The following is a 72,089-nucleotide window of genomic DNA, read 5'->3' as shown; positions in this document are numbered from 1 at the left end:
CTCACAAACCCAAACACCTTTGCCTCTTCCCTGAGGCCCTGCCCCTACCATGCCGCTTCTCCAAGGCCCCACTCCACTCACTCCATCCCCCCTCCCTCTGTCGCTCGCTCCCCCCCAACCTCACTTTCACTGGGCGGGGGCAGGGGGAGGGTTTGTGGGCTCTGGGCTGGCGCCAAGGGGTTCAGAGAGTGCGCTGCCCCTGCCTGCAGGCACCAACCCCACAACTCCTATTGCCCGCAGTTCTCGGCCAATGGGAGCTGTGGAATCGGCGCTCAGAGCACAGGCAGCACATGGAGACCCCTTCCACGGCCAGGGCCGCAGTGACGTGCCAGCCACTTCCGGGAGCGGTGCGGGGCCAGGCAGGCAGGCAGGGAACCTGCCTTCGCCCTGCTGTGCAGCCAGACTTTTAGCGGCCTAAAATCTCCCGGTTTTCCTTCAGTAGCTTCTGGGAGACAGAGTCCAATTCTAGGAGACTCTCAGCGAAACCGGGAGGGTTGGCAACCCTATTTCAGGGAAAACACCAAAGATCACAAGACTTGTGAGAAAAGCTGATTGGCAACACTGACTAGTGCCCTTCCACGCTCTGCAGTAGCTGGCTTGACACAGCTGACCATAGAGGTAAGAAGGCAATGTAGCATATGTAAGGGCTGAGGATTCCTTCCCCTCATCCTTCCTGTGTTTTCAGTGTGTTTCCCTCGGAGCAAAGCACTTTGCATATGGATTTGCTCTGGTTTGGGGGATTTGGTTCTGCAGTATGTGAATGCTTTCTGTAGCGCTGTATGACACCAAACAGCCTGCATGGTTCATTAATCTTCATAAGCCATAATTAAGACAATTTAAATATACAGCATTGTATATAGATTCCTTTAAGCTGGTGTTTCTGGTGTAGTATGTTGTGAAAAGCAATCTTGCAGCATAGGAGGTGAGATAAAATGAAGATGAATTTATCCTTTGTCATAACTGAAAATGATACCTGCATTTTATGTAGCTCCCTTGTAGGAACAGAACACATTCCCCTTAATTTTCAGCAATAGGAGGATATTTAGCCATATGTCTCCCATTGACTTTAATACAAGTCATGCAGCTAAATCTCTGCACACCCCAATGAAAATTTACCTGATGGTGTCATGTCACACATCTACATAATTGAGCTGCCCACATAGGCCTATGAATGAATAGTAATTGAAGTGTCCAATCTGATGCAGTACAGCATTTCTGTATTAACCCCTTCAAAGTCATGAGCTGGGCATACCACATAAAGCAAAACCCTTTGATTCCAACATATCAGCAAGAGAATTTGTCATGGCAGGGCTTAAAGCTTAGCAGTAAATACTCATTCTGGGCTGAAACTTTCACATTTTCTTGACATTTTTGGAAACTTTTCCTGTTTCTGTCTTTTTGGCACTCTCGTGGAAACTCCAAAAGGACATGAACCCAAAAGAGGCTCACAATTTTGAGTGTCTACATTTTGTGGGAGCCTGACTTTTGAGGATGGCTGCTCAGCATGTTCTGGAAGGCTGAAAGGTGTCTTAGGTTGGGCACCCAAAAATTGGGGCACTCAGAATTGCAAGCCTCTTTTGAAAGTTTTAGCCAACTTTGTTTTAAAATAAAAATGTTCAGGCCCTTTCATGTAGGATGGAATGAAAAAATTCAAATTTGCTATCAATTTAGAAAGTGGCTGCTTCACAGGCATAGAACAAGGATCTAGATGTTACTAAATATGGCATTACTGCAAAGACTCTAAATTAGTTCATGTGAATGCGCACCGTCTGCAATAGTCTGATGCATATTTGGCACTATCAATTATTGTATGTTTTTTTTTTTAAAGAACTGTGTTATTTTGGCTCATACATTTTTAATCAATGACAACAGTGGGCTTTATTAAAGTAAAATAATGCTGGGGCATGGCTTTAAATACATGTTTTTTTCCCCCTTGGGTCCCTGTTCCACAAGTGTGTTTGGTCTGAGATGATAAATGATGGATCGTTCTTTTAATGTTGAAAGTGCTGGAATATATACAGTACATTTAGAATTAGATAAGCAGCAAGACTGTCCTTTAGTGCTTAACACAAAAGTGTGCTTACAGGAAAATTATCTATGGAAAGAAATGCATAAGCGTTACTCAGAAACTATAAAGCAACTAATTCCAACGTAATGGGGGAAATTGCTATGTGATCGAGAAATAAAAGTAATACTATGAGAACACTGAGCACCTGTAAATGTTCAATAGTTGGAATGTATTAAAAGCATGCCAATGTGGTAGTTGGAGAGGATTAGTCTGTACTGGCCTTTTCACTGATGCATCTGAATGAGAATTAATCTCCAAAAACGTTCATGTTTGGTCTGGGATGTATTTGTCTCCTCTTTCTTCTGCCACTGCATCTAAGTGTAAGCTGCGATGTCTGAAATCTGGTATAAACAAAATATATCATGCTATGTCCCCTTCATAAGGAAAAACATGAAAAAAAATTTTCTCCTAATACTAATCAAATGAATTGGCTGAGATTATTAAAGGCAGTGCTGCTGCTCGCTGCCCCCCACGAAGCCCAGGTAGCTATGGAATGCTATTCTTGTTTTATCTTTTGAGTTAATTTAGTGTTGGATATTATCATTAGCTGAAGCACAATTTAATAGATGTTGGCAAAGAGTCCGAAGAACAGAAATGTGGCAAGTTGCTAGAAGATGTATTAGCTTTGAATCATATTCTAGTCAGTCACCTGTATGTAATCCATCCTGTTAAAATGTACTTGAAGAAAAATATTAGCAACCAAGGATGAAACAAAATGTGGGAATTTATCATTATTGGTGTGCTTTTTATCATCCAGACTTCTGTTTTCCTCATTTGATGCATATTTTTATTATTTTGGTTAAGTTTTCATTTATCCTGTATGTATGCAATGTTCATTTAAAAGGAGTTTGTTCGCTAGAGGGCAGCATTTGATAAAATGTATGAAAGGAGATTTTTTTTCCCCACAGAAATGAGGAGAATAAATGCAGATCACTTTAATAACACTTTTAGCAGCCTTCCCTGACATGGGTTTCTAATTCTATTTGTTGGGGTGGGACACAATTTAGTTTGATAAGCCATTTTGAAGGAATTTTAAGGATTTACTCCACTAATAAATATGAATTTGTTTTTAGATGGATATTATTTCAGATGTGTGGAAATCAAACTTACCCTACAGCCTCCGTCTCCTAGCGATAGCCTTTTAAATGCACATAAATTAATATTTTAAATTCTTTTATTATTGTAACAGAATAAAACATGAATAGGTTCACTGGTCTATTAGCCCTTGTTTTATTACATCTGCTTTTCAGACAGTCCTGTCAGTAATACTACCTTATTCAGCAAAAATCTTGATTGCTGCATAGGCTCTGTGGGCTTCTTCTACCTGTGGAGTCCAATGCTGATTCTGGGGAAAAAGCCTTCGCCTCTTGCTGGCATTAGTTGCTAGATGGTAACTGGTTTGGAATGTGAAGACTTATTTTCCCCATGTCCACGGACAGAATGGTCTCATGTGAACGATGTGCTAAAATCTAAACTGTGCCTTCTCTGCAAGAACCATGTGAACACAGTGCAGAAGGCTCATGAAGGCTAACTGATGGAGGTAGGCTGACTGTAGACAGGAATCCTCAAAGTCAAGCACAATTTGGCTTTGTGGGTTAGCTAAGCAGGTATTTTCTGATTCTCCACCAGCTGAGAAGAGCCCTTCTGTGCCCTGGTATGGGTTTGGGCACAAATGAAAGATGTATTTGACAGGAGCATGGTATTTGCCAGTCAGGGTGCAGACACCTACAGCTATGTCACTTTTTGCTATGATCCCATTATATCTCCCAAGATAAGAAAGCATGAGCTACTGTCAGTATTTCGATTGGAACCTCTAGGCATGATAGGAAATGGGCTGCTGTTTTAATAGTTTGCCATTTCCCCCTATGACTCTGTACTGAATACCAGCGCATGGGGTTAGGGAAGGCTGAGCTGCTGGAGGTGGGCTATAAAACTAAGGTTCTGATAGCTTGTGGTCATTAAAGATACATGGCACTTTTTGTAAGAGAAGGGTATTAGTCACAATGCCAGAAGACAAAGTCAAATTTTGTGAATTACATTCTGCCTCCCTAAATTCCACTGCATTTTAAATGGGGATAAGATATTTTTCACTTGCTTTTGCGCGCTGTTGCCTTTTTTCACTCAAGGAGTGGCTGAATTACAGTGGTAGCTGAATGTATCTCTGTATAGTTTGCAAAACACTAGGATTAATTTGGATGAAAGGAGCCATATAAATGGAAGATCATTTATCATTATCTTTAGAATTGGATCTTTTCATGCACGGGTCAATATGCATGGGTCAATATAGTAGGCATGTAAACATATTTTCCCCTTGCTGACATTATTTCAAATGGTGCTTCATGCTTGAAGATTATTCAGCCAAAATAAACTCAGCTGCTGGGTTTTTGAATGACATTAGCATTTCTTCCTATGTATTTTATTTGAATAAACTAAAATTCAGTCAAACAGCCAAAAGCGAATGATAAATGGGTATTTCTTTTGGTATAGCCTTCTTACTTTAATGTAAGCCCATGTGCATTAAATCTTTTTGCATGTGCTGACACTGGTCTGTGGACAATTGGGGGACCTATCCTTGTGTACTCACAATACTGGACGCCTGTTTCTTCTGCTCTGCTTACATCCATCTCCATCTTGTTAAGTTGTGCCTCACTCAAACATGTGCTGATAGAAAGGTGGTGAAAGAAGGCATCAGTGACAGCCCCAGTAAGTACTACTCTCCTGGATTGTTGTTGGCACTTAGGATATCTTGAGTCACTTGCCACGTATTTCTGACTGGGTTAAACACTGTCAGAATCTGGCACTATTTTGCTTACATGTGTCATTCAGAGAAAGAATTGATCATTATCTGGTCAGAATTTAGGATAATGGGATACTCTGCTCTATTTAAAACTTTCTCTTCCTGAAAGCGTTGATATGTTGTTGGATTTTATTTGACTGAAGGTCTGATCAGCCTAGTCTACATATTCAGCAAACAGTAGGAAGCAAAGCACAAACTTTATTCACATTTATATGTTCATGGCTGTAATAGACCTATCAAGAACATCTGTTGCACATTGTCAGGAACAACCAAAGCTCCCAGAAAGCAAAGGTACCAACAGAAATTCTCGCTCTTCATTTCACTTTAAATGGTTCATCTAGCTCAGTTTGAAGCCTGCAGTTTAACATCCCCTTCCCTCCCTCCTCTCCATACACACACATACACAGACTGTCGTTTACTGACAAGGTGAGGTAGAACACAGGAAGGTTCAAGTTTTATTCTTTTGTGACCTTTACTTCATTGTTTCCTGAAGAGATTCCGTGCCATGGCTGCAGTTGTTCCCTGTGTGAATTGTGCTAAAAGACAAACCACACCACACCACAACCTATCTAGCACTTTTGATTAGTGGAGATGAGAGAGAAGCATGGGCAGGGTAAGGACAAGGGAATGTTAATATATCTCCAGTAAAAAGAGTTGTAAATATTGATGCCCTCATCCCGTAATGCCAGGGATGTTGCAAGGTGGGAGAATAGCAATCCTTACTCAGAAATCCAATAGAATAGCAGCGATGATTTGCTGTGTTCAGCAAAGGCCGAACATCTCAACTGGTGGGAATCCATATTATGCCTAAGGATGTCATCCCATGCTCAGATGCCTGGTTCCTAAAGAGGGTGAAAACATAGGCTCTTCTACTGTAGACAGGACACACAAGAAACCCTACAGGCCTGAGACTCTTGGTACTCAATCACCAGATCAAGAGGACTCCACCAGTCCTTTGGTTATCTAACTGAAATGAAGACTAATTTCCAATAAACAAGCCTGATAGCTCTCATCTCATCCTAAATTGTCAGTAGACATAGGGTGTTCCATTTCACTGCATCACTGGAGTCAGCCATGTAGCTTCATCTCACCAGGATACTGAAGACAACATAGCCTCTGAGTCTTCTCCAGAAGATGAGGAGGGCTGGAAGGGATTAGTGAAAATGTTTTGATCAGCCCCTTCCCAGAAGCCCCTTATGAACCTTAAAAAGGAGGGGACAGCATTTGCCTGCCCTGGGGGCAAATGAACAATCCTTCAATCACCATGTGCACAGTAAAAAGCTCCTCACCTATGGAGGTTAAACAGGTTGCAGAATTAAATTCTGATGATGTCCATCTCTGGGGGTGTATTAGGGAAGTGAATTTGTCAGTTTATTGGTCAAGAATTGTGCCCAAGGTAACTGAGAGAAGACCTTTCCTCCTTGAATGGGAGGAAATAATAATTAATGCAATGAATCCAAACCTCATTTGCATAACAAAGATCTGTGTGGACTATTCAGTGACTTCAATTTTACACTACTCTGTCAAAGTATTTGAGTCAGCATGAGCCTAGGGAAGATCCTTTTTCAAGGTGCAGAGTTCCTCATATAGGTAGGTTCCTAGGATAAAAATAATTTAGAAACTCTAATAGCATCCAGACATCCAGCTGATTCCCTAAATTCCTGGCCAAGTTGACTGACCTATTGGAACTGGAAGTCATCTGACTACTTCTTCTGCACAGTTTGGTAATGACAAAGATACTTGACCACTGGCTTGGGCTTGCATGGCCTCCATGACAACCAGAGCAAGATTCCAGATAGCTGCGGGTTCTACTCATGTATGTTGACACACTTGAATTTGATCATCCATGTCTGAATAGATGTAGGGAGTGTAGTGATAACAGTTGTCAGGTTCACATTATTGTCTCCTTTAGACTAAGATCAGGTCCTATCTGCTCACGTCAGAGTGGGAGTCCTGCTTCAATACTCCATCTTTTAAGATTAATGGAAACAATTGGATTCTAGAGAGATTATACTTTCCAATCATTGGATTGGATTGTGTTGAGTTGCTGCTCTGATGGCCGGGAGATCGCTGAGCGATGTTGGGTTGCTGAGTTGATGGCATTAGTTGTGAATTCTCACAGAAGGTTCATGGGTTTGACCTTCCACGGTCATCTTGGGCAACTCTGAACCGAATCCGAACCAACCATAGTAGATGTGTACATCTAATGCACAAATGGAAAATCAAGCACTCCCTGGCATGCAAGTGTGGTTCCCCATGACAGACCATCGAACATATCGCTACCTGCTGCCCAATTTATAAATCTGAAGGAGGCATGACTGTAATAAATTCTGCTATTCTTGAGGTAGCCATTTGGCTCAATCAACTTCAGGTGAAACTGTAGTTGCCGCTCTACGCCAGCCAGACGAAAAAAAGAAGATTGGATTGTGTTGCTGGCCTAATGGACTTCTGTCCAAAACCATGTACCCCCTCGGTATCAAAGTTCAGATCAGCACACTTCACATATCAACTATGACATACAAAGCACTGGGAAAGAAGCTGGAGTTCAGTGCTTATTCTAGGACTGTCAGACTTTGCCTTAGCCTGTATATGCTCATTAATTAAAGGTAGGCAAATATTACAATGAAGTAAGAACCTAGAGAGAGAAGTAACATCCTCAATGCTGTGTTGTGACTGACCAGCTGTTCACTGAAGTCTCTTAGCTGCTGCTTTGCATTTCCCTGATAGAATGTGCACATGTGCGATGTCCAGCTTATGCCACGAGAGCGGCCACTGCTGTACGGGCTATTCATCTAGAAGAGCCATTTAGTTAAATGAACAGCTATGAATGGTGAACAGTGTTGGAATGAAAGTACATGTACGTTACTCTGGAAGTACTGTCTTATTTTTCAGAGTGGGGGCGGTGCCCTCCTCCCCACCCCTGTTATCTCAATGGGAGAAGCTCCTCCACTAGTAGTAAAGTATTTCAATATGCCTTTGGTTGTTACAAATGAGTTCTGTATCCTTAGTCTGAGGTGTAACGCTTCTGAATGCTATTACTGTTCGGCAGCAAATAGCATGTGCAGCACACTCATTACTTTTTAATACCAGAAAATTCAGACCTTAAAAATGGAAAACAAAATGTTCAGTACTAACAAACATACAATAGCTGGCGGGATTTGACTCTAGCTGCCACTGAAGTCAATGGAAAGACAGCCGGTGATTGCAATGGAGGATGGCTCAAGGCAAGGGAGCACTAGGGATAGGGGATACGAGATTTGTAGGGCTCTGGGGGAATTGGTGGACTCATTCTGTTAGCACTGAGTGGAAGCCGGTGGAATGACTGTGGGGATCGACGGGGTTGAGCAGACCCAGAATCCACTCTTTCTGTGCCTTTAAAAGAATCACTGCACATGCTCACCAGCCACTGAGCATGGGAAGAGAGAGGGGGCTGTGGTGCCCTAGCCATGCTCAAAGCTCATATAAGTCACTCTTCCTTTGTGGCATACACTGCCACCAGCCACACCAGTCAGCCTTCAGTTTAGATTGCAGGAACACTGACTGCAGCTTTCTGGACGAGAAAAGATGTCCCTACCCCTCACCATGTGTGCCTGTGTTTGAAGAAACACAATTTGGCTCTCAATCTAGATCACCGCTTCCAGTTAAATGAATGGGCATATGTAGATTTAACAGGACAGGTGAAGGCCTGCAAAGGGGAATACCCTTGTTCTCATGGGAAGCTTATGCTAATGAACTAAGGAAAAATTTACCATTTTCCCCTAAGCTAGGGTGTGTCATTTTGAATTCACTTGTTTCCCCCTCTGTGGAAAGGACTTTTCTCTTATGAAACCCATGTGATCACGGGGGGAAGCACTAAAGGCAAAACGATAATTTCCACTTATGGTTTTTGAGGACTGATGCTGAGTTTTGCTTTGGGTGGCACTTCTTTTTGATTCCCAGTGTTCTCTGCTTCAGTGATGAACACCCAGGAGTAAGATCATAGTTGCAGCTATTCTTTGGCGCTCAAAAGAAAAACAAACAAACAAAACCCCCAAACCAAAAACCAGCAAAAACCCCACCCCTATAAAATAAACAGTCAAACAAAAATCACTGTAATTTAATTTTTGTCATGAGTTTTGGAGCTCATGATTAAGCAAAATTTGCACCATTGAATCAAGGTCTGTGCAGATGAAGCAAGCATTTTGTTATACCCATGCAAAGTGGATACATTATTTAAAAATATTACAAAATTCACAAAATTTGTCAAAAATGATCAGTTTTGCTTTGGGCTTTTCCACAAACTATAGTTAGTAATTTCCCCTAGATTGGATTACTTCTTCCAACCAAATTATAGTTTAGCCATGGGCATAACCATTTTGCTTTAAATCAGTTTCTAGCTCTTCCTGAACTAAGTAAAAGCAGCTATATTTCCTTTCTGGGTTAATGATGCTCAGATCCCTCTGTCTCTCTGTTTTCTGGGCCTGATCTCTATGTAGCTGAGCTTCATTTTCAGCCCTGCTTTTTAACTTACATGGTTGAGTGCTTCTATCCGCTCTTGTAGATCAGGTGTGCAAAGTGAGAATATCTGCAAAGTTAAAGTAGCGCAGTCGCCCTTCAGCTGTCGTAAAGGTAAACTGCAAACAAAATACCCAAACTCTATTGAGTTCAACGTATGTTCAATTCCCCTAGAGTCAGGTTCAGGCTAAGGGGCTATTCAGCACGTTTTTACCTAAAGCAGTAAGTCTGGTTCATGCTAGTACAAATACTATTTCTGCTGTGACAAGAGCATGCTCCACGGTACAACATCTGCCCATGAAGTTCCCTTGGAGAATACATGTATATATGCTCACCCATAAACATCATGTTTGGGGAAAAAAATCTTAGGCATTTTCTTTAATCCCATCTTTTTATTGTGGGTTTGACTATCTAGCCTGTTGATGATTTTCCCAGCTGTGGCTTGCCAGTGCCTCCTTCTTATGTCCTTCCCATATACCCAGTATCCACATGGCTGCTCTCTGTCAGGGTACAGTGGATTTTGCCTTGACTACATTATTAGCCTTCTGAACCAGCTTCTCAATAGACATTTTCTGCATGGCCACACAGATGCCAAACTGTGCTCAAGGAACTGATACGCACATTTTATAGTTCCTGGAGGCCTGCCTTGTCTTAAATGGGGCTGTTACATGCATTTTCTTAGCAGAAATGGTCACCATATAGGCAAATTCCCATTCTGCACTTTGTAGTGATGACTTTGCATTCCCCCCTCATGCCTCTCAGCTTCCATCTGAATTTAGAAGCCTTTTACTGTACACTGCAGCAACATCCCCAATGGATGGGTTGGAGGCACAGATGGCTCTTACACCGAGAGTGCACCCTTTGGGGTTAGTTAGGCTCTGGGATGCCCGCCACTGGCGATGTATTTTGATCTCCAGAGGACACACAGATTAATCAGCACTAAACACAAAATCTGACCAAATTTCTGCAAAAATTACAGCACAAAAAACATCTGATTTGAAATTATTAACAGGCCCCTTTGCTTTTCATTGTTAAGAAATATCAAAAGGCACTACTCCAGAATAAGGACTAAATGACTCTAAAATTTTAATTGCTATAAGTTGATTTTATTAATAACAAAATCCTCATTTATAGCAACAACTGGCCAAATCAATGGGCATAACATTTCGCAAACATCTTGTTTCCTGGCCGGAAATCTTGTACTATAACCACATGGCTAAGCCACAAACCTGGGGGTGGGAAACAGGATTAATAAAGGAAATCTTTAGTTTACTATAGTTTATATAGTAACATTTTATACAAGTCAGGTTCTATAAATTGCAAGCCAGCATGTTCTGAGAATTACTATACAGGGAATTACTGATATAAATATATAAGTCACAGTTACAAAGGTCTTGTCTGCCCTTGATGTTTGGGCATAACTCCTATTAATATTAATGGGAGTTAGGCATGCACATAGAGGAGAGAGAAACCTCTAATTAGTGTGGTAACACATTCAGTGTTCCTACCAGAGAAACCATTTTGTACACCCTAATTGCACAAAATTGGCAACAAGTTACTATGTGTGTGTGTGTGTGTATATATATATATATACTAAATGGTTACTGCAGCACACATTCTCTTGTAGTAGGGAAATGTGCCCAGACTTCAGAGTTTGGGTGACAAAAGCTATTTGCACTTGTGTATTATCCCTATGACCCCAGCTACTTAGCCTTCAGGGATTTCACTGACTATTACAGCTTGGGCCCTGATCACATTGAGGAGATGAGGCTTTAGGTACCCTGCTATACAACTATGCCTTCTAACTAGGTGGAAATAACCTTTGAGTCCCTTATTTAAATGGATAGCCATCCTGTTTGATAAATTTTTGAGTATAACTTTGATACTCTGGAAGACACTATAGAAAACCTTGATAATTACAAATATATTAGGAGTACAGTAATTGCATTCCAGATTAGGTGATTTATTTTTCATTTCAAGCAAGTTTGTTTATACAAAGTGTTGCTACAGATTACAAGAAAGTCACTTTGCAGTAGAAAGACACATTGGGTTAAATTTATTCCTGATTCCATTCTACTGAAGATCTAAGAGAATTAAAATTTCTGCAAAATATTTCACACTTCTTCTCTTTTTTCCCAAAGGGAACACAATTTTTTTCTCCCTAAAATAATAAACCAAATTTATCTTGATGTATTATCTCTACAGTCAAATGGAGTCACTTGAGGAATTATTCTGGTTCAATGATTTTGGTTCATTCTTATATACATGACCACTTTTTCAGACCTTTAAACTCTCATAAGTACGTAAGGAATGTAGTTGTTTTTCTCCTTAAAAACAGTGAACCAAACTTATTCCTACAGTAGCACCACTGAATTTTGATTGGTATTACACCAATGAGAAATTTGGTCCAGTGTTTTAGGAAGACAAAAATTATATTAAACCATGGCTTTAAAAAAGAGAAGCTTTTTGAAATACTTTTGTCTACTTTTTAATTCTCTTTGGTCTTTAGTCAATAGATACTTGTGGGTTTCCAGAAGATTCCATCCATCCATTCAACACTGTGTCACTAAATATCATCCTCACCGAGACCCATTGGTGCCGCTGCAAAGAAAGTGAAGGTTTCAGCAAACTACTTCTTTCCTTTGAGTGTCAAACTTATTTTGAGAATTCAAAAGCTAATCCATCTAAGCAACTCAGGTAGTGAGAGCATATCCACTTTATTAGTTCCTATGATGAATCCTTGTCACATATGTGTTCGAGAGTGTTGGCCCTTAATACTCAAACTGCTAGGTCTAATCTCATGACCATCTGTTAGAGTGGCATAGTGCCCATTCACAAGGTGGAATGCCAGTTTCCAGGAGCGATGGTTACACACCAAACATAGGTTCAGGAGGAAAACCTACTGAATGCAGCAAATGACACCTTAATTGCAAGAAAATCTTCTTGATGTCAAGCAGTGCCAAATTAAGAACACATGCTTCATTACAAGGGGTCACATCTGTTGACAAACACTGGCACTTCGTCACCAGTGTCTGCCCTTCCGCTGGGTCTCTTATTAATCTGCCTCAGTACTGAAAAGCCTGCCTGAGAAGAGGCAGTCTGTGTACTTCGTTCATAGGGCCAATCATAGATTTATTTATTCTTTTCCCGAGGATTTCCCAATGACAGGCCAAAGTCTTAACGCTTTCACTGTATGCATCCCACTATCCAATGAGACTGATGACCTGAGAATGCAGTAAATGGATTCATAATTTGAAATAAGCATATGACAATAGATAATATGCTATTGGTCTTGGACTTATAAAAAGACGCAGATGACTATTTACTTTGGGAGGTTTGCTCTGCCCGTTGTGGTCCTGTCAGCCAGAACAGATATATAAGTTTTCTTAAAACAACTGGCAAAGAGGCACAAAGACTGATAAAATGTAGGAGAATTGCCACCAGCTGATGGGTTTACCTTCTTGGTATAGCTATGGAGGAGCTACAGGAGCATCTTAAGTGTAAATTAAGAACTCACCCTTTGGATACCTCAGCTTGCAGGAAGAAAGGAAGGTGCATACCATTGTTTGCCAAGGATCCCTCTGCAATGTGCTCTCAGGTTTTTTATGTTGAAGGGTAGGACTGGATTAAGGTGTGGGCAGTATGGGCCTGTGCCCAGGGCCCTAGCTCCTGGAGTCTCATGTTTGCACCAGTATCTCAGGTTTCATTTTTTTAAAGTAAGTTTCCAACCCTCATCATGGTGAAGAAAAGCTTTAAACTGTGACTCAGCTATAGCCAATGCAGTAACATCTGCCTGAGTCTGCAGACCCTGAAGCCTCAGTTCTAAGAGGTGGGAACTGTGCCAGGAGGCACAAAGGGGTGTTAACTCCAAGTCCTCTGTTACAGGGAGCTCCTGCAAACACAGCCCCAGCAGAGGACTCTGTGGCAGGAAAAGTGGAAAAACCAGATACAGCAGGGGCAAGTTATAGGGGGCTCCCTGTTGCCTCTCTAGGAATAGAGGGGGATAGGAATCACTGCTGCTACTCCAGCGGGAGGACTAGACCAGCCACACTTTAACGGAAGGTTAGGATCACTGCCCACCATTACCCTGATGTCTAAATTTGTATTCTGATTACTGTAGATCTCTCTTGAAATCTGATAAATTAGAGATCACAGCATAACTGTGTGCAAAGGGCAGAGATTATTGTCTTTTGTATAAGACTATCTATATGTATTAGTTTCCTGATTGAGAAGATCAAGGGCTGAAGTATTCAGATGAGTATACTATCTTTTTGATGATCTCAACAAAGGCATTTCAAACCAGATATCTCCTTCCCAGAGATTTTGGCACGGTGAACAAATATAGGTAAAATAACTTTAATAGGACGCTTCATTGATGATAGGATCTCCTGCAATTGAAGAAGTATCTGAACAGTTGTCCTCGATCTTAAAGAAGGGGTTAAAATGATTAACCCTAAGATATTATCTGAAATTTCTCCATGCTTCATTACTTCTCAAGGCTGTGGAGACTGAAAAAGCAAAGAACATCTGCATTTAATGACTGTTTCTATACCTTACCCTCTAAAAGAGACCTAAAAATGCACTAGCCGGTAGCAGGACCCAAGACCATTTGGCTTTTCTCTTAATTTCTCTTCAGTTACCTTGTTTCAGACTGGTGCAAAAGGCTCATCAATGCAGTAAGTATCTCTGATCAATGAACTTGGAAATAATCTGTCTAAAAAAGCTTCATGTGAGAGAGCGTGTGCACTGCAGGTACCTGCAAAGGCGGAAGGAAGGCAAGTGGGTGGTTTTTCAGAAAGACCATCAGAAGCAGGAACAGATGGGAGGTGCTGCAGCTTTTCATACTGAGGTCCTTGATGGGGATCAGAGATTTGGAAACTCTTCACTGGATTATAGTTCACGAATGGCATTTATTATCATTGCTATCTTGCAAATGATGCTCTCAAATAGGTCAATGGTGGGTCTGGTCTCTTTGGTACAGACAAAGAAATTGGTCAACTGATGTCAAAGTGAAAAGGCAAAAGAGAGAGAGGGTTAACAGGCTCTATTATATCTGCAGATTGTCACTGGCATTTACATTCTCTAAGGTGCTAAAGAAATGGCAGTTTTCTAACCAGCATAAGAGCCTGTTCTGCCATCGTCCTGCTGATAGAAGTCCTGTTGAAGTCAATGAGAGTTTCGTGTAAATACTGATGGCAGACTAAGGCCCAGAGAGATGGTTAAGATGGCAGCAAAACTGCGAGTAATGTTGTCTCATCCTTGCTCAATATGAATTTCACAAACAGAAGTCTCGGTTCACAGAATGATTCTTTCAATTAAAACTGTTGTTAGTAACCCTTTCAAACTAGAGAGCTTTGGAAGCAGGTTCCATGCAAACAGATAGTGAAGGTGCATCACATGTTTGTTGTTTTTAATTTAAGAAAATAGGAGCCTGATTCTCCACAGCCTTGCACCTTGAGTAGCCACTTACACCTATGCAAAGTAGGCTCCCAGAGCATAATGGTAGGGTATTACGCCTGTTTTTCTCTAATGTTGCACAGATTCTAGGTTCAAGACAATAGAGAATCAGGTCCATTGCTTGTTTTGCCTACATAAAAGTTCTCCTTTGTTTATTTCTGTTCCTTTCTTTGGTCTGTGCATGTATGTTTCAGTTTGTGAATGATTTCCCATGCAATTGGTCATCCTCAATTAGGAACAAAGCAGTCAATGGTCAAGATAGGACCCATGGATGGGGAAGCAAGAGAGGAAGAGAATTGCTAAATACTGGGTGTAACTTTCTGAACAACTGCTACAGAGGCCAGCCACTAAGAAGGTAAATTGAGCTCAACAAAACATTAGCTTAAACTCATTAGTAATTAACAACAACAATCAAAATTCAGTTACAGTCTAAAGAAAAATGTTAGAGAGATATAAAGCCTCAGCATTAAAATGTACAGACATTGACCCTCTTTAAATTCATAGAGAATGCTCTTTACGTAGATATAAAGGTTTAATGTAACTTAGCAGATCTGAGTTACTTCAGGATAGCTTTAAAGCTTGGCAGGTCTCTGCATTTTATTTATGATATCAAAGCTGCAACTCAGATTTTTACTCAGTAGAAGACATAAAAGAGATTCAGAAGTCATCCAAATCATCTTGTAATTAATGTTACCATGCACGCCCAAGACATTAAAATGTTAACAGTGTTAGAATCGTGTGCTTTGGAATACAGAGTGAGGGCTTTATTAGAGAGAAATACACTGCAGATGTCATCCACCCTAATTGAGGACATCAGGGTGCCTGCTGCTTGTTTTTACCAGCGGTTCAGATTTTTTTTAATTTATTCATTTTCCTTACTGCTAGAATCTGCTCTCATTATTAGTCTATCTTGTCACTCATTTGCATTTCAAGTGCTGGGACTGTGGGGTACCAGCTCGCTGCCTTAGAAGAACACTTCAAGGGGTTACTCTATCAAATAGCAGCACAGTATCACAGTGAATTTGACATCTGGGTTATCTTATTCCCAGATGCTCCATGGTGTCATTAGCAGGATTAATCTTAGCTTTAATTTCATAATGATTCTTATTCTAATATATGTGAATGAACACAAAGTCTCTTGACTCATTATCACCAATTTACCCAAGATATGTAATCAGGCTCTTACATTCACCAACATTTATTTTTGCTAATACATCTAAAATTGTAGATTAAGCAAATACAGTTAGTTCCAGCTGAGTGAATGCCTAGTGAGGTAGCAATGTGGTATTTATGTTTTAATTAAAAGTACATTAATGGTGTTGTCTTTTAAATATGTGCTGACCAAAATCTTCCCACTGAGAACAGTCAATATATCATTCAAACAGTATCCACCTGTACAATTAATCACGGCATCTTCACCTTGTAATCTGTTGTTGGCATGACTTTGAAAGTTACTTAAAATCTCATTTTAAAAAATATTTTAAATCTTTATAGACAAGACATAAGCTTTCATTCTAAAAATTAAATATAATAATCCCCCACACAAAACAAAAAGCCCTTCAAGCAAACAGAATTTTAATTTCTCACTATAATTTAAAAAACAAAACCAAATACATTTAGTTATGAAGTTTCCTATTTTAATTCTGTTCAAGGTTAAAATGTAACGCAGATTGTTGTTTGCTTTGTTTTTTGTTACCGAGCAGATATGCACTATTCACTTTCACATAATACAGAGTTTCAAGCTATATTATAATTTTTTAAATGCCAGAAGAAAGCAAAATGTAAAATTCCTATGCAGTTTTTACAATGCTGGACTAAGTTTTTCATTTACCAGCTGTTGTAGCACAGCAGTAAGTGGTGGTTCATTATTGATGGATAAAATGTTCAAACATTTAAAGAAATGAAAGTCAGCTTTGCATTTTTAATTAATTAATTAAAAGTACTGCAAATGCCAGCTTGTTAATTGCTTTGCACCTGCAAGCCAACACAGGTTTTATGCATTCTTTCTTTGAATATTAACTTTTTTGCATGTCTTCATAATTCTTGGAAAGTCTCTCCTGCAAACATATTAGTAAAGAGTAAATATTGAATCTAAGACAAAACTCGTGGCTTCATCTTTCACTGTACACAGAATAGGATTTAAAGGAGGATTTAGATTTCCAAGGCTCTAATTAAGTAGTGATAATCAGGCTTTCTGCTGAGGGTCACTTCCTGGGAGTAATTTGAGTTATTAAAATGCATGTTTTTATTTGTTCTGCTTTGCGAGCTAAAACTGATCCCTTTTAATATAGCAGCAAATATGCAAATTGGTGTTTCATTATATTATGCAATTTATGGCAATCTTCTCTAATTTACTGAAAGGGCAAGAGCCTGACCTTGTCATTCAAATTTTTTTCTTGGTAAGCTGAACTAATTATATGGATCTTTTTATGAAACTATGAAAGTGTGCCCAATAGTGGAGAATGTGACAAATTTGCCTTGCATTTAGCTCTTATACTCATGAAGGTGGCCTTCAATGTTGCTTGAATCCCACTGGTAGATGGCGGATAATTTAAACTTACATTTGGGAGCTGGTTGGCTTCAGGGCTTGAAAATAGCTACCTTTTTGTCACAGAAATCCTGAAAAGAGTCTCTGAAATCACTCAAATACTACGTGTCCAGAATTTGAGCTGTTTTCAAGAAAAAGTTTATTAAAAAATAGTCAAGGGACCTATTAGGAATCAAGAACCCAATTTTTCTTTGTTCCTTCATTGAGTATGTACTTTCTTTTGCTGTGTTTATTAATGATATTTTGTGTTTTTTCTTTATGTTGTTTCAACTGTAGCGATCCAGTCATCAGTTTATACTTCCTTTTGTCCTTCTACCAAGGCATATAAAAGAGCTTGTCCCCTTTCAAAATCATGGCTGACCCACCAGAAGATTACTGGGCTTTTCAGCTGCAACCTTTCCCCAACCAATATAGCCTCCTCCCTATCCCTGTATAAAAGCCAAATCTGGTCTCATGCCTACTCTGTGGCTGGAATGGGATGTAAGCAGCATTCTCCTCAGTCACAATGAAAAATACTGTGTGATCATTCTTTTCTCTCTCCTTTTCCTACATGCCAATCCCTGTATTAGAGCTTGTCCTTACTAGATAATCATATAATGATTACTCAGGTTAGCTGATGTGAAGTTGACCATGACAGACTGGTCAATGTAGACAAGGAGAAGTCATGATAAACACCATGTATTCTAGCTGTGGTTTAAACGCTGTTCTTCATTGGATTGAATCCTAGTTAGCTGACATGACATTGAACACAATTTGTCGTTGTCTATATTGACTATAAAATAATGGCCAGGATCATGTCTACTAATTTAACCCATCAAAATCATGTTTAAACCTAATACAGTTTTCTAATGCAGACAAGCCCTTAGTGTTACCAGTAGACTAAGGAGCCAAAGCTGTAAGATTGTGTTTCAAATGAATGTCAACAAAACCAGTAAGGTTAATTACAACTGATACTTTACTGTACTTTTTTCTTTGTTACATATTTTTAACTTCTTTAGGCTTTATTTCAGAAAGTACTTAAGCACATCAGTACTTAACACTTCAGTGGGGATACTCACATGCTTAAGATCAAGCACATGTTTAAGTATCTTGCTGAACTGGGACCTTAGAGAAGTTGCCTTTATTTATACACTTACCCTTTCTAATTCTAGTCAAACAGGGCTAGAATTTCTGTTTGTCAAAGGGGGTATAGAGAAAAGGACCACCTTATATGTATATAGGGGGGGTGTCATGGTGGAATGCTCAAATGATTACTTCTGTAAAGTAGACTTTGAGCTATGAAGCAATATTTTCAAGTGGCTTTTTGAGTCACTTCAGTCTCTGATGATGGATAATCACTGGAAATCTTCTCATAAAATGATTCATGGTGATAAAATAATTTGTTAAATTACTTAATTCCAGGGCAAATAAAAGAATACTACAAGGGCTGGCATAGTAATGTAACAAATCCCGCAAGCTAATGTGTTAAGACACCATTCTTTGGGTTTTTTTGGCACCATTATTGTAGAATTCCTGATTGCTACTAGGTTCTGCTCATTCTGTTCTCAAGGCAAGTGGGAGGAATGCTGGGAGTGAATGTTCTGAGTGGAAGGGAATACCATAAAGGCCTAAGTAGATAGAGTTTATTATCAGGGTATCATCATGAGGAAACTTGGAACTTCATAACTCCCTCACCAACTGAATGGAATAAGAATAAAACTAGAGCAAGAACAGAAACAACTCTGAGATCATTTACCCAAAGTGCTATCCCTCCTCCTCTCCAAAACAGAGGGGAATATTTGTTGCAGGATTTCCAGTATTCGCATTCTGATCTTCCTTTGTTAGTGACCACATGGTTAGAAAGGCCGTTATCTTTAGCCACATAAGAAAATTAGTGATGTGTCTGAATGTTTCATTGTAATGTCCCTTTAGAAGTAAACCTCCATTAAATGTTTACAGGGCTAAAAATGCTAAAAACACATCAATAAAACAACATAGTTTTAATTTCTAATTAAGTTTTAACTTTGAATACACACAGATGCCAAAGTTACTGTAGCAATTAGTGTCATTTTTGCTATTAGCTAAATTATTTGTGATGAACTGAGAAGGGTCTGAAAAGGAAATGTGATCCACCTTGCATACAAAACTCGGTTATACCATCTCAGAAGCAGGGTTACTTTTTTACTTTGGCCCTCAGCTACATTGAAACTTATCAGAATCATCCTGAATGTTACAAATTCTTGATTCTCCAATATGGTGTTGTAAAAGTGGTTGCAATGTCATGTGGGATCCCTACTGACTCAGAGGCTTATCTCTAGCTTCTGGTAACCTTAATTCACAGCAGTCAAATTTGTACTGAAATTGACCTTGCTGTTACCAAGGTCTTACCCTTCTAGTATAGTATGTTTTCCTAATTGTGCTACTTTTTCTCCTCCAAACTAATTTAAAATGTTTATTTTAATAATAGTTTGGAAGCTACAAAAGCATTGGCAGAATACATATTAATATATAGTTATCGAAGAAACCAGCACTGTAATTGCACGCGGTAAATGCAAAATTTGTTGGCAGTGTCTCAGATGGAATGATGGAATTTAATCAGTTTTATCATTACAGAATTGCTGTTTGCTATGTTACTGCTAAGGCGTTGCCATGCATTGTTATAAATTCTTAATTTTAGGGGTTTATAATTTAGCCATAAAAATGTGCTCCAGGCTGAAACATGACATACAATTCTGAATCAGGGAACAAATGTTTAGATTTAAAAAGAAAACCATCCCTCCTAACAACCAACCAAAAAACTCAATTTGATTGTTTTACCGTTATGAATTGTAACTCCTGCCCAGAAATTGACCAGTTTTGAGAATGCTTATTTTCTGTTTTCTGAGTAAAAGGAAAAGATTTAATTTAATAGGGTATTTACCAAGATATTTGTCTCTAATACAGTTTAACTTTTTGAATGCTGTGGTTAGGAGCTTACAAAAAATGAATGAGATTTACAACTGGACACTACAAGTGATGCATGTCCCACTGTGAGCAGCCTGAGGCCTTGTCTACACTACACGATTAGGTCGACTTACAGCCATGCAGTAATTACTGTGGTTTTTCATGTCTACACCACCCGCCTTTTGCCGGTGGTACACTTCCTCACCAGGAGCACTTGCACCCACTTAAGAGGGGCAGTGTCAGGAGGCTTAGAGCCTGGGCTCTCAGCTTGCAGCTGGAAGCCCGGCTGCCGTCCAGTCTCTCAACTCCCCACAAAGCTCCCAGCTGGGAGCCTGGCTGCCACCCGGGCTCTCAGTACTGTGCATCTCCCTAACTACATCAACCTAAGTGCTACACCATTCATGGAGGTGGAGTTATTAGGTCAACGTAGTGGGGGACTTACAGTGGTGGGAACAATGCCGTAGAGTAGACACTTACATAGGTCGACAAAAGCTTCCTTACGTCAGTCTAACTCTGCAGTGTAGACGTGGTGTGAGAGTCTTTGCAAGTCAAGGACTCTTCATGATTTCAAGAGATTTTGTGTAAACCCCTAAAAGGTGGAATTCTTGATGAAAGCATCTAGACAAACAAGAGCAATTGATTACAAATATAATACAGTTTTCAGGAAAATGAAATCCAATGGATCCTGTAAATTCCACAGAAGTGAAATAACTGAGAAGGGAATTTGGTCTCATGGAATGGGGTAAATCATGGCTTTACAAACCAAAACCATAACAAGCTGATGTAGCATCTGGCACACAAGGCAGCCTGATTTCACATGGCAGGATGGTTTCCCATAGGAGTGGCATACTGTGTTGAGCTTTTTACTGCACCAGTCAAGGAGGAATAGTGTATTTGGTGAAACAAGGGCTGGTTAGCATTTCCAAGGATGTAAGAATGCCTGCTAGCTGGATTGCGACCAGCCACACCTCCTTACCAGCGAACCATGCTCCCTTTGGTTTGGGTACAAGCTCTGGTGTCATACACAGTTATAATTACCATCATACTGTTCTGTGCCATGGATGCCAACTGCTCACCCACAGGACATACTATCTGTATAATGGGTTTTGGCTTCTTGCTTCCCTTTCCTTCATTCCAAACCTGTATGTGAAAGGGCAAAATTTGGTCCTATATATTTGGGGTATATGATAAATGCAGTTTATCACATCTCACAAGTATCTTGCCAAACTGCCAAATGAATTGGATATCTTGTAGCTGTGTTGGTCCCAGGATATTAGCCAGACAAGGTGGGTGAGTAATAGCTTTTATTGGATCTGAAGAAGAGCTCTGTGTAAACTCAAAAGCTGGTCTCTCTCACCAACAGAAGTTGATTCAATAAAACATATTACCTCACCCTCACCTTGTCTCACTAAATGAATCAGAGACAAGATTGAAATGCCTTCCTTTATTCCTAAGACAATAGCAATGAGGTTTATCTGAAGCAGACTGGGTTTAGGCTGGTTCTCCTTTCAGTCTAACCAAAGACTCAGACCTTGGAGAAGGGAAGCAGAGCACCATTTACAGTGCCACAGATCTGCATCCTACAGGCACCCCCACAGAAACCAACTCCGCATTGCTTTGTAAAAGCACTGCTACTTGTAACAGGAGACCGTCAGAACTCTTCCCTTCTCCTTTCCAAGGTACAGACAATGCTCTGCCTGCTTTCTTTGCCTTTATAGAAACAGCTGGAAGGCTTGCTTCAAACATGACTCTTGCACTGCACATTTAGCAAAACCACAAAGGCACCATTCCCAGCTAAGTTAACGTGAGTGACAGACAGTGCTGTCACTAAACACAAAGTTTTCTAACCCAGTTTCCAGTCTATATAGAAGAAGTGGTGACTCCCAAGTGTAGCTGTAACTTTACTATAGAGTACTATAGAACTTTACTATTGATTTATTTGTGGTGAATAACATCTTTTGTGAATTTAGCCCTTTTTTTTTTGTCAAATTGTTTCGGATCTCTGTGGATGTATCTGTTGTTCAGAACTCTTCTCTAGTTAATTTGGGCAAACAGTTTTCAGCCTGTGCCTTGTTCACTTTGGCTAGTCAATGTTTATTGTGATTCATCCTTAAGTCACTTGATATTGCTTTTGGTCCCTTTTTGAATACCTTTGATTTCTTAAACAGGAAATTAGTGAATAATAAATTATCTTGTTCACATACAAATGCCCTTGTTTTCATGCCAATATGGGTATATGTACTACTTCACACGATTAATTGTGAATATCGAAGAAGAAGGGAGCATGAACATGCTCGATCAAGCAGTGATATGGACTTCAGAAAAAAAAAAGTTTGAGAACACTGAAAGTATGAGACTCATACTAACTTGTAAGTTTTGATTGCAATGAATATGGTTTAATAATAACATGAAACTTTGTCCAGCACAGTAAATGTGTTGAGGAAAGTCAGGAAAGGTGACTATTGGAAAGTCACACTTTTTTATTTGATTTAAGCTGGTGAAACTTGAAAGAAAATTTTAAAGCTATTTTACAATGAAAACGTAAAGTAAAAGTACTACAGTATAAAGAGGATGATATTGGGGATTTTCAATATGCCATTTGTCCATCCAGAAATGAATTAATTAATACTCTTTTGTTCCCTCTCTCTTCCCCCTTTCCTTCATTTTGTTGTTCCCTTTCTTACTAATTTTCTGTGTCTTGCTTTAAATTAGACTGCAATCCCTTTGCAGCATGGACTGTATCTTCCTATATGTTCTTAGTGTGTGTGGTACAATGGGATCCCCGCCTGGGCTATTAGGGTACTATCATCATCCTACTAATAATCTACAAAATAGAAACAAGAACAGGAAGAGGAAGGAGACACAACTCGAGGAGCCTGATCCTTAGCTGATGTAAAGTGGCATAGCTCCATTGAAGTCTATGGAGCTATGCCAAGTCACACTAGCAGAGGACCTGGCTGTAATAGCGTATTAGGAACTTTCACATTCAAACTTGTAATCTGTGCTGGCCTGACCCATGCTTTTATATCTTATCTATCTATCTATCATAAGCTCTGGTATGGCAAAATTTGGTAACGCTGGGAATCTGGACAGGAAGCTCCTCAAATCTCCACTCACAGACTTTCCTCCTAACGTTTCTGTGGAGAGAGGAGGCTGAGTTTGCTCATTCCCCATGGAAGAAACAGCGGCTTCTGCTCTCCTAAACCAATGGAGTCTGGACATGCCCAAGGATCTTAGGAGAACCATAGGAGTGGGGTTTCAGGGCCTCAGCCATGGTGCTCCCATGAGACACATCCTCCTCTCAGGCACCCTACCTCTTCCAGGGGTCATATTGCAGCCATACATGAGAAATTACTGCTGGCTCATCAGTAGTAATTTCTGGGTGGATTTGTGTTTGGACTTGAGGGGAGCTGGCATGGAGGTCTGTCCACCCTTTACACCTCTCCCAGAACTGCACAACACTTGTCTTATAGGTGGGCTCCACAACATCTTGGTGTTAAGGGGAGAGCAAAGCAGAGCTGCCCCTCTTCTCTTCCCCAGTTTGGTTCTCCTCCCTTTGTCACAGTTTGCTGCTATCCATCCAAGGGAGGGCAGCATGTGCTCTTGAGTCTAAGATGTGTTGAAATATAGACCTTGTTCACTGCAGTGCTGCTAATTTGAATTTCTGATGCTGCAATCTTTTTTCTTTTAATTAAAGAAATAGGGCCAGATCCAGGCCCAGTGCAAATTGTCATTAAGTTTTTCTAAACAAGAGAGAGAGAGATGAACCACTGATGTTTCCATTAATACTGAATCAAGCTGAAGGTTCATATTGTTTTACTATTATTTTTTCTCCAAATAGTCTTGCTTATTCTAAATGTCATGTCTTTTCGCAGGTTGATTGCAGGTAGCATTCAGAATAACAGTGCCTTACAATGCTGGGTATTATGTAGGCAGAATTCAATAGCACAAAGGGTTTCAATAACTATTTTTCTTTTTTTCTACAGCAATGATTCCTAGCCCATTCATCATAAAACACTAAAAATCAAAGAGCAATATTCACGAGCTTCCTAGTACAGTATGTTAAATCCTGATAACTGTCAGAAAGAGGCTGTCTGTAAGGGAAGAGCCAGGTAGCAGTACGGAAAACAAAAAAAAACTTGTTGGGGGAAAAGGTACTAAAGAGTAAAAAGAGAGAAAATTGGCTAAATAAAGGGACCCAACAGAACTCGTACAATTTGTTTGTCATGCTGCCATTTTGTTAGCACATATGTGCTATGTTAAAGAAAGACTATATCTTTGGTTCCAGAATTCTGCATGTTTTCAGAACACACTCATGTGCGGGACCATATTTGCTGGCAGCATATACTTCTCATACAGAGACGCTAATTGATTTTGGTTTCCACATATACGTTAGTTTGAAATAATTCAACAACTGCTTTATGCAAACATTTTTCAGTCTCTGGTTTGCCCATGAACAGTTTGCCAAGAAAATTTGATAATCAGAATCTGAGCTGTTTTCAGTAGATGCACAGGAAGGTCATGGTATATTTCTGTTCCCTGACTAAATGAGTATAATGCTTAGCATCAGGTTTTTGGTGTGAATTGTCATGATTACAAAATAGAAATTCCTAGCCCATTAACATCCCCCATATTCATTTAAAATTCCTTGTTTTGGTGAACAGTTGTGCCAGTAAACTTTTCATGCAAATATCTGTAGAAAGTGAGCACCAAAAATACACCACAACGGTGATTGAAATGAATTTCTTTTCAAATTGGAATGACTGTTAACAAATAATCTTTTTCAGCTCTTTATTAGGTCTAATCAGGACTTTGGCAATAGTGTTGCCAAACATTTTCTTTATTGCAATGAGAGGGGAGGAAAGAAAGAAGCATGAACTATAAACTCCTTGGCAAGCTTTTTTAAATTAAAATGGCTGAATGACATCTTACCATAGAAAACATCATAGCGAAAACAAAAAGTGAAAACTATTCCGAAGTGGGAAGCCGTGGAGGAGAGAAGCTGTGTAAGCTAATCACATCATTTAAGATAGTAAATGCTGCTGATTTTTTGTGAAATGTCCTGTCTTCACCAAGAAAGTAGAAAACAATGAAGTACATGGTCTCCAGATATCTGTTTACAACTTGATGCCTTTCTCGGTATTTAAAGTGCTTCAGTATATCCTTATTGTAGCAGCAGCCACAGTTATAGTTGAATGCTCATATCCATTTCAAACCCTTGTTTTCAGGGATTTGAGTTTGGCTTAGACCTCTTCATTAGTGGCAAATAGAAGAGGCTAACTGAGATGGATCTGTATGGATCTACCCTGCTGTCATTTCCCCCACCTGCCTACAGAACGTGGCTATCATTTTTTTATACTGTTTTTCAAACAAAAGAGCTGTCTGCTATATGGACAAAACTGCTGCCACTCCATGGTTAAGACTCAAAAATCCTACATGGAGTAAGGCTGTTTCTTTCCATCCATCCTTTGAATCTAGATTCTTTCCAATCTTAGGAAGTTCAAAGTCCACTGAGATATGGGTGGAGATTTTTAGTTTTCTATAATCCCTTAGATGACTGCCTGGTTTGGCACCTTACTTCTCTCATCTCTTCAGCCATCACAGCTAGTTTATTTCTAGGCAAGAGGATAGAATGAGAAGCTTCTCTCAAATCCAGCCATCATTCATTTCTCCTTTGTTATATCAGCCAGCAGGAATTTACCCTCTCCACCCCGGGAAACCATATCATTTTTAAAACAAGCCTCTCATCTACTAATCCAGTTTCAAACCCTGTTAGGCAATCTGGTTTAAGTAGAGTATAACTGAGTTATCCTGTTGGGTTGATTGTGTGGACTGTGTCTTCAGCACAGTTGGCAGAGTTCTCACGTGGGAAGTCTGAGACCCTAGGGTCTCAGGCACTAATAGTGTCTTCTCCACCGTGAATAATTGACTAGATCTGTATGGACTGCATTCCATCACAGAAGTGTGTTGGGAGCCCACATATTAAATCTTTAATAACAAAACTTGAAACCAGACTAAACAGATATTGTTATGAACCAAACCCTTAGGGCTTGACTACATGTGGAGTTATTCAGGAATGGATACTCTGGAGTAACTATTTCTGCATACCTCCATGTATGGACATTCTTATTAGATTGTAAACTGTTTGGGGAAAGAGGCTGTCTTTTTGTTCTGCTTTTGTGTGGTGCTTAGCATAATGGGGTCTTGGTCTTTGCAAGGCCTCATAGGCACTGTGGTAATACAAATAATCAATAATGCCAGAATAAATTGCCATCCACTCTGGGAGCAAATTAAGGTAAACCAGAAAAAGATATTTTTATTCTGAAATAAGTCTGTCCACGTATGGAGTTATTCAGGAATGGCTGTTTCACATAAAATTCATACTCTACTTTATTCCAGAATAACTTTCATATGTAGACAAGCCCTTATCAGATTCACCAATCGCTTTGAAGTTTCTAAACCTAGGCCAAGTTTTGAGTGAATCTGAGCCAGTTTGTGGTTTCAGATGTCAAGTAAACAAAACTCAAAAGTGTGAGATAAATTTCTGAGTTTCTAGATCTGCTTGTACCTGAAAGTCCAAGGAAAACTCAAGGGATACCCATCCACATGAGCCAAAACCATGGGGTTTCACACACCCTTAACCGTGCAGACAAATGACAGATCCCTGATATCGGCATAGCTCTAATAAAAATGCCTTTCCGTTCATAACAGAACCTCAGCTACTTTTTCATTTGTTTTGTATTAATTTTCTAAATTTCAACACAGAAATTCCTATAAAAATACAACATATAAAACAAATTGTTAAAGAATCATGCAATGAATTTCCAATTACCTAATGCAGTGCACCTTGAAGCCTGTAAGAGCCACAAAGAATGTATTACCTTCCTAGTCTTTTGTGGTTAAAGTTGGAACTGATGTTGTCTTGAAGCAGTTCTTTGTTTAATTTGCTATACATTGTTAATAGAGAAAATATTTGCATTGAAAAAGATGTCATTCCGAACAGTGTATGACTATAAATTGTGGATGTCGTATATATCCCGGGCAGTATTATTGATTGTACATAATGGGAAGCTAGCTTCATGTTTAACTATGGAGAGACAGGGCATCTCTCCATAGTGGAAATCCTGACCTCATTAAAGTCAATGGCTAAACTCCCATTGATTTCATTGAGGTAAGGGTTTCACTCATTCTCTCTCCAGATAGAATATAATTAAAGGGAAGTCAAACAATTCTACAATGATTTTTTTAGGATTTTGGCCACAGTTATTACTACTTAGTTAAATGTTGCAAAAATTACTGGGAAGATGGATGAAAAACCACCTGGTCTCACTATAGATTGTGGAGTAAATTCTATTATCAGCACACTCACAGCTGAGGACCTGAATTCTGTGATAGGGAAATCTGTGCAGTTTGGGACAAAGAATCTTCTTCTTTTGCTGAGGAATAGCAGTGAAGCTGCTCCTAACCTGTGCTCCCAGTACAGCCTCCCATCCCCATGTCTAGTGATCAACTGACCCATTGAATCATAGAGCCATTAGCCATGCTTCCATCCTGCTCACAGCCTGATCCAGAGTACAGCCCTTGTGGAGCTGTGCTCTATGGTGTCGAAGGCATCCAGAATCCCTTTGCTTCTGAATACAAGACTGATTCAGCAAAGCTGACCACTCTTGTCTCTTTAGCTGTCTCAGTTAGTGGTGTCTGTGTGAGTTGTGTTGGGGAGATACAATTGCTACACTTGCAGAGTCAGAGCTCAACATCTTAGTTTCGGATGCTCACTTGTTCTTGGTAGCCCTGAGTAGTATCTTAATTTGAGAGGTCTCTTAATAGGCAAGTTCCAGTTTTTGTTCCTTTTCTGCTTCTTATCACATATCAGGTCCTTTCTCCAGCGTAGTTGTTTTGATCTCTCAGGAGATTTCACTACCATGGAATCAGAACTTAAAACCTAGCCCAGATTTTGTCTCAGGCCTCAAACTCAAATCCAGCCTAACCATCATCCACAGCTAAATATCTTCTATCTGTGCCACCTCTAATTTTAACTGTACAGGCCTTCTCCAGTTCTTGACCAAAGTTACTACTTCTAACATCACAACCTGCTTAAAAATCCAGCCATAAATGCACTGCAACCAGTTGAAAAAGCATTTGATAAATTTATAGATACTTTTCTATAATGTTAAACATACAAGAAAAAGAGCAAAGAAAATGTCTCAGCTGAATAGATGTTGCACATAAGCACTGAAAACATCTATACCACTCTGCCTTTAAGAAAATCAATATACACAAACTCTAAACAAACCTCTATAACTCTCCAAACAAGACCGCGCTGTTTGCTCTTAATAATACTGGATGTAACAAAACAGAAGTATAATGGGACCTATTCACAGCGAGCAGGGAAAGCAAAGAGAGGACAATGGCCAGAGAAGAGGTGGATTCTCTCAACTCACACGGAAAAATCACACTATAAATTAACACTAAATGCCTCTTGTGCAATGTGGCTCTCTCTATGCGAGTTGCTGGAATGAGGCAAAGCAGGAAAAAAGCACTACCATTCCTGTATTCATACAATGCTAAATGGGATAGGAAATCTGGGCAGAACGCCACTAGCTGTCACCTTCAGCCCCCAACTAAAACCTCTCCAGCGCATCATCAAAGATTTACAACCTATCCTGAAAAATGATCCCTCAGTATCACAGATCTTGGGAGATAGACCAGTCCTTGCTTACAGACAGCCCCCCAGCCTGAAGCAAATACTCTCCAGCAACCACACAACAAAATCACTCACCCAGTGCAACAAAGCCTGATGCCAACTCTGTCCACATATTTATTCAAGTGACACCATCATAGGACGTAATCACATTAGCCACGCCATCAGGGGCTTGTTCACCTGCACATTTACCAATGTGATATATGCCATCATGTGCCAGCAATGCCCCTCTGCCAGGTACATTGGCCAAACTGGACAGTCTCTATGCAAAAGAATAAATGGACACAAATCTGACATCAGGAATCATAACATTGAAAAACCAGTAGGACCTCTCTGGCCACTCTGACCTCTCTGGCCACTCAGTAAAAGATTTAAGGGTGGCAATTTTGCAACACACAAGCTTCAAAAACAGACTCCAATGAGAAATGGCTGAGCTTGAAATAATATGCAAACTAGATACCATTAACTTGGGTTTGAATAGAGACTGGGAATAGCTGGGTCATTACACATATTGAATCTATTTCCCTAAGTTAAGTATCCTCAGACCTTCTTGTCAACTGTCTAAATGGGCCATCTTGATTATCACTACAAAAGTTTTTTTTCTCCTGCTGATAATAGCACATCTTAATTAATTAGCCTCTTACAGTTTGTATGGCAACTTCCGCCTTCTCTGTATGTGTATATATATATATATCTTCTTACTACGTGTTCCATTCTATGCATCCGATGAAGTGAGCTGTAGCCCATGAAAACTTATGCTCTAATAAATTTGTTAGTCTCTAAGGTGCCACAAGTACTCCTGTTCTTTTTACTATAAAGTTATTGCTTTTGCAGTTTTGTTCACTCTGTGCAATTTCTAGAGAAAAATATAGCTAAAATGAAGGGTAATTCTTCCCCCCCCACCTCTTATCCTTTTCATATTCCCCTCCCCCACTCTGATTCTTCTCTCTAATCTACCTGTATTAGGTATTTCTAGAGGGCACAGCACTGTAACATCGATGAGGCAAACCTTTTTAGTGTGAGAAAGCAAAGCACATAGTGAATGGAAGTTTGCATGCACACCTAACTTGGTATGAAGGGAAAATGTTTTTTTTTAAAAACTCTGTAGGCCTCTTATACGGGGCCAGAAGGCAGCTGGAACTGGCCAGCTGAAAATCCCTGGAGTTAGTGGGGAGCTCTCAGCTGCTGTCAATCTTGCACCAGAGTTGGAGGCAGGAAGGGGGCATGGCTGTGTTCTGGGTTTCCCCAGCTGGCATACAGTCTCTTTGGGCCATTGCCAGCTGGCATAGGTTAGAGTAGCCCTGATTTCAATGGGAGGTAAGGCTTTGGCACTTTGCACAATCCAGTCCTAGCAGTGTAAGATTCAGGGTTCTGGCTGCTGCCTATGGGAGTACTAGATGGGAAAGTGCTCCCAAGAGCACACTCTCCTCCCCACCTTTGTGCCCCTGTGGAATCTGGCCTCTTGGTAGTGTCTGCATTATTGTGTGTTGCAAATTTAGTGGGCTACAGTCTGATCTCAAAAAGAAAAGGAGTACTTGTGGCACCTTAGAGACTAACAAATTTATTTGAGCATAAGCTCTGATCTCAGTTACACTGATAAATAACCCCATACAAGGCAATGGATGAAATCTCCCATTGACTTCAATAGGGCCAGGTTTTCATCCAGTGGATTTGCACTGCACAACTGAGAGCAAAATCTATCCCACTATGATCATCTGCTGTGAGAATAATTGCACTTTTATTAAAGTGTGTGTGATTTCCCCCCCATTAATACAGTTCTAGGTTGGTTGATGTTGACCAAGTTTCTGATGCAGACAAATATTAATCCAAACAATGTACATGTAAAAAAGGGGGAAAAAAAATCTTAGGCTCCATTCCTGCAAAATGTACTTACTTATACTGGGGTCCTAGTCAGTAACATAAAAGGTTGGACCGGTACAACTGACAAAAGAATTTGGCCCATGATACTATAAAACAACTATGTTAGAGAAGGGTTTACTAACTATTCAGATAGCTCAACAAGACACAGATAGAAAGAACATGATCTTCTGGGTGGGGGGAGTTTATGTACCCTGAGCAAAAAGAACTGCCAGATATTAGAGGTCCAAATATAAGAAATGAACTAAAATATGTTCATCAAGAATGTTGGTTTGTTTTTTTAAATCCCACATGAGAAATCCTAAAGAAACCTGAACAGTTACAGCCAATTCTCCAGACAACTTTCCATTTGACTGGGAGAGAGAAGGAATAAATATGTCAGAGGGGGAAGTCTTATTTAAGCTAAAGGACAATGTTGGCACAAGAACACAAAGGTATAAATGGGTTAAGAACAAATTCAGGCTGAAAATTAGAAGAAGGATTTTAATCATCAGAGAAGTGAGGATCTGGAACAGCCTCTCAGTAGGAATGGAAGTGGTGGGAGTAGTGGCAACCAACTGACTTTGTTTTAAAAGTCAGCTGGACAAATTTATGAGTGAGATTGTATGACAGGATTGCTTATGATGGTGGGGGGCAGGTCTTGGTAGCTCTTCTGATTCATGTCACATGTTCCCAAACTCTCATGCTTCAGGGCTGCAGAGGGTCACCTGAAGGGGCCAGGAACAGATATTTTTTTCTCCTAGTGTCTTCTGGGGTTGGTGTTTTGTTTTGTTGTTTTTCCTCTGAAGCATTCAAGATGGTCACAGGTAGAGATGGGCTGGAGTGGGCTGGTGCTCTGAGGTGGCACCATCATTTTCTCTCTCTCAAGTGCTGGGCTGCCTGGCTCTTGCTCTCATGCTCAGGGTCTAACCGATCGCCATATATGGGATTTTTTTAAACTTCCTCTGTAGTGTTAGGTGCAGGTCACTTGCCAGGATTATCTGGGGATAGCCCACTTAATCTATTTCTCTGCATTGTTGGGGCCTCGGACACTGGTGCAGCTTGGTCTTTCTTATTCTCTGCCTGTGGCACAAAATAGTTTAGTCTCCTGTGGGCTGTAGCACCTTAGTCTAATTTCAGTAGTTGGGTTTAGTGTGCAGGTGCTGTTGGTGATCTGTGATTTACAGGAGGTCAGAATAGATGGTCTGATTGTCTCTTCTGGCCTTGAATTCTATAGCCTGATGACCAAAAGATCCTGAAGGAAAGAAGGGGGATTCCTAGGTAATACTGGGGTTGTGGATACAAGCATCAATAGCATTGATGACAAAAGAGGTGTGCTTAGCAGAGTAGCCGTGTAATAAAAAAGAAGCTGAATTGTACTCCATGTGTACTTTGGGTTTGGTCTCCTGAGTCAGGACGTTCCCTAATAAGGGTGTCCTCTTGTGTAGGTTTCATTGTAAAGGACAAAGATATCCTATAGGTTTTCTTCACAATTCCCAGGGTTTCACAAAATACATACATTTGTGAGTGGCAAACTTCAAGTGACAAAAAAGAGCCCTCAGCAAACTAAATCAAAAGTCATAACACATTTTTTTCCAAAGGAGGCCTGAGGTTCCTTCCTCAAGAGATAGATAGCTCATGATAAATTAAATTACAATCTGCTTAATATATGCTAATGCTTTATTTTCACTGTACAAGTATTCTTGTCTCTTACCCATTGGTCCTAATTATCTAACATTACCATAAACCTGTAGTTGCATGTGGTATGTTAGCTCCGTCTAAACTTTATTTCAGATAACTTTCCAGCTTATTCATCAGCAGGTAATTTTATAGCTCACGGACATGGCTCACACAGAGTACTGTAGTTCCTTCAGATATCTCCACACACACAAAAAAGACAAGACTCAGGCCAGCCAATCTCCCACTGTTCGCTCTGGTGAAGTGATATTCCCATCACAACTCCTGCTGTAATCACTCGACTAACCTTGCGCTCTCTCTCCTTCCTACTTTAGATTCTCCATATCATTAACTCCCTCCCAGCCAACCCACCAGTTGTAGAATTTAAACAAAGAGATTTAAATTATTCTGAGAATAAATGGAGATAAACAGTAAACCCTAGTAGACAAATAAGTGGGACACCTTGGATAGGAGCCAATGTGTGGAACGGCGTGTGACAGGCTAGGAAGGATGAGAGGAAATGACTTCCTAGAATGCAGCAACAATTCCATCCTAGCAGCTACGTAGCCCTTCAGTGACCTTTATCACAGTCTCCTACTGTTGTTACTACAGTTTCGCAGCCCAGTTCTCTTACTTAGCTGCTGTTCTTGCAATTTACTTGGTCAGAGATACTGTCTAGCTGATGTAGAGGCAATATTTCCCCTGGTCAGACCCTTTTTGTGCAGCTGCTGCAGTTCTTGCATTTCCCCTTCCCTCAGGGTGACCAGATAGCAAGTGTGAAAAATCGGGACACCTTTTTTTTTGAGGTGGGGAAAGAGGGAAAGGAGGGGACTATAGTTGCATATATAAGATAAAAAAAATAGAAGGTGCACAGAGGCCTACCGTGTACTGTAGATCGCACGGCTCTCCATTTTCAGCACTAGCCATCATATACTTCTTGGATGACTGCCAATTAGGTAGGTGTACAATTCCTTGCAGCTCATGATGAAATTCATTTTTACTTGCATTTCAGACCTCACCAGCTCAATCCTGCTTCGCTTCCTCCCGTCAGTCCACACACCCTTCAATTATGCGCTCTTAGCCTTGCAGGCTGGTATACTGAGCACGAATTAAACCAGCTTCTTCATGTTAGGAAGATTAGCACTCTCACCCTTACTGAGCACCTAAATCCAGAGTTCCCCAACAGTTTTTGCCCCCCAACTCCAAGTTCACAACGATTTCTCAGACAGTACAAAGCTCATTGTAGAACTCATCTAGGTCCACAGTACTCTGGAGATTCATTGGTGTTACAGCCTGATCCCTGAACTCCAGCTTCTTCTCTTGGCTGATATTAAAGCACTGAATGTTGTACAAGTAGCTGCTAGTGGAAAAGTAAAACCTTTTCTCCAGATATTCGACAGAAACATCTTAAAAGTTGGTCAAGTCCTTGCGAAGGGCTTCTGAAGATAAAGGTGTCATTCCAGTGAATGCATTCTTGACTTTAGTTCTGAAGAATTGGTCATGTTTTCATTGCTGTAGCTTTATTCGCAGGCCGTTCATTATGGCATACACTTCACACATTGTCGCACCAGCGTTCTCCAGGCAGAGCAGAGCATCGCTAAACACTTTAAGTACATTCTATAGAAAACAGAGGTGAAGCTCAACATTGCTAGTTTCTGGACCTCTTTTGCCATGCTCACTCTCAGCAACCAGAGGCCACAAACTCCATGGACTGCACAGAGAAACAAAGTAGCTGTTGACAGCTTGCCAAGTGTTAACCGTTCTGTTGACAGCTGGGGAAAGACTCAACCAACAGGTTGGGATGTAGCAAAGCAGCATACTCAGGGTCCACAAACTCAATCATGTCGTTCAGCATGGCCACTCTCTTAGTGGAACTGCTGAAGTGATTAAATGTCTTAATCACTAGTGACTCAGTGTCCACTTTTAGAGCGTTGCTTGCATGTTTCACTGCATTATGCACAATGTGGGCTGGGCAGTTGGCAGGTAAAATATTTTCATTCTCCTTTTTCAGGTTCTGGTATACAGATTTCCGCCTGGTGTAATTAACATTTGCTTTGTCAGTGAAAAAAAAAAGGGAGGGGAAGGGGTATAAGATTAAATCATGTTCTTTCTATCTGTGTCTTGTTGAGCCATTTGAATAGTTAGTAATCCCTTCTCTAACATAGTTGTTTTATAGTATTGTGGACCAAATTCTGCTGTCAGTTATACTGGTCAAATCATTTTTGCTACTGACTAAGGTCCCAGTCCCACAGGAGTAAATTTATGCACAGGAGTAATCCCACTGAAGTCAGTGGGACTGCTCAAATGCTTAAAGCTAAACACATGGATAAGCATTTGCAGGAACAGAGCCTAAGATTTTTTTTCTTTTTCTACATGTACATTGTTTGGAATAACATCTTTCTGTGTCAGAAACTTGATAAACATCAATCAACCTAGAATTGTATTAATGGGGAAAAATTACACACTTTAATAGAAGTACAATTATTCTAACAGGAAATGATCACATTGGGGTAAATTCTGATCTCAGTTTTGCAGTACAAATCCACGGGGTGGAAACCTGACCCAATTTAAGTCTAGCTTGTGAGTCGTGTGATTTTTAAAAGAGAGTATTGGTTTTTGATTCTGCAGTCTCCTCACTTTCTTCATAAAAGTAACAGTTTATCTTGTATTCCTAGTTCAGGTGTCCAGTATCTCAGAGACAAGAGAAAAGTTTTTGTTACCTTTTCTTTTAATGTGTCCATGGCAATTGAGAAGTAGGATCTGTCTTGACTGCAGTTATTTTCCACTTTGTTCGGTACTTGTACTGTCTTTTTAGCTTGTTAGCGACAGGTTCGTCAGCAACAATAGCCATCATGGCATTTCACGACGAAGGCTTTGCCGGTGAAACTGCATGGAAGCACACGTACATGCACAGAGCCATGCACCAAAAGACATGATACATCCTGCATCATATGACTGAGGTTAACGTGATTGGATAGCCACATAGAGGTGTTGGCATGGTAACTCAAACATGTCCAAAACTAGTACAGTATTCTTTTGCAGTGTGAGACAGTGAAGCAGCATCACATACAAGGATTTGCTATAGTGGATGAGGCCAGTGGCCTATCAGATACAATATCCTGCCTTCAGTGGCGACCAATACCTGCTGCTTCAGAGGAAAGCAAATAATTCCCATCCCAACTCCAATGATAGAATTAGATATACAGAAAAAAGTTACTTCTGTTTTTAACAGAAATTTTAGGATATCAGATCCTTTGGCAATGCTTGGAGGACTTCAGTAATAACATCACAATAGCTGAGTGAGTCTTATTATTATGTGAAACCTGTCTCTTATTCTGTTCTGGGAATATCAAAATAAATACATCTGCTTGTATGACCTCCATTCATGGAGTACCAGAGCACCTCCTAAGAATTAAACCACAAAACAAAAGAAATAGAAATAACAGCCCCCTTTCTTCCTTGTCACCCTGTGGGGAAAATAGCTTGATTCATTTATAGAGTTTTGGTTGGTTGGTTTGTTTGTTTGAAGAAATTATTGAGGGAAACTAAGCCACAGATTTGCATTGTGCTTTGAAAGAGATTAGTTCCGTGGTGATTTTTCTCGAAGGTCCCTCTGCTAGAGCCACCTCCTGTGAAAGTTCTGTCTCCTTCACTTGTGAGCAGTCTCCTGTTTGCTGACAGGCTCATTGTTTGGTGGAAAGCAGCGGTCATGGAAGGTCATGGTCAAGGAGGGGAGAGGTGATCTCTCAGGTATCTAGGGCCAGTCCTACAGAGGGCTTAGAATTTCAGGATGCAGAACTTGAACTGGACTTTGTATTCAATGGGGAGCCAGTGCAGAAAGCCAGAGCAGTGGGGTGAAGTGTTCGTGGTGACCTGTATTACTAATCAGATGAGTGCATGCACCAGTTGGTGTTTTTCACCATATATGGTGTTATTCCTAGGCATGAACTGAAATAACATGAATGTTGAACATTTCATAGTTTAATCCAATTGATTTGTTATTTGCTAAAATTATTTCATGGATTTTTCCCCAAAATTTTGTTTACTCTTGCTATATTTGGAATTCAGGATTTCTTACTTAGTTGCTTATACCCTGATCTGGCAAAACATTTAAGCACCTGCTTAACTTGAAGAATGCAAGTATTCCATACCATCCCTATTCAGCAAATCACTTAAGCACAAGTGGTGCATAGCCAGTTGGAAAAGCATACTCAGAGAGTAGTTATCCAGGGTTCACAATCAACCTGGAAGGGCATATCATGTGGGGTCCCAAAGGGATCTTTCCTGGGTCCAGTTCCATTCAATAGCTTCATAAATGATTTTGATAAGGGCATAGAGAGTACACTTTTTAAGTTTGCAGATGATACCAAGCTGGACGGGTTGCAAGTGCTTTGGAGGACAGAAGTACAATTCAAAATGATCTTGACTAACTGGAGAAAAGGTATGAAGTAAATAGGATAAAATGCAAAGTATTACACTTAGGAAGGAATAGTCAATTGCATAAATACAAAATGGGAAATGACTGCTTAGGAGGGAGTACTGCAGAAAAAGATCTGGGGTTATAGTGGATCATAAATTAAATATGAGTCAACACTGTAATACAGTTGATAAAAAAGTGAACATCTTTCTGGGATATATTAGCAGGAGTATCTGCAAGCAAGACAGTAATTCTTCCACTCTACACAGCCGTGATAAGGCCACAACTGGAGTACTGTGCCCGGTTCTGGGCACCACACTTCAGGAAAGATGTGGACAAATTGGAGGAAGAGAAGAGCAACAGAAATTATTCAAGGTTTAGAAAACATGATCCACAAGGAAAGATTGAAAAAACTGGGTTTGTTGAGTCTGGAGAAGAGAAGACCGGTAGGGCCGGCTCCAGGTTTTTTGCCGTCCCAAGCAAAAAATTTGCCATCCCAAGCAAAAAAAAAAAAAAAGGGTGGCGGGAATGCCGCCCCTGGAAATGTGCCGCCCCAAGCATGTGCTTGCTTTGTTGGTGCCTAGAGCTGGCCCTGAAGACCAGGGAAGGACATAACAGTCTTCAAGTACATAAAAGTTTGTTATAAAGAGGAGGGTGTTAAATTGTTCTCCTTAACCACTGAGGACAGCACAAGAAGTAATGGCCTTAAATTGCAGCCAGGAAGATTTAGATTAGACATTAGTAAAGACTTCCTCACTGTACAGGTAGCTAAGCACTGGAATAAATTGCCTAGGGAGGTTATGGAATCTCCATCATTGGAGGTTTTTAAGAGCAGGTTGAACAAACACCTGTCAGGGATGGTCTAGATAATTCTTAGTCCTGTCTCAGTGCAGGGGCTTGGACTAGATAACATATTGAGGACCCTTCTAGTCCTTCATTTCTATGATTCTATGTGAATTTCTTTTTCAATACTCACTCAGCTTCAGTTAATGCACTATATATCTGTTTATTGTTTCTCATTTTTAATTCAGCTGAGTACTTCAGTGCAACTTGTAAGGGTCTGTCTACAAAGTAAACGTAGGTCTGATTGTAGTGCGGGTAGGCAGACCCATGTTAATTTTAATCTAACAGGTGGGGGTAACAATTGTGTTGAAGACCTGGTGGTGTGGGCTAGCCATCCCAGCATAAAGCCACCAGGGACCCTGGGTACATAATCGGGTTGCTAGCCTACACTCAAGCATGTACTGCCACACCTTCACTGCTATTGTTACCCACAATCGCTAGGATTAAATCTAGTGTGGCTATTTCTACTGGTGCTACAATCAGTAGACACACCCTAAGAGAAAACACAGAACAACAAAAGTTTCTTCACTGCTGACTTTGGGTCTGTTTAAATGTGTGAAAAGACAATGGACAAAATATGTGTTGCCAATTGTTCTGCTTTTATTATAATAGTGAGTCCTGCGATATTTGGTATTTTTCTTAAAGCCTCAGCTCCTGGATTTGTGTTCTGTGAGAATTTCAACTTCTGTTAACACCCCTCCCACCCACCCCCAATGAAAAAAACAAACATAAACTTCCCAGTGTTTCTAGGCCCCTTAGATGCAAAGAAAAGCTTGAAAACATGAACCCCAAAGGCTCAAACCCAAGAAGGCCTATAAAAAGAATGTATTATCTCAAGATTTCTGAACCAATGTCATAAATTTTTGGTGCCTGGCTCATGATTTTTGAACGCTTGGGGTTGGAAACACTGAAATATGTTAATCAAACAGGGACTAACACTAACTTGGTTAATCCTGCAGTAACAAAGCAAAACCTTCTGAAGTCACATTTCCATTTATTGCTAAATAAATTATCTAAAACATTTTTACAAAGTGATGGGTAATAACAATTTACTTTGGTGCATGATGCAGTAAAAATAAAGTGAGACTTAAACTTTTAATGTTATTTAATTTTCTTTTTACTATGGCAGAAAACTCATCAACAGTTAGAGAAGTTATTTGCAGTGTTCTTCGCCTAGAATATATGTATATTATCTTCACCTACTGTGGCATATCTTCTGCCATGCTTGTTATCTGGCTCTAGCCTCCCATTAACTGAATCCCTGGTGGAAAGCCGTTTCCCTACATTATATTGTAATGCTCTTGTTAATGATAAATTGATGAAGAGCTGCTTTTTTAGATTAGGTGAGTGGTCCTTTGATAATGGGGTTGGAATCAGGCCAGGGGTTTTATACTACTTTGCCTGGAGGGTGAGAACCAACTAAAATATTCCTTTCTTGTGTTCTGCTAGAAAGTGAGACGGTCAAAGAATTTCAGCTTTTAATTTTAACAGAGCAGTTCAAGCCTAGTTTATGTGGTTGGTATTTTTAGACGTTGTCTTTATCTTGTCCCATATTTCTAATAAATTATTAAAGAAAGGTACTTCTCATGTAATTAGAGAGCCAAGCACCTTTTAAACAAGATCAACTTCCATATGATGTCTGAATTGATGGGGTCCATTGTATATGGCAAAAGATCATAAGCAAAATCGTTTTTGCATATTTCAAAGTTAAGATCAATTGTTATCCTTTCCCAGTTTAAAATACATTATATTGGTGCTTTTATTATAACAGAAAAGTGTTAGAATATTTATGGTTTGCACTTTGACATCAATATAGACCTTTTCTATTATTTTCCTCTTTGTGCAAATGATGTAAGCATTAGATATTATGGTATAATTAAATCCACTTTAAAAATAGTTCATGAAATCAAAGTAAAATACATTTTTTTAAAATGATGAAATTTTGAAAGCTCCTGTTTAAAAATATCATTTAAAAAGTCACTTAAAATAAAATAGCATCTGAAACCAAACAATTGCTATTTTTCACTCCTGTGACTTTCAGATTCATTATGCATCTCAAAATAGCTGTCTATTATGTGTTTGTTTATGGCCTATAGGGGTCCAAATCAACCGAAAAAGGAGTGGACATATACAGTACCCCGTCCTCTAGAAAAATTATCTTTCTTCTCTTATCCTTTACAAATATCCTTTACAAACACGATCGTCTATCACCATTTAGCTCCTCTGCAACCTTGATGTTGCAACAATGCAGAGCTGATCTCTCAATCTGATATATTTATAAAATGTAGATACCATCCTATTCTAAAGCTTTTTGGTAGTAGTGAAGTGAAATATGCTCTTAATTCCCCCTAAAAATCAATACATTCTTTAATCATTATACAAAAAAGACAGAGAGGTGAATATGGCCCCAAATGTGAGATAGTCACATAGCATATGTATATTTTCTTTTCTAAAAATTTGGGGAAAATCTTGAGAAAACAAATTTCTACTTTTTGTGATTGTCATTAGGTTACCATGGCTTCAATATTCTTAGTTATATTATCACTAGTGATAATATAAAAAGCAATCAATATTATCACAAATATGATGAGATTGGGCCTCGTATTCATGGGGCCTTATAATTAATTGTTCATGAGTATTCGGACTACTACTGATTAATCTGGGAAAATGTTTGTGAATCACTATAGTTTCTGAAAGTTTAGCACAAACGATTATCTGAAAATCTACACTGGACTTGTATTACTCAAATTTTCATTATTTGCTATTGGCTAATTGTTATTCTCCTGTTCATTATGGGCCAGGTTGTGATACCTTTACTCATGTTGAGTAGTACCTTGCTCTGTGAATAGCACCATTGAAGTTAATGAGACTTGTCATGGAGTAAGATACTACCAAGTGTGAGTGAGGATATCGGAATCTAGCCCTATGTTTGTCAATCAGTCAGTTTGCAAAGTGATACCAAGTCATTTAGGTGATCAAATACACATAACGAATATTGAATAGTCAGAGTGAGCAGCTTGCAGATAACCCATATTCCAGAGTGAAAAACTCACTCATATAAACTTGAGTAAGTGAATACTTATGAATAATAAATACATTTTAAAAAATCTGGATCTGTTCATGAACAATTTACAAACATTAAAACTGACCAATTTCCTCAGGTAATTCAATTGCAATCAATAATTCCACCTGCTCTAATTATGAGTAGATATGGTTGAGTTTAGAAACAAGTAAGAGATGTCATGAACCTTTAGCCAAACCCAGACTTAATGCAAAGGAATGCTGACTCCCCCGCCCTCCACCAGTGCTCATATTGTTTTGGGTATGGGTCTTTCCCTCTGCATGTCTCCCAAAATTGCTACAACACTCTCTGACCAGGATTCTCCAGGTCCTGCTTTCTGGCTATGTTGCTGCACTCTGGAACCATTTATAGGCCTCAGAATTCCTCCTCATCCCCACACTTTAAATAACTTTTTATTATATCCAACCGCTCTGGAAGCCTTTTTGCTAGCCACTAACCTTTACTGAATTCAAACTACATGTGATATGGGGATATGGCCCTATAATGTATCAAACTTTTCAATGGGGCAGATGTATGAGGAGCTCCTGGGTAGGAAAAGATGGGGCCAGTGTCTATGGGAGGTCTACCAGATGGTGGGGGATGTAAGTTATTGGAGAAGCATAGGGAACCTCAGAATCTGGATACTTTAGATCAAGGATAGGCTAAAACTGCAAAAATTGGGTATGTATTTTGAAGGCCACAAATCTGGGAGTGTTCACATCCAGGCTTTTGGTTTGTAAGGATATAGCCCAATTGCAAAATTCAATAAATTTAAACTCAGATCTGAATCTGAACAATCCAAAGTTCAAGTCTGTTTGGAATCGAGGTTTGGCTCACTGAGGTTTGATTCAACTTCTCTGTTTTGGGTAAACATAAAGACTTCTGGACGCTTGTATTAATTTTCTTATTCCAAAGGGGAAAGAACCTGTCTTGGGGATCCCAGTACCACGCAGTCAATTACACTGGAGCCCAACCACCACAATACACAATCTCCTCCTTGTGCAAGAAGGAGATCCAGAATGTATTACCTGCTCCGTCCCCTATGGGTGAGTGTTCAGAAGCAAGAGAAGTATGTGACAGCAGCTGCATCACTGAGAATAGGAATATGAGTAGACAATGTTGTGTAGTTCTACCTCCTGTTTTCCAAGAAGTTAGGCGATCTCATGCGGTAGTAATCGTTGTTGAAGGCTGCCTCTTTATGGTACAATATCACGTGGTAGGTACATTGCATGTTGTTGCTATACAGTGTAAAAAAGAAATTAAAGTGTTTTAAGTGCAATTCAAACTGACTAAATCTGCCCACAGATCCGGGGAGCTGTTTGCACATTGTGGATAGTCTTTGGTCAATATGCTGCTCAACCACTGAGCCTGCTTTACCCTGGAAATGATCCAGAGCTGTGCCCGGGGGAGGTAAGAGGGAAGATGTGCCCAGCGTATTTGTAATTCATGGTTGTACTTCGAGCATGTAAACGCTTTATTTGCTGGATACTTTGCCTTCTAGGACAAAGGTTATCCGCATTGCCCCCACCACCAGGGGAGAAGGTGTAGACATTTAAATAATATGTTTAAAGAGATCCTGGTTGCACAGAGCTTGAACCAAAGTACCTAAAAGACAGATTTCCTAAGCTGATATTTGTTTCAGTCTATGAAAAGAACAGTGGCTGAGTGCTTGTTAAAGGTATATTTTCTTTTAAGTTATATGGAGAGAGATGTCAACGATTTACCATAATATATTTATACATTTGAATATATAAATGATACTGTTACTTACCTTTAGTAAGTTTCTCACTGACAGGTATGCTCAGAAAACATCCTTCACTAAAGCTGAAATGTTGATATAAATATCTGAAGAAAAATACTAATCACAGAATACATTGAACAGACTTACTGATCTTGTATACCTGGAAAAAGATTTTCAGACAGACTTTGTCAGCTCAGCCTTGGCATTCCTTGTCAAACAAAAGCATGCCTAAAGACACATTTCAAAAGCAGACAATGCAGCACTTGCTAACCTGCAGAAAATCGAAAAGGATCAGGGAGGCAGAGAACAAACAGAATAGGTAAGCAATAAGAAATGGAACACAGTTCTAAAGAGCTGTTTCAGAGAGCCAAATATGTTTAAAGAAGCCTACATCAATAATTAAACATGAGTAAGTAAAATTCCAGTATACTTTTTTTGCCAGTATTGTTTTAAGATTTGTAATATAGAAATGAAATTATTGATTCAAGTATCAGCAAGAAAAACTAGCTTGTGTTAGGGGAGAGGGGGGAAAAAGTATTATTAGCTCAGAAATGCTAGCCTGGAAATGTTAAACTTTTGCTAATAGAAAGTCCACACTTCAGTATTTGTCCACTACAATCAGATGAAAATTTGGTTCAGGCAGTTGTTATCTGAATTGACAGCAGCTATCTGATTAAAAATAAAATGCTCTCTTTTTAAAAAATAAAATAAAATAAAAAAGGGGGAAAAAAGGATCCCTTTTTTCTCTGCTGTCACATTTACGCCACTCATGTTGCTTATGTTGTGTCATACTGTACAGTGATTTGATGCTACATAATACAACATGACATGAGTCACAGTTCACTGCTATCCATGTTACATTCAGATAGTTTGGTATACCTCTAATTTTTGTTTTACCTTCATTTCCTGTTCAGTGCAATCCACTTAGAATGGTTGGTTAATGCAGTCAATTGGTATAGCTCTCAAAAACAAAGTTCCCTTCCCAAATAAATCTTTAATTGGGTATTAAAATGAAAACTTCAATTATGGGAGACACCTTCCTGCACTTCTATGAGTAACTCCTTTGCTCGGCTTGACCAGGGCATTAGTGGTAGCTGTTAACCTGAAAGGGAGGAGTTAAGGGGAATTTCCCACAAAGTAGGACTAATGTCTATGGAAGCACTTTCTGGCATGGAGAAATACTCTGAAAACTGACAATCACATGACTCTTTCCTCCCACTAGAGATGATATCAGACTAAATCCCCATATTGACCTGCCTCCTTCAAGCTCCAGAGGGATGTGAAATCTAATCCCTGATATGAATTTTGTCGATAGTTCTTCTTTTTATAATTGGATGAAACAAAACTCAGATCCAAACACCCCAATAATTGGGTATTTGAAATCTAGTTCTGAGCTTTTCAGTTTGTGTCCCTCTTTAATTTGTTTTTACTGGAAGCCTCAAAATAACAATAGCCTATTTTCTTCATGGCCACCTTTCTCAAACAGGCACCAGCCCTACAGCTTAGTCAGATTGTCCTATTGCTTCCCACCACAAAAATATTGCCATCCTGTCTCAAACTCCTCGTGCACCTGGTCTCCAAGAGGAATATAGTACGAAGGAACACAAATTATTAGGAACAGCTTTGACTAGTCTCTAATTTTTACTGACAGCATCCTAAAGTTCTAGATGCATTTAGCACCTCCAAAGGAGCGCTAAATGATTTAGCATTTTGGGGACAGATTGGTTCTATTAACTCATAGTGCCAAATTCACCAAAAATAACTCGTTAACTGTGCCTTTTGATTCACTAGGGTGCTCTGCTCTTGGCTATATCCCAAAGAACACATTTGTGTACAAATGTTCCTATTACGGGGTGTGAGGCTTATTAATGGAATGCCATATGCAGCCGTGCATTTCATAGAACCATAGAATATCAGGGTTGGAAGGGACTTCAGGAGGGCATCTAGTCCAACCCCCTGCTCAAAGCAGGACCAATCCCCAACTAAATCATCCCAGCCAGGGCTTTGTCAAGCCTGACCTTAAAAACCTCAAAGGAAGGAGATTCCACCGCCTCCCTAGGTAAAGCATGCCAGTGCTTTACCGCCCTCCTAATGAAAAAGTTTTTCCTAATATCCAACCTAAACCTCCCCCACTGTGATTTGAGACCATTACTCCTTGTTCTGTCATCTGCTACCACTGAGAACAGTCTAGATCCATCCTCTTTGGAACTCCCTGTCACGGAGTCCCCGGGTGATGCTCTGGAACTGCTCCCTATGAAGCCAGTCAGGACTCTGGGGAAGTCTCCTTTCTGTGAGCAGACTGTCTTCAGGACACACCGCTCACACAACTTCCACCTTCCTGGGTCTGACCTCGGAGCATTCAGCATCCTCTGTCCCTCTGTGCACTTCCCACAGCGAGTCCGCCCAGGCAGGCTCCTGGGGAAGCCAGAGGGTCCTGCACCCTGTCAAGGTTCCTCCCCCACTCTGAACTCTAGGGTACAGGTGTGGGGACCTGCATGAAAAACCTCCTAAGCTTATCTTTACCAGCTTAGGTCAAAACTTCCCCAACGTACAAAATATTCCACCCGTTGTCCTTGGACTGGCCGCTACCACCACCAAACTAATACTGGTTACTGGGGAAGAGCTGTTTGGACGCGTCCTTCCCCCCAAAATACTTCCCAAAACCTTGCACCCCACTTCCTGGACAAGGTTTGGTAAAAAGCCTCACCAATTTGCCTAGGTGACTACAGACCCAGACCCTTGGATCTTAAGAACAATGAACAATCCTCCCAACACTTGCACCCCCCCTTTCCTGGGAAATGTTGGATAAAAAGCCTCACCAATTTGCATAGGTGACCACAGACCCAAACCCTTGGATCTGAGAACAATGAAAAAGCATTCAGTTTCTTACAAGAAGACTTTTAATAAAAATAGAAGTAAATAGAAATAAAGAAATCCCCCCTGTAAAATCAGGATGGTAGATATCTCACAGGGTAATTAGATTAAAAAACATAGAGAACCCCTCTAGGCAAAACCTTAAGTTACAAAAAAGATACACAGACAGAAATAGTTATTCTATTCAGCACAATCCTTTTCTCAGCCATTTAAAGAAATCATAATCTAACACATACCTAGCTAGATTACTTACTAAAAGTTCTAAGACTCCATTCCTGGTCTATCCCCGGCAGAAACCAGCATATAGACAGACACAGACCCTTTGTTTCTCTCCCTCCTCCCAACTTTTGAAAGTATCTTGTCTCCTCATTGGTCATTTTGGTCAGGTGCCAGCGAGGTTACCTTTAGCTTCTTAACCCTTTACAGGTGAGAGGAGCTTTCCCCTGGCCAGGAGGGATTTCAAAGGGGTTTACCCTTCCCTTTATATTTAGACACACCCCAACTTCGCAGTCAGACGTGACTCTCAGCCAGCCAGTAAAACAGAAGGTTTATTAGACGACAGGAACATGGTCTAAAACAGAGCTTGTAGGTGCAGAGAACAGGACCCCTCAGCTGGGTCCATTTTGGGGGGCAGTGAGCCAGACAACCATGTCTGCACTTCACTCCATGTCCCCAGCCAGCCTCAAACTGAAACTCTCTCCTGCCCCTCCTCCTCTGGGCTTTGTCCCTTTCCCGGGCCAGGAGGTCACCGGATTCCTTTTTCTCCAACCCCTTTAGCTCTCACCTTGCGGGGGGAAGGGCCAGGCTATCAGTTTCCAGGAAACAGGGTGTTGGCCATTCTCTGTGTCCAGACCCCTGCACACACCTGCCCTCTAGGGCTCTGCAACGATCATACACCCTTATCCCACCACCTAGATACTTAAGAACTGCATAGGGGAAACTGAGGCACCCCCACAATATTCAGAGGAAACATTAAGAACAGTCCAGCTTCATTACACCCCCCTTTCAGGTAGTTGAAAGCAGCTGTCAAATCCCCCCTCTTTCTTTTGTTCTCCCTGTCTCCCTAACAAAGCACTGTTTCCCTATCATACTTGACAAGTGACCAGCCTTTCAGGGGTTAAACCTATTCTAATGTGATAAAACCTGAGAGACCACAGCAATCAAACTATCTTTCAGTTTTCAGCTATTCACTTTCCTCTTTCCTGTGGCTACTACTTGAACCTAATGTTTCTTTTAAGGAGACAGGGGAGACAGCCTTCCAGGTTTTGATTCTTCAACTAGATCACTTCTACCGAAGCACAAAACTGCCCATTCTTTTTAGAGCCGTGAAGTGTGACCAGTTTATGCAACCAGGTTTTTATGTTTGCTTCCGTTATATTCCTACATTAAATCTTGTGTGAGTGAGAAAAAGAGCTTCTGACTAATATTTATATCCTGTGTGTTTGTATAAAAATGAACTTAGGTATATATTATTATATACACAACAAAAATAACCAGGAGAGAGAAAAATGACAGGCAGCATGTAGAAGATCAAATTTTTATTTCTTTTCCATTTTTGGCAAGAAAATCATGACTGTGCCCTCCCTTTTATAGTGCAGTCCCCAACACCAAAGGTACTTTCTGTTCACAAAGTGCAGAGGGAGCAATCCCAGAGTAAGATGTCCAGCTACAAATGATTCTTATGGTAATAGCACTGAGCAGCCAGGGATATGTATATGTAATCAAACTAGCCATTATCCCAGAGTTCAGAAGCACATAATCTAAAACAGGTCTTCCAGCCATTGCATGCTATCTCCAGTCCTTCCAGAGAGGAAGTATGATCCAGCGGTTAGGGCCACAGGCCTGGGTCTCAGGAGGTGCAGGTTGCATTCCTTGCTATGCCAGTCTGCCTGGGTGACCTTGAGCAAGTCACTTAGTTCTTCTGTACCTCAGTTCCCCATCTGTAAAATGTGAATAAAACATCTCTGTCTCACAGGGTGTTGTGAGAATAAATACATTAAAGTTTGTGAGGTGCTCAGAAGCTATGGTAATAAGTGGATCTCATCGCATGATACCACTCATTTTGATTTTTAATCCTTTTGTGTATATGCTCTTCTGTGTTCTAAGAGACATTTGCCTCTCTGAAGTTGCCTTCTTTTGGATCTGGCCCACAAATTCGGAGTGGTCCGTTCTTACAGCACTTTGCCAATAGCAGATGAGTCTTTCTGAATGGAGTCTTAAGAACTTCAGGTGTGTTGAATCAGAGGAGGAGCATGATACAACACTGAGTGGACTTGACCATAGTGGTACAGCACATGTATGCTGAAGTCCTGGACCAAGGTGGAATGAACACACAGTCAAAGGAAGCTTGATCATGTCTGGTCTCTGGACCAGGTGTGTATGTTATGCTGGAGATGATGCAGTTTACCTCTGTAAAGAGCTCTAGCCACTCCTCTTCGCACCATCCCTCCTATCCCATGGTATCTGCTAGCCATTGTTTTTTTTAATATGCACACATCATTTGGTAAGGAAGTCTCTTGAAGAATAGTCACTGCACTCCTTTTTTGTCCTCTAATCTCTACAGTAAAAAAGGAAGAGGGGAAAGCAATAGGTATCCTGTGGAGTACAAGTGTTACTCTCAAGATCAGCTGGCATGGTAATCTGCAAAAGCAATATTGTACCCCCTGCCTGCACCAAAAAGGGAGCTGATTACTTCCATTTAGGAATTTACAATCGTGATATTGTCTTGATAGTATTGATTAGCCTTTTCTCTGTATTGGTAAATCATCATTCTTCTCTTGTTCCATTGTTTTAGCACACCTTGAGGCAGTAGACTTCTTTTTCTGATGAGCCATTGATTCATAGAGTGTATATAGACTTCCCATTCATTAAGGGTTGGATTCCTTGTAGTATAAACTACAAGTCAGGAGGTCAGATCACAGGGTGCAAACCTGAATTAACATGGGACTGATTAATACTTCCACTGTCAAGTGTTTTCCATTAAATTCCGTGAACAATATTTTTAAAAACGGGTGGCTAGAGTTAGGATGCTCTGTCCATATTGAGACACTGGTCTGATTTTCAAAGGGGCTAAGCACCCTGCCATTCCCACTGAAGCCGAACTTTTTCAGTGTTGATTAAACCTTCCACTTCATTCTATTGCCTTGTAAAATGTACATTGTGAAAAAGTGTGTCTCAGTGCTGATGGAACTTTAGAGAGGGCCTGGGAAACACTTGGCTAGGGTCGAGACTGTGCTGAAGGATAGTGGCTGATTAAAGGACAGTTGCAAATGGTCCAACAGATAAGGCTGACAGAAGATCAGAGGACTGGAAACAATGATTGATTGAGAACTTTGGGGAGATGACTTGACTTATGGGGGAAAAAAACATGCTGGTTTTGCAGATGTCCCATATTGCTACTACCCTGTGGATCCAAAACTTTGCATGATCTGGCATGGCAGATGGGAGGGGGAGGGGCAAATGAGTAACTTTTATAGAGGCCCCTTGTATTTGTTTGAACCAGCCCTAATTAGTGACCAAACAGAACATCAGAGGTGGCTCAAAGACATCTGATAAGGTGACTAAGGTCCCAATCCTGCAAACACACATGTGCTTGGCTTGATACCATCAAAATTGATAGAACTACTCATGATAGAAAAGTTAAGCACATGCATAAGTGTTTGCAGGATCAAGGCATAAGGCAGAAATAGAAAATTGTTAGTAGAGGACATCAGAATGTGTGAATACTTCCAGTGATAATCATGCAGGGTTTGAAAAGTATTCCTAAATAGGGATGATCAGGTAATTGGTTGTGAGTTAATTATCAGTTGAATTTTGTTTATTATTATTATTATTATGTATTCTGAATAATTCCAAAACCACTCCTGATCTCTCCAGATGGATTTGTTGTTCATAAATATTCACGGAATAGTTTATGCAAATAAATGCCAGCCTATGGATTGTTTGCAAACTGTTCACCTTGACAGTTCCCTGCTTGTGATCTCCTATGTCAAATTGTTTTGTTTCTGCTCTTTGACTGAAACTTTTTCTGCTGCCCTCCCCTACGCCATAAGTAACTTGGCTATTAATTGAATTTTCCGGTACGATAAGCTGAAGTTTTCCACCACATAAATGATTCATTCAGAAAAAGTGAAGTTATTGAGCAAAAGTTAAATTGGGCTTTAATTTGCCTCAGGTCTTTTTTGAGCCATTCCTTGGCTTGTTCCTCACTGTGGAAATGTTTCTCCTATATGTGGAATTTCCCTTAAAACATTATTTAAAAGAGGAGCAAAGTGAGGAGTTTTTTAATGTAAGAGCTGGAGCCAAGACTGGCAAAAGTCTTCATTTTCCTGAAGTGCCCTTCCCCATTATTCAGCTTCTGCCTGCTGAGGAGGCTGTACTCCCAGGAAAATGGTGGATAAGGTGAGTAGAGGAGCTCTGTCTGGATAATCTAAGACGGGGTGGCCAATCTTACTGACCCGCCGAGCTGCATACGGCAATCTACAGAAGTTCGAGAACTGGGACACAACTGTCTGGGCTTGGGGCCTCAGCCCCGCTCCCGCTGAAGCCCGAAGCCTGGCAGGTGTACCCTGTGGGGCTGAAGCCTCGAGACCCTCTCCCCATTGGGCAGAAGCCCTTACCCTACCATCCTGCTGCAAGGCAGAGGTTTTAACATTATATTTATTACATTATATTTTACAAAATTAAAATAGTTAGCTAAGTAATAATAGTGTATGTATAAATAATAAATAATATGTATATCACAAGTCTGAACAGTGCAGTAGTACTGAATAATTTATGTGCAGAAATTATCCAAACCAAATGAATTATTCCCAGTCTTTAATTCTGGAGACATTCAAAGCAGGTGCCACAAGGTGTTTATGATGTCCTTTTCTAATCAGTGTGTATTAATTCAATTTACATAGCACTCCGCCTTACCTAGCATGGGGCTGTATAAAAGTTAAACACAATTAAATAAGTGCAGGCGAATCAGCAATTCTGATGATGATGAGAATGAATAATCTCAGCCCCCAAAGTGAGATCTAGTGTAAAAGGGAGGATGGAATGGTCAGAGATTGAGATTCCAAGGACAGAAGGGACCATTGTGATCATCTAGTCTGATCTCCTGTAGAACTTCCCCAAGACAATCCCTAGATGAACTTACATGAATATCAATAATAACAAAAAAGTGACTTGAAATGCCACTGTACAATATGATTTGTTCAAGATACTGCATTGTAACCAGGGATCAGTCAGGGAACCTAACTGCACTCAGAGCACTGTAATCAGAGGCAGCATTAGGATAAATCATCTCTTTCCTTGCAATGCATATAACCTTTGCTTGCAATGCTTGTCTTGGGCCTCACCATATCCATCTGGCTACCTGTTTTGCCTTTCCCACCCTGTCATGAGGACTCCTGCCACCTGCTTGTCTCTCAACAGACTGCATTTAGTACCCCTGAAAGCAGTGCCTTCTGCCAGTCAGTGGAGGAAAGCATAGAGGCAGCTTGACAAATAAGCTAAGACTGACCCAGAGTTGGCACCCTCCAGAACTCACTTATATCTTTATGTTGGGCATCATCAGCTCTAACTGGGGCCCTGATTCCAGCTGTCATTTTAGGTCAGATGCACAATATTAGTGTACGTACAACTACCGTTAAAGGCCCCTCATTCATCATAGCCAGATGGAGGAAAGGGTACAAACAAACAAAGTAAATAGCTACAGTACTTAGTACCTACTGATTTCCTGGTGCCAATTGACTTTGCAATCGTTTGACATATATGTGGCAATGATAATGCTCAATATTAAAATTAAGTGAAGCTGTCATCCTACTTTGAGATGGGAGGAATGGCTCTGCAGGTCCTGTAACTATAGATAATGAGAGATGCCTTTATGCAAACAACTTATTATTGTGATGATTATTGATTAGGTGTTATTTGTTAAGCTCAGCACTGTATCAGACTCAAACTTTAAGGCTGTCTTTGCTCTGTTTATTTCTGTTGGTTGGTCTCACAGCAGAAATAGGTACTTGGAAGGATTAGAATGAGGAGAGGGTGGGGGCCTAGCACACTGCGATTGGAAGAGCATTTCATGCATACAGGGCAGCATGGAAGAAGGCACGCACACAGGAGTGGGAGCGTTAAGACAGCAATAGACAAAACTTCATGGTGAACAAACCCTCCACTCAAGCCAGCTGGAGTCCCACTGTATCAGATTTTAATACTAAAAAAACGGATAAATGCAATAACCCATTGATCCTTCAGAGAGGTGGAAAGCTAAGCTGTTGCTGGTTCCTTGTGTGGCCTCTGATGAAATGATCTCTATTTGCAGCAAGCAGCAGGAACTGTTCTTGTCTCTTCTCCATTAATCCTTTGTAGAGCATCTGTTTGTATCGAAGGATGCCCCCTTGATATTTGGCTGATGCTGTGAAGGTCGGATCTGCCCTGGCAAGCATATCCATTATAGTGGCCCTGTAACTCTCATAACCCTAGGCACACCAGTCCCCTCAATCTCTCCTTATTGCCACTGGGCATATGCTCTTACATTATTTCTCCACACACATCATCACCGCTCTCTGGCACAACTCCTAAACCATGCTGGGAGGCACCTCACTTCAATTTGTACAGAACAAGGACCTTCTCTGCAGAGCACCTGAAATTACAAGTAGAGAGAGATACGATAACATAACTCATTGCACTGCTGCAGCGGAATGGTTGCTTAAGAGGACACGTGGAAATGGGATGGAGGCTGTATGATCTTTGGCTGATACAACTATAATGTACTGGCTCGATTCTTAGACAGTGTATTGTTTGCCTATGGCTGGAATTGAGTGGAGATATCCCTTCTAGCTATTTAATACTGTAAGCAGAGTCAGGATGAGCTCTACCCTGACATCTGGTGGTGAGTCATGGTGGGTTGTGGAAAAGAACTTCAGGGGCTGATCTCATTTGGATAGGCACACCCACCCTGCCTAGATGGTCACTTTGGCTGCTGTAGGAGTCCCAGTTTCTCTGTTATTGGGGCAGGAATAAACTGTTATTATCCTGATTATGTGAATCAAGGACAGTGGAACTGTACTTGGCCTTTTGTTATGATGGAGGGACTCACCATCAACTAAGGAGCACTCACTAGGCAAGGGTCATGGGTTCCAAAACCCAGTGAATGGAGAGAGGCTGGGAATAGGTATTAATACCTGGTGGTATGGGCCCCACGTTGAGGGCCTTACGTGCTAATTGCACTTCCTCCTCTCTCCACTGTGGAATATCAGAGCTAATTTTGATTCCATTAGGAATCTAGTTACAGGCCGCTGAGCTGAATTCACTTTAGGCCAATGGTGCACCAGCACTGAGGCTCTCCTACTACAAGCTGAAATCACAAAAGAGCTAAACTTACTAAGAGCTGAAATCACTGAGTGTTGTGTTAAGTAATGGGGGAGCCTGAAGATATATTTGTGGCACTTTGAGAGTAACAAATTTATTTCAGCATAAGCTTTTGTGAGCTACAACTCACTTCATCGGATGCATTCAGTGGCACGAAAGGTCATGCTCAAATAAAATTTGTTAGTCTTTAAGGTGCCACAAGTACTCCTTTTCTTTTTGCGAATACAGACTAACACGGCTGCTACTCTGAAACCTGAAGATATATTGCGGAGCAAATTTGCGGGATGGCTGGCAGAGCAGAGCGGCTCTTGGAGCAGAGCAGTTCGCGGGATGGCTGGAGCGGTTCATGGGACGGCTGGCAGAGCAGAATGGCTGGTAGAGCGGAGCAGTTTGTGGGATGCCTGGAGCAGCTCATGGGAGCGGCTGGCAGAGCGGAGAGAGTCATGGGACAGCTGGTGGAGCGGAGTGGAGCCCCATGGAGAGGTGGGACAATTGGCTTTGGACCATGTAAGGTGCCCCTTAACCCCGCCCCATCTCCACCCAGGTTGGGAGGTAAAACTCTGCAGATAAACTTTTGAACTCTGGGGCTGCACTGACCAGGGACAGAGACTTTTGGGGTGTTGGACTTTTGGGACTTTGGGTGATTTTGGGTTGCTTGGCTCAAGAACCAAAGGGAAAAGACACAGCTGAATTTGCTTGGGGTGGGTTTTTGTTCATGGGTTGTGTTAGGAATCCTGGTGGTGGTGTTTCCCCAGCATAATGCCACATTGTTTCTCTCTGTTATTAAAAGGCTTTGCTACACTCAGACTCTGTGCTTGCGAGAGGGGAAGTATTGCCTCTTGGAGGCACCCAGCGAGGGTGGTATATATTTGTCCCAGGTCACTGGGTGGGGGCTCGAGCCGGTTTGCATTGTGTTATCGGAATGGATCCCCTAGAGACTGAACCCGGCCCTTGTTGCTGCCAACTCTGACGGGCAGAAGGGTTACATTACTATACCTACTATCACATCCTGTCGATAGAGAATAGTTTAAAACAAGAAAAAATAAGAACATTGGAAAAGAGAATAATTAAATGTTTCTTCTACAGTTCATGAGGATCAGCTCCTGACCTCTTTGCTTTCTCACTAGCAGAGTTAGACCATTATCATGGTATCTTTTCTGTTTTCCTAAGAAAGCCATTTCAGTGTCTTCAGTATTGCTGCAGTCAGGTAGTGATTAGAATATATTGTCAAATCTTTTAGGTTTTTTTGTTGTTGTCACATAGCTCACCTGCCAACTTGTTCTTGTTAATTCAGCTCTTCTCATCTGCCTCCGTTTCTACACTTAGTTGTGGGGAGATGAGGTGACTGAGACTGAATAGGAGATAGCAGCGGTAGCTGAAGCGAGATGAAAATGAATGATATTTTCAAATCCTAAGCAAGGCCGCAGAGGCTAATAATTACATTAAAAAGGCCCTCTGCAGGTAGGTGCAAATAGGCTAGTCTAAACAAGTGCCACTGTTTTAATGTGGGCTGTTCAAGACGATGTCATTACCTGACTAGACTGTCACCTTTCACCTCCAGCCATTGTGCTCTGTTAGATCTCACTAACAGGGAGAGCGAGGAACTTGTTTTCAGGGGATTTGTTGTCTCACGCTCAGAGGCAGCTGAGAGACTTGCCAAATGACAGGAAGACGCTTACATTCACAAGGTGTGATTGCCTAAGTGTTTGACTGTGTCTAATTAGTTTGCCTGTGCTGGTTGGTAGCTCCGCAGTCAGAAGCAGATTGACTCTGCAGGCTTTAAGCAAAGAGGTTTGATTGGTGTTGTTATCATTTGTTTATTTAACCCTCTTACTCACCATGAAACATTCCCTAAAATATGGCGTTTTTCTCTGTCTTTAAAAAGGCATTTTATGGCGCACATTATGATGAATAATATATCCCCCGCTGCATCAACTTCTTACATCAAGCTTGACCAGTTTTTAGTTGCATTTACTTTTTTAAAAGTACCTTTTCTCCTCCGAGATCGGAACTGACTAACTTTTTTATCCTTAAAAGTGTGAGGATTACTTGGTTAATGAGAGGCCAGTCATGTCTGGGAATTTTTTATCATCAGAAATGTAAAGAGAGATTCTATTTGTACGTGTGTTTGTGTAGATAGACTGACATTTTTGACCAGCTATCCTTGGGACTAGGAACCAGGACCACCTGAGTGATACTCTTTTCTCTGGCACTGAACTAGCGAGGGAAACCTCATCTTTCCCGTAAGTAGAAAAGAAGAACAAAAATAAAAATGTGGTAAAATCTCTCTAAAAATAGTAGGAAGCATGAATATAAAATCAGGGAAGTTGTATGGGTGTGACTGAGGGCAGAAGTGGACCTTTTCTATTTGAGCTTCTGTTCCGCTTGTAGGAATTACTTCTGTGCAATTCCTACTATGCAGTTGTTAGGGAATCCCTGAGGTTCCCAGTCCTACCATTCAAGGCCTTATGGAGCATCAGTCCCAAGGCTTAGCAAGGAGACACTTACAATAGGAGAGGGAAGGTTTTCCTTTTTTTTGCTGCCCTATAAATGTGTGTAAAGGCAACTTCCTAGCTCCACCCAGAAGCCCTTGAGATTAGCAGGAGTCAGGTGCCACAGGGATTCCTCCCCAAGAAGTCTATTTTTGAAGTCCTTGGGGTTGCACAGGGTAAGTGTTGGCTCACAGTCTACTAAATAGAAGAGAGTCCAATTCTACCCCTTTGAGCTGTGCAGAACTGGAAGAAATTGATGGAGGTCTCCAAGTACTAAGGGCAGCTTAAATTCCTGGCTATTTTGCTCTTTCTTTTCTGAAGGGTCCTCATGGACCTGCAGACAAACTTTCTGCCTCTCTGCTTGTGGGTTTTCAGGCTGCACATGGTCAGTGTTTATACACACACACACACATAATATGAATGAACACTATTTGTTTTATATGAGGGGAGGTGTGCGTGTATATAGACTCATGCTTTTCTATACATGAGCCTCTCCTTGTGTACCATGTGCCTTATTCCAGCTGTCCAATCCAGAATTGGCTTCCTTGACATTTTTTAATCAATGTATAAAAGATTATCTTTACAGTGTCAAGCATTACAGGAGCAAATGTATAATAAAAACTACAGGTAATTTACCAGTGTTATCTGTCTAGCTTACCTTTCTTCCTTCCTTTAAAATCTCAATGCAAATATACCCCAACTGTACAACACAGCTGATAAACCCTATAAACAATTTCCATTGTGCTATGTATACCCTGTGTTCTGATTCAGATATATAACATGAAAAGTACAGAATAAGAATAGTGTCCCAGCCAGATGTACAGGCTGTATTTATGGATCAGTACAATCAAATAATTAGCTTATAGTGCCCTTGTCCTTCAGGGAGCGTCAGATGGAGAAGGAAGAAGCACTTGGGGATAGTGTGTGGATTTGTGATTCAGTTAAAAGACGCATAACAGCACATGTAGCCATCCACTCGCTGTTGGCTGATGATTGCGGAAGGCTCAAATACGCAGCATATTCTGTCCCAGGTCAGTTGGCACTTGTTTATCTACAAATTAGAGATAAATAGTTCTTAGTTTTTTACATACTATCTCAAACCTCCATTTTAGATTCAAAATAGTTTGGATGAACATCCTTGCCCTCAGCCAGTCTACCTTTGCTGAAATCTGTCTCAAATTGTCTGCTGATCTGGCCACGCTTTCTAAATCCTGAGAGTTTCTGGACTGCTCCGGTGCTGGAAGGAAGCTGGCACATATTGTAAAACACTTCTGCCTGGAGCTCTGAAGCAAGCAAGACTTGGAAAAAGCAGCCATCCCGGGGTGGTGCCCACTATTTTACTCCATCACATGACTTTCACCAAGGCTGCTATCAGCATTGCTCCGTGGATTGGAGTGGAGTGACTTTCATCTACAGCTTCCTGTGGACTAGCGGTCTTGAAGATGCCCCTTTACTCTCATGTGGCAGCATAGAATGGTGCTGCCACACCACTGGGCCAGACGTGATTAAACTTGTATAATTGTGGTACAACATAGTTCATCCTGAGCCATGAAGGATTTCTCGTTAGCGTGCAGGCTCAGATCTCTAAGCAATCGCATGTAATATCGTCACAGGAAGAAATATAACCTGTCAAATTACCCGATTAAAAATAAAACAAACTGATATTTTCTAGAGCTTTTGCTAATTGTCACTTCTCTACAACATTACACAACTCCCATGTGCAAGTGGACTTACTGGCAAGTTTCTGTGTACGTAACAGAGCTTTGGCTCTGCAAAACCCCCTTATCTTAGCTACACTAATTTGCCATGTCAAATTAGTGTGGTGAAACAAATTCTAATTACACTGAAAGATCACTTAGAGTATTAGCGATGCTGCTGTGGTCTGTTCTTGTGCTGTCTTATTTGCATAATAGTCCTGGGTGCCTAGGTAGATGACAAAATTAAATGTCTTCTACCATGTTGACTAGTTTTGCAGGGGAAGGTGCTGACTCAGCCTTGACAGATGCTCCCGGGGGCAGGAACCTGGAAGCAGGAAATGTGAGCTATGTTGATTAACCTAAGGGAAGATGTAATTTTTTCCCGTTGAATTTACAGCTGATTTCTGTTTAGTCCATTGGGAATGTGAAAATCATTGCTGTGCTTTAAATATATTGTACATACTCCAGTGATGATATAAAAAAAGAAAAATACTATTGTTAGCTGTAATATGATACTTTAGTTTACATTGGTGTTTCTTCTGGCTCAAAAAAAATAATAATAATCAGAAGGTTGGAATAAAAATTTCCCTAAATGTATCCCGAGAGACAGCACCTGAGCAAAACTCACTATGATAAGAGTTGTCAAATCCAAGAATGGTTTGCTAAGGCGTCTAGCTTCGTGCGTTGCATTTTCCACTCGCTGGATGACTTGGTGCTTATAAATTAAAAGGTCATTGCTGTGTGATTTTTTTCCTGGCCAAAAGTATTGATTTGTAAGTATGCTTGACTGCAGAATTAAACTGAATCTAACTGCTGTAAATGTGAATTCATTCACTGAAGAAGAAAAAGAAAAACTGCAGTAGTGTAATGTTTTTGCTGAGAGTGTAAACATGAACATCATGAAACTCAGAGTTATGTTTCCCACTGGAATGGTAACTGGGGTCTATTGGGAATATATCAAAGCACATGTAAATAGGGTTTGCTTCACACTTCAAAGCCACAGGACTGAGGAACAGAATTCTGTAAAGAAGGGGAAGAGACATCCTTACAATTTTTGGGTAGGCCTGCTAAACTAGTTTTTCCACCCTTCTTCACATGTAGATGACGTCTGTCCACCATTATCCCACCACTATATTCAAGGCTAGCCTGAAGATTTTAATAGTGTTAGTAGGATGATTTTTTTCCCAGTACACCCAAATTTAGCTGACATTTTTTGTAAAAGCGAGGGGGAAATGAGGGTTCTATAAGGTCCCTCCAGCCTCTTGCTACAAAAGAAGTGGGGTGAAATCCTGGCCCCATTGAGGTCCATATCTAAACTCCCATTAATTTCAATGAGACAGGATTTCTTGAAGTATAGCAGCTTGTGCTGGAGTCTGTGCATATATGATAACTTTTAAAAGTCCTGCAAGGAGAACTGTCCAGTTAAGATGCAGGATTTGGAAATGGCCAGACCACCAGCCACAGCACATTTAAATAATGCATTGCATTGGCTCTGTACTCTCAGATATGTACACTCAACTGCACATCTAAACATTTGGTTTATACATTGGTATAGATAATTCATGTGCAGGGTCAAATGTTTTATACAGGTATTTGCAAAGACAATGTTTGTGTGTGTTCTAAGCTAGCAAGATACATAGTCACAGGGAAGATAACATATTCCAGCAGTTGTTCTTCAAAACAGGACACTCAGTATTATCTTAATGTCATGGGGGACATTGGATATCATTGGATAATTGAGTTTTCAGATAATCGAGGGATGTTTACAGTATGCTTATGTAATAGATGTTGAAGTTATTACCCTCTTTTGGATCACAGAGAGTGTTGATTAACTGGAGATACAGAAAATAGAGTTTGTACTACATTTTCCTTCTACTTATTGACAGATTTTTGCCTGAAAAATACATTTGAAGAGTTCCACATGCTAATTTTGCTACAGATCCATTATGTATGAATTAGAATAGTCTGTTTTCCTCTTGATGCATGGGAGATTTTACATGTGTAAACCCCATTAGTGTTAATGGCAGATATACATATAAATGCCCCACTCACTGAGAGGAAAATAGTTGAGTGCACCTAATTAAACAAAATTAAATGACTTGCGTATATAATATTTACTGTACACTGGGGTTTAGTGCCCTGGTTAAAAGCAGAGATCAGTGAGGAAACTCCAAGTTTGCAAACGTAGATGGTTTATTGCAGAGAAAAAAATTAAAAGATTTTGACAGAGTTGATTTCCCTTTACATCAAGGATGGCATAACTTGCGTGGTCTCAATTTCTCCTTTGTCCTTTCTGTCTGGTAGCTTTGTGCAGCAAGGCAGACAGTTCTGATTGAGCACCTCATTTCTCTGAAGGGAATACTGTGGAAGGAACCTTATGGGACTTGAATAACTGTGAAGGAGCTGTCTGCTTAAAATACACAAATAGCCAGATCCAAAGTCCACTGAAGTTAATAGGAGCCTCTTCAGTGACTTAACCTGACTCTGTCCCAGAGTTTAGTGGAGAATGCTGTTCTTATTACACTCTGGATCATCCTATAGAATTCTATATCAGGGATAAAATGTACATTAAATTCTAAAGACCAGTTCACAAACTTATAGAAAAGAGATATTTTTCTACCAAATTCCATAAGATTTTCCCATAAGGATTAAAGTATAGCCCTTTCTTGCAGCTATTCTTTCCTTTTTTCTTATTGATGCTTTTGTTACCCTCACATTTCACTTTTCCTCCCACTTTGGCCAGATCCTCAGCCGGTCTAAGGCAACATGGCTGCATTGAAGACAATGGAGCTACGCGGATTTTAGACCAGCTGAAGATCTGGCCTTTTTATCCCCTAAACAAGGCAGAAGAGGAAAATAAATCTTGGGAATTAGAATAATATTTAAGTTTCCTTTGGCCTACCCATGTACAGTTTGCTACTAAGGTGTGAAAATAAGTGGATGCGGGCTCGTTGGTCAATAACCAGAGAGTGGACAGAAAGAGAAAATAACATACTACTTGGGTGAGCTAAGTACTTTAAAATATGATGTGCTTATTTTGTAGGTACCAGAGGTTGATTTGAACTAGAACACCAGAGTCAGACCCCCTTGAACTTTAGGAGAAGTTTGGACCAGTATCCAAATGTCTCAGCTCACCTCCCTGTATTAGACTGACAATATAACAGTTATACTGTAATTGGTACCTGCTGTCACATAATGTAAAGTGTTACCTACATTTAAAACTTGAAAATAGTATTTCAGTTCCATATTCACAGGTAATAAGAGCTCATCTTCATGGTGGGGAAAATGAGTTTCAGAATGACCGCTCTCAACTTGTATTTTTCAGTCAGTTCAGCTCTCACGCCTTTCTCAATATGGGCCAGATCCTGAAAATATCCTGGATCGTATTCAGGCAGAATTCCCACTGAAGTCATGAACAGCAGATTATAGTGATGCCTGTTGAAAAGGTCTGGCCATTACATACAAGTGTTTTTCTTTAAATTTAGCATTTTCAGACCTTACACATTTTTTATACAATCCTTATTAAAATATTAGAGTATTCTTCAGTAGTGGTAGTGACGCTGTTGTTAACGGTGGTGTGTCTGCTCTTCACGTAGAATATTTCATTTAAAAAAATAACATTTGTAGCACCTTCTAAGCAAGGATCACAAAGCGCTCCACAAACACCTCACAATCCTCATACTGAGACAGGTATCCTCATTTTGGGAAACTGAGGCACACATAGGCGTGGTAACTTGCCAAAGGTGACCTTGTGAATTAGTTGCATTCTCAGGATTAGAACCTAAGTCTCATGACTCTCGCCGCCCTGCCATGATCGTGATTAGAGCTGGTTGAAAAATTTCAAATTCAAAATGTTTGACAAAAAAGGGGACACATTTTTAGTAAAAATGTTTGCAGAAATGTTCATGGTTTTCATCTGTCTCTACTCATGACCACTAGATCATGCTGCTTCCAAGTAATACAGGAAGTCACCGGGACTTGCTTTTGCAAAGTCTTGATTTGAGATTAATTGTGCTCCTAATTCAGAACTCTGGTGATCTGGCAATTGAGTTGACTGTTGACTCAAGAGCTTGCTTTCTTTTCAGTATCTATGCCAATTATTGCACACATTTCTGAGCTCTTTTAAAACCAGATTTGCTCACAATCCTCTTCTCTTCTCTTCTCTTCTCTTCTCTTCTCTTCTCTTCTCTTCTCTTCTCTTCTCTTCTCTTCTCTTCTCTTCTCTTCTCTTCTCTTCTCTTCTCTGGCAATATGCTTGGAGAAGATTTGTTTAAAGTCATACCGTGTGCCCACCACAGCAGCAGGAAATCTCACTACAGTACATGTGTTGCACTTATTAAAGGGAACCACATTTATTGACTTGTGTTTTATTTTTTCCCGAGAAACCTGCCTTGTAAGATGTTGGATTGTAATCTGATAGCTGTAGACAGAGAGGGAAGAGGGGAGACATGGTTACATTCATACTCATACTAGAGATACAGTAAAGTATTAGAATTAAATGTCCTCTTCATAAATAAATTATATTGTTTTGAAAAGCACCGCCCTATGTGAAAAGACTGCCATTGGGGGAGAGCAGAGGCTGAAGTCCCATTCTTTCCTCTGCCTGCCCCCATGCCCCTGAGAGTTATCATCCTGGACAGTTGGCAGGTAGCTGATCTGTGTCCCATCAAAATTAGCCCATCAGTCATGGTAAGTATCTAACAGTCTTACCTTCTTCTTCATTGCATGGATGAATGATTAATGAATGCATAGGTTTTATACAGAGTAATTCAAAGCTGCAGTGTAATCACTTTGATAAGATTAAGATGCTGTTTGACATTTTAATAAGAATAAAACAGGCATTTGCTTGGTAGGACACGATCTGCAGACATTGTGGTTGCAGATAAACCAATACACAGTATGAGTTATATAATTGCTTTATAAAATGCTAATGTGGCGTATTTGTACTTTAAATACCAGATATTGTATGTTTGTGAGCAATATAGAGCATTTATCTGTTGATGTGTTATGCTCTTCCAGAGACTGAAAGAAGTCAAGAGAAGATAATCATCTACATATACACCCAAGGTGTGTGGGAAAACTCCACAGTCTAAGCCACAGAAGCCTCGGACTGCAGGTGATATATAAGTTATTACAACATTCATAACCACAAGAATAATATGTAAGTGTTTGGAGTTGGGGAGTATACATTGGTGGCTTTAGTCACCAGCTGGGGATAGAGAGTCCGCCATGCCCAGGTTAGGTTTTGGTCCCTTTCTTCAGGGCATTGTTTATTGCCTTCACAAAGGAAGGTGTGTGCAAAAAGTAACACAAACAGTCTGGTTAGGGGTTCTGACTGGGGTCCTCTGGTTTCTGATAGCTACCAGGTAGGGCCCTTTCTGACCCTAGGCGGCTCCACAGGGATGGTCGTTTTGCCTGCAGCCTCCTGTTCTGGTTACCAGAGAATATCCTCTCTCTTAGTTTCCCCCGCCCTTCACAGAGATGAGTTCTTCTTTATATTGTCCAGCTGAGAGCGTGGGCCAACATAAGATGCTGGTCAGCTGATTCCTAGCACCTGTCTGCTGGGCTTCTCTCTGAGGCAGGGTCAGCTGCTCCATTACCCTCCTTCCCCACTGGGCTATTAAAGGGGCAGATCACCCTGCTACAGGGAGAACTACATGTTGTGAGCATCCATCTTGCTTGCTCAATGTAGATTATAATGCACATCCACTTACCTGTGCACATGAAAGAGGAAACCATTAGGAGTGATACAAATTGCTAATACATATAATTTATGCAAAAAAATACAAGTGAGTACTAAGTTACACTGAATTAGAAATATAAAACTTTGACAAACAGATCCCTGAATTTAAATTACTTTGCAGTCAGTAACATATACTAGTTTACAAAAATATTTATTGTATCTCTCTCTCTCTGGCGCATATATATCTTTGGGTTCTATTTCACTTCTTTGTATTGTGTTACGGTATTTTTGTCTGCTGAATCATGCCTTCTTATAAAATCATATGATATAGTATGGTTATATTGTGAAGTATGAACAAAAATGCCAAACGAAACTGCAAGTCACACTGCAGACATCCATGAAATTTCCTCTTGCTTTAAGTATGATACACATGCTTTGGACTGAATTTTTTTGGATAATTGTCCTTGTTTATTTTTGCAAAGCACATAAAACACTCTGGAGACAAGAGAACATGAGGCCAAAAAATGGTATCACTTTATAATAGGTAACATTATTACCAAGTATGGTAAACCATAGTAATTTCATATGTTTGACACAAAGAAAATGAAACTATATTTCTTATTTGGTTAACAAAAAGAAAGGTATACATGTACCATAACTTTTGAATGATGAAATTAAAGGTATTCTCCTATAATTTATTATTGTATGTACATAATAAATCACATGAAAACAAAATTGTAGTTAAAATATGATTGGAAAATGTTTTAATTAATTGTTTCTGTGACTATTAGAATCTGTTATTCTGAAATGTAGTGAGCCAAGTTCTGCAATGCATTATTTCCCATGCACTCCTTCACTCCAATACAATGGTATTGTATGGGTTATGAATCAGTAAAGAGTTTGGCCTACCCCAGAATAATCAATAGCCTCGTGGTTAGGGCAGTCACCTGGAATGGGGCAGTCCTAGATTCAAGTCCCTGCTCTACCTGATTCAGATCAGGGACTTAATCCTGGGTCTTCCACATCCCAGGTGATTGCCCTAATCACTTGCAGGTCTGGGGTGAATCTCTCTCTCTCTGATTTTGATCACAAATTCCATCCTGGACCTCAGATACCTTCCTGATGAAAATTTTGTCAAAACTGATATGGTTTCAACTAATTGTTTTTTTCTGTCAAAAATTCCCAGCCATCTCTAATGCTGATGGCATGAGGCTCACACTTTCAATGTTACTGATAGCTGTCAGGATGGAAAATAACTTCAGGGATAGCAAGAAGACTGGAAAGACCTGGTTTTCTGTTGTCAGCTATTTATTTTCACAAGAAAGCCATGTATTTTGATCAATTCAAATGTACGAGCTGCAAAAATATAAAACCTCCACTGTAGTCAGTACAGTGCTGAAGAAAACGAGAGTCCATGAAAGCCCCGGGAGTAGCAGACAAGAATGATAGATTTCAACTAGATTCTGTGTCCCCACATCCATTAATGCCCATGTGTTAAAGGGCATTAAAGGCAAAAAAAAACCCAACCCTGCACATTTACGAATGCTAAATCAAATATTGTTTTCAAAAGCCATTGGGAGGTTTGATATATTTGCATAGGCTATTTCAACACCCCTGTATGATGCTTGTGTGTGTTGGGAATAGAAAAGAGAGTGACGATGGGGAATAATTTGATCCAAATAGGGACCCAGCTGTATTTCTAATGGGATTTAGTCCTCCCAATAACAAAATTCTTTCAACCTGCCTTAAAGGAGCTGTGAACCTGTCGTTAAGTCATGTGCATATAAATATAGCAGCTGCTAGTGCTGATGAAATTGAAGAGTTCTGCAGTCAACTGCAGGGGCTCATGAACACATGCCAAATCATGATGTGATTCTGGTCCTGTGAGATTTTCATGCAAAAGTGGCAGCGGAGGTCATGGATCAAATGTAAGGGTCTGACATGAATTAAGAAAGATTAATGAGTCTGGACAGAAATTAATTGAGTTCTTATCCGATAAGCAGCCGGTTCTCGCTAACACTTAATTTCAACATGATAAGAGAAGAAAATATACTGGGATCTCCATTATCATTATTTAGATGAGAATACTAGTAATGTCTAGTAAAAAATCTTTTCAAGTGCTTATACCATCTCAAACCCTGGTTATTTTTCCAAGCTCAATATTAACTAAAAAGGTGTTGCACAATTATATCAGCTACTCACATTCAGTGCAGACATCAGAAAGAAAAACTTTGTATACTGGAAATGCACTGGTTTCTTACACAATTGGAATGTGAGATAGATGAAACAGTTTGTGGACTATGGGAAGAGACAAATTATGTGGCCAAGAAAAGCGTATTATAATCTGTTATCAATAAAGTTTTTAATTTTTTTCATATTAATTAAACTTTATTAAAATTCTCTTGAAAGGAGCAATATTCCTTTATACTCCTGTGAGATTGCTGAGCCAAGGTCTCAAAGTTAGCTGTCAATGAATCATCAAAACTTTACTGATACTAGATCATTTATGAAGTGATCTGTGAACCTGCATGTCTGGAGTCAAGAGATAGCACAATTTAGACACCACCAATGTGGATTAGTGAAAGACAAAAGGCTAGAGAAAAGAGACATGAGATAAAGATTTTCTCTAAAAGTCTTTTTATTTAAAATAACATATCAATCTTTTAAGTTAGTGTTTCTCAATTGTTTATGATTTTTGTGAAAATTTGAGCATTTTTGCTATTTTTTCATTGGCCTGAATGGTCTGAATTTTGAGGGGGGGGGCGGCGCTGAAATAATGTACATACATTGTGATGCGGTAACACCTGTGCATGAAACTGATTGACTTTTTCCATGCAATGCTCATTTTCTTTTGCTTTATCCATCTTTATTTTTATTTGAAAAGCACCCTTAGGAAATTACATGCAAAACCTGCATAAAAGAGAACATAAATGTTGTATGGTGAAGCAGTCAAAAATCAGGATATGATAGAAATAGCAGGTATGTAATTAAACATTATATCAGATTGATGGGTGCATGTGCAACCTTAACTCAGGGATTTTCTGCCTTTTCAGTGCTTAACCAAACAACCCTAACTTCCTACTAATACAGTTTATGGAATTAGTTGATAATGTGAAATGAGGGATACATTCTGCTCTGTTCCAGTGTGTAAATCCAGAGGAATTTCAGTACAACTAGTGAATTACTTTTGGTTTACAGAGTGTAACTGAGAGCAGAATTTGGCTCGAAGACATTTTGTATTTTTGGAAAAATACAAATGAGAAATGGGAGGGACCTTTTGCTTAGAAGCAGGAGTTTTGTTGTAGGTGTTTTGTTTGATTTCAGTCTTTTTGCACAAGCATAGTAAGTTGTTCACAGATATTTTCACATTGACTTAATGTAAATATAATCTTTGGACCCATTCCAGGACTGAAATGATAACCTATGATGGGTCTTTAACCTCCTGGTTTCTAAATGTAACTAAAATAAAGATATACCTCTTGAATGAAGTAAAGGCAATTAAAAATCCTTTACAAATTTCAAAAATATGCATGCAAAAATGAATGTTCAGCGTTGTGCCTACTTGACACAGTTGCACATGCAAATAAGTAGTACTATTTACTTGCAGATACAATTATTTGTGCATATAATTGCAGTAATTGTTTGTGCATATTTGGCACATAACTTCTTGTAGTTTTGGAAATTGATGTCCTGTATTGTTTCCAAAATGAAGGCTCTGTCATATAACTTAAGAACCACAGTTCTGCACTTCATGTGTATGTGAGTGGTGGTGGTAGTGAGAGGGAGGTGAGGTAACAAATAAGTGTGCTATCAAGCAATGGAACTTGGAGATGGAGATAATGAAGATACTGCAGTCCATGCCTTCTCTCTAACCCTTCCAATGACCAGCCTCATGTACTCACTAAACAAGGATTAGAAAATAGGCCCTGCAAAACCCCCACATGAGAGCAGGCATGAGGAGCACTTGCATAATGCAACCCTCTGTGAGCACTCAGCAGGGAAGGAACAAAGCCAGTCCCGTTCTCCCTTGCAGTGGTTCACAGTCAACAGCGCACCCCGGACAAGTGTGTCAAAGGTGTTGATCACAAAGCGCTTTACAAATATGAATATTATCATCCCCATTTTACACACTTACCAAAGAAAGTGAGTGCACCCTCTTTTTTTCTCTTAAGGATCTGAAGGATGCTCTTCATTTCCAAAAGAGGAAATCCATACTCGTTGACTAAAGTCACATACATGGTAGCTTTAGCATCTATTAGCTGAAAGGAAAATACATCCATTTACCTGGCAGAGCAGGTTTTCGGGTTTTAGGACACTGTAATATTCAGTGGCAATATAATATTCAATGACAATAACTGTGTGATGCTTCTGTAATCTAATTATAAGTAAATACTGGGTTGGAAGATGCTTCCAAATCTTTCAAGTGATTGAAATACATAGTGCTGGCAAAATAATTTTAAAACTTTTTAGTGAATTAGAATTCCATTCCATTCTACCCTCTCTTCGCCTGAGTAAGAAATGAAACTTCTACTGGTTTCTCCCCTGTGAAAGAAAATAAGATGGGCCAATGTCAAGTCTGGATTCCAGTGAGCAGGGTCAGGCTTCTGAAGACTTAGTAATAATAATAATGAAAATATTGTGTGTACTGAGGAGGTACCATCCCTATCAAAGCCTGGCACAATGCATAAATAACTTCTATCGGCCAGCCCGGAAATTCTGGAAGAAGATAGGAAATTACAGGAAAAACTAGAGAAGATAACAGAAATAGAGTAACTGAAACATTCACAGTCCAGTGAAACATTGTGGACAGAATTATCCATTTAGATTTTTGTCTTTCCAAAATATTCTCATTCCAATCTTCTATCTGCAGTAAGTTTCACGGACCTAGAAAGAGGATACATGGGGTCAGATCCTCAGCTGATATGAATAGGCATAGCTCCTTTGAAATGAGTGGAGTATGGCCAGTTTACACTTGCTGAGGATCTGGTCCATTTAAATTCTCATTTAAACACAAGCAAATCATTATAATAAATGTAAAAGCAATTTTATTGCCTGCAATAAACCTATGTTTTTATAATCCAAGTAGCATGGAGCATGGAAATATTTTATCAATCTACCTTCTATCAGGATGACATCAAATAGGTTAGATACAGTAAGTAACTTCTTTGTTTTGTAACATCACCCACTTTTGAGGTTCGTCACACTTGCAGAAATGTTTTGAATTCTTATTCGTAGCTGTGTGTAAAACCCTAGCATTTCCACTGCTGCTTGTTAGTGCGCATTTTGGACAATGTTAACATCATTTCAAATATTCAGGACAAGTGAGGAACTTGCTTTAAGTCCTTAGGAGAAGCTAAAAAGACTATTAACAAGCCAACTCCATAAAAAACATCTGTTCCAGTCATGCTGCTGATTTTTTATTAGTCCTTCAAATCCGTAGCAAAGATCTCTAGAGCAAGAAAAATGCTCTAGTGTGGAGTGCAATTTCCAATTTCTTAGCTAACCAGATTTTGTTGATTCATACATATGCATGATTCAGTGCTGTTCCTGAATACAAAAAAACCCCACAAAAACCCTTTTGGGCTGTACTTTGTTTATTTTCCTTGAAATGCCCTTGAAATTTCATTTGCTCAGTGAAACCAAACAAATAATTGCATACTAAAAGGAAAATGAAGACTAGCAAGCTAAATAATTTGTAACATCAAATATTTCTCTGCTGTGGTTAACATTTTCAGTGAGGAGAAAGTCAGCAATAAACAGCCCAATGTATCTTAAATGCAAAAACTAATATCAATGTCAAATGCATGAAGTGAAAATACCTTAGGAAATGCTTTCAGACTTCTGCTATTTTGCTGTTAAATGGAATATGCTATATAACTATAACAGTAGTCATACTTGTTATATTTTCCCTGTTCTCTAAAGAATACCAATGTAACCATAATGCAGCTTACATCTTTTACTAGTCAGTCACGTTTTTATGTGGGTCTTTATGGATGCTTTTAAAAGGTTACACTGTGAAAGCAAATTTATCAATATTTATACATCAAATGTAATATACCACCCAAATTTTTGGTGATTAGAGACACATAGTCCCCCCCATTGTGTACATGATTGTAAATATGAAAATTAGTTATGATTTGGGGCCATGTAATGCTCTTCTGTGTGAAAAAAGGGACATAAACCAGCCTGAAGCTGAATTTTTAACAATGTCTTTGTTAAACACAGTGGAACAAATTCACCTGTGATGTAACTCCATAGAAATCAGTGGAGTTTATAGCTGGGATGGATTTGGCCCTTTTTAACTTAAATTGCACTCATTTCCCTCAGCACAACAGTCTGAGACTTCACGTGGTGATAAGCACTTTTCACCATGTACCAAGTGTGAAATGTTGTTGAAAATAAAGTTTGTAATTAAAATTGGTGTTTCTGAGTCAACTGCTGGCAGTGACCATCTTGCTGAGACATAGTTTCGTTTGTGACACCAGCAGTGTATGGGAGCTCAGTGGAAAAGGAGATTGTAAGCCAGACCCTGCTAAAACTGCATTGCTAAAACTCCAGGGATATTTAAATACAGTGGTGAAAGTTTATACAGTAACCTTCTATTAGGATGAAATTCACTTCAGCTACACGCAGCCTGACTCTTTGGACTTTATATCTGTTACTGCCATGGACTTGGGTTGTAAAACCTGTTCCCACAGTCTGAGGCCAGGGTATAGGACTACAATGCAGCCTGCCTTACCCCTAGCCGTTACAGTCAATGGGCTGATGCTCTTTTATGCCACTTGTCCAACATGTTAGAGACATCCTGGGTAAATTCCTGGCCCCACTGAAGTCCATGAGAGTTTTGTTAGTGACCTCAGTGGGGCCAGGAATTCACCCATGGGACCCATGTAGTAATGGATACTGTGTCCCCTGCACCAGCCTGATCCCAGTGCTGCCCACTGATCTGGCCTATGTGTCCGGATTCCAGTGGAGAGAGCCCCTCCGAAGCACATGGGCTGTTGAGATCCACTGTATCTCCTCTTTCCGTGTGGCCCCACTGTGCTACATGTGAGCTCTCTGAGTTAGAGTGAATTTCACCCCTAATTATGAAACCATTATTAAGAGAGGATAAAAACTGGCTTTGAATCTCTTGTACTGAGCTCCCACATAGCAAGCCTAGAAAAGCGAGGTCACTTTTCTGCAGGGTGCCCGTGGCCCACAGGAGGTTCTGAAAGGCCAATTTTTAATTAGGAGTGTTTATTTTCAAATGCATTTCAAAAATATTCCTCTCGCCAAGTTGAGTTTCGGGCTGCTGGGCTTGGGTTATAGCTCTCTCGAGCAGCAGGGAATGAAAGAAGGGACTTTTTTTATTATCCGTCAAAATAGACTATTTAAGTTTCCAAACATTTAATGCATCATCCAACAATAAGCTACAAGGACTCAAAAGAATAAACCACAATCAAAAACCTCCCCCCTCCAAAAGAGTTTAAAATTAAATTATTTACATTTCTGTTTAGAGCAAGTAACATGACACTAAGGACCTGAATCAGTAAAATCCTAAAGCACCTGCTTAATTTTAAGCACCAGAGTCAATGGATATTCACATGCTTAAAGTTGAGCATATGCTTAAGGCTTCATTTCAGCAAGGTAGTTAAGCATGTACCTAACTTTAAGCATGTAAGTAGTTCCTTTGACTTCAAGGCCTATGTCAGTGCTTAAAATTAGGGAGGTGTTTAAGAACTTTGCTGAATTAAGGCCTTAGCTGCGTACTTTGCTTGATTGGGTAACTGAGCAACTTTCTGAGTTATTCCTCTCATTATGGAATTTCTATTTTAAAACTTTTTTCTTGTTTTGGTTTATTTTATTTTGTTCTCTTGGCCTTGTGCAGCCTTTCGTTGCCTGGTACTTGCAGTTTCATTGTTGTTTTGTAAAAATCCTTGGTCAGTCCTCATTTGTTGAACAATTGTTTGGATGATATGTTTGTCCCTGTCACGGCTTCCATAACAAAAATATTTCTATAAGGTTTTTATTAAAAAAAAATTCTCATGATCTTGATCACTCTTATCTACTGAGACAGAACAGATGAAGTAATACCTGTTTTTGGACAAACTTCTGTTGGAGAGACAAGCTTTTGATCTTATACAGATGTCTTCCTCACCAACAGAAGTTGGTCCAATAAAAGACTTACCTCACCCACCTTAGCTTTCTAAAATCCTGGGACTGACATGGCTACAACACTGCATACAACTGTCTACTGAATAAAACTAAGTTTTTAAAAATTTGCCTCTGAGGGAGAGTGTGCTTTAAATTGTTTTAAACTCGGTAATTTAGCAATTTACGAAGTGCTTTATTAAAACAAGATGTTACTAGCTAGTATTCTTACTAGCTGTTTCTCCTCCCTGGGTGTTCACACCTCAACTGCTAGAAGTGGGCTTCATCCTCCCTGATTGAACTAACCTCGTTAGCCCTAGCCTGATTCTTGCTTGCATATTTATACCTGCCTCTGGAAATTTCCACCACATGCATCTGAAGAAGGGGGTATTCACCCACGAAAGCTTATGCTCCGTCTATGAGGTGCCACAGGACTCTTTGTCGCTTTTACAGATCCAGACTAACACGGCTACCCCTCTGATTCTTGTTCTTCCTATATATTTTATATACATCCTGTAAGTATTTGGGTGTTTTTGATATTGCTATATGCTTCTATGGCAGTTTCCTAATACTTTTCTAATAGAAAATGTCATTTTAATTAAGATGGTGTGTGCCGTAACTTCACATGTTTTTTAATCTAATATTTTGACTCGTGCATTTTTTGCTATGACAAAAATATGATTTTCCCAATTTTTTTGCCAGCCTTATTCTTAATGGTATTAGAGTCTTCCCTTGAAGATGAATAGCTCCTGTGAAACATCTAAACACAGTACAAGAAAATGCTGGGGAGGAACCTGTGGTCATGGTATATTTTGGTACAATGATGTAGGGGAGCTGAGAGATCCTGGAAGCAAAATTTAGATGATTAGAGAGAATGTCTAGAGATTCCAAGGCAGCTTTATTTGAAATGCTTGCATTTCCAAGGAGACAGCGGTGGAAATTCAACATCTTGAATTGTGTTATGTGCAGTTCGGCCACATTGAAGTATGTAAGTGCCTGTAAGTGTCTCTTTAACGATGTGAGCCGATTAAAAGCAAAAATAGGTAAAGTAAAATGGCTGGCAAAGGAAGAAGACCTTCATGCAACAGGTATTAGTAAAATGTAGTGGAATGACAGAATCAGTGGAATATCCATAATAGCTGAATATAATCTGTACCAGAAGGACAGAGGAGACCATACGAGTGGAAGAGAAAGACCCCACCTAAAGCATTCCATGAAATTTATAGAGATGCCTACATGACTGTAGTAGGTGGCTTGACTACAACATT

The sequence above is a fragment of the Eretmochelys imbricata genome, chromosome 8, assembly GCF_965152235.1.
Source record: "Eretmochelys imbricata isolate rEreImb1 chromosome 8, rEreImb1.hap1, whole genome shotgun sequence".
In the NCBI taxonomy this organism is placed as follows: domain Eukaryota; kingdom Metazoa; phylum Chordata; order Testudines; family Cheloniidae; genus Eretmochelys; species Eretmochelys imbricata.
Note: the sequence above shows the minus strand (reverse complement) of the source record.